Source organism: Sarcophilus harrisii, chromosome 2 (assembly GCF_902635505.1).
Source record: "Sarcophilus harrisii chromosome 2, mSarHar1.11, whole genome shotgun sequence".
Lineage (NCBI taxonomy): Eukaryota > Metazoa > Chordata > Mammalia > Dasyuromorphia > Dasyuridae > Sarcophilus > Sarcophilus harrisii.
This window is the reverse complement of record NC_045427.1, coordinates 629,556,427-629,621,292: the sequence shown is the minus strand read 5'-3', so window position 1 is coordinate 629,621,292 and position 64,866 is coordinate 629,556,427. Positions and strand designations below refer to the sequence as shown.

Sequence of the window (64,866 nt, the reverse complement as noted above, 5' to 3'; positions counted from 1 at the left end):
GCAAATTAGAAGCACATAGGAGTTTACCTCTCAGATATGTGGAGAAGGAAGGAATTTGTATCCAAAGAAGAACTGAAACTCATTATTGAACACCAAATGGGTAATTTTGATTATATTTAGGTAAAAAGGTTTTGCACAACTAATGCAGACAAGATCAGAAGGGAAGCAATAAATTGGGAAAACATTTTTACATTTAAGGGCTCTGATAAAGGCTTTGTTTATAAAATACAGAGAATCAACTCAAATTTATAAGAATTCAATCCATTCTCCAATTGATAAATGGTCAAAGGATCTGAACAATTTTCAAATGAAGAAATTGAAACTATTTCTAGTCATATGAAAAGGTGTTCTAAAATCACTAGTGATCAGAGAAATGCAAATTAAGACAACTCTGAGATGCCACTACACACCTGTCAGATTGACTAGAATGATAGGGAAAGATAATGAGCAAGATAATGAGGAATGTTGGAGGGGATGTGGGGAAACTGGGACACTGATACATGGTTGGTGGAATTGTGAATACATCCAACCATTCTGGAGAGCAATTTGGAACTATGCTCAAAAAGTTATCAAACTGTGCATACCCTTTGATCCAGTAGTGTCTCTACTGAGCCTGTATCCCAAAGAGATCTTAAAGGAGGGAAAGGGACCCACATGTGCAAAAACTGTTTGTGGCCGTCCTCTTTGTAGTGGCCAGAAACTGGAAGCTGAGTGGATGCCCATCAATTGGAGAATGTCTGAATAAATTGTGGTATATGAATGTTATGGAATATTATTGTTCTGTAAGAAATGACCAGCATAATGATTTCAGAAAGGCCTGGAGAGACTTACAGGAACTGATGCTGAGGGAAGTGAGCAGGACCAGGAGATCAGTATATACTTCAACAACAGTACTGTATGAGGACCAATTCTGATGAACGTGACTCTTTCCAACAATGAGACGATTGATGCCAGTTGCGATGATCTTGTGATGAAGAGAGCCATCTACACCCAGAGAGGATTATGGGAACTGAGTGTAGATCACAACATAAATTCTCACTCTTTTTGTCATTTGTTTGCATTTTGTTTTCTATTCATTTATTTTCCTTTTTGATCTGATTTTTCTTATGCAGCAAGAGAATTTACACATATTGGATTTAACACAAATTTTAACGTGTTTAACATATATTGGATTGCTTGCCATCTAGGGTGGGGGAAGGAGGAGAAAATCTGAAACACAAGACTCTGCAAGGGTTAATGTTGAAAAACTATTCGTGCATATGTTTTGAAAATAAAAAGCTTTTTAAAAAATAAAAATAAAATGTATAGGAAAAAAAAGTTAGACTCTGATTGATTTAGCTTTGGGAGCATAAGTAAGCTTGATTCCCTCATCCTGACTCAGCATGATCATTTGTAAAATGAGGGTAGTCAATAAGATGGTTTGGGTCCGAGTTCCTGTCTGGCTCCCTGCAGTGCTGAGGGCAGGGGAACCTGCCTTTCCAAAGGGCTTTTAGCCATCTGGGTTGCAGGGAACTGTCACTCCTGGCTGCTGGACTATGGACTTCCCCAACAATGTTCCTCCTGGGGTTTTCAGAGCATGAGCAGGGAAGATGAGGCAGAGGGTGTATTGGGTACATTTAGAGTTGATGCAGGACTGTGGATAAGTACTTTCCTTGCTCTCAGCCTTATCTGTAAAAGGTTAGGGTTGGATTAAATGATCTCTCAGGGTCAAGCTAATGCAGATTAGGAGCCTCTGAGAAATAAGTAGCTAATGCTAAGTAGTGTTTGAATGCTTTCCATGTATATGTATGCTAATATGTATAACTGTGCACAATATAAGTACATATGTGCACATAGTATGTTAATGTTATATTTTACATGTATGTGTATATGTGTGCCTGGAAAGTAAGGACTGTGCAGGAGCTATGTGTGTAAATGCTGCACACAGTACATATACATGTGCACACATATATGGTACATAGTACACGTGTCTGTGTGTACACATACATATATAATCTACATGGGTACATACCTATACATACAGTTTATCTGTTCCATCTCAGGGGTGAGGAGCACAACTCACCCCCACCCCACCTCCATGATCTGGAAAATCCCAATAAATTTTTTTGAACCTCCCTTTGTACCAGAGATTTTTTTTTCTTTTATTAGGTGTTAACCATAGCTTTATTGTAAAATTTGGGTTAAGTATTTGATCATAAACTCTAGGTCATCTATTGGCCTTTGATTATTGTCTACAACTTCGGCAAAACTCCTAGAAAATTCCCATTTGATTTCTTATGCCAACTCTTGCTATATGAGAAATCAAGATTACAAAAGTCAAGATGGGGAAATGAATTGAAGAGACCCTGAGAGATCATTTCATCCAACCCTAACCTTTTACAAATGACAAGATGAGGCTGAGAGCATGGAAAATGCTTGTCCACAGCCCGCTGTATCAGTATATTATTTGTGCATATATATATACCTATGTGTGTATATTATATGTGTATGTAAATCTGTACTGTGTATGCATGCAGTATAGGTATATATGTGTACACACAGTGTTTTTTTATTATAGCTTTTTATTTACAAGATATATGCATGGGTAATTTTATAGCATTGACAATTGCAAAACCTTTTGTTCCAATTTTTCCCCTCCTTCCTCCCACCCCTCCCCCCAGATGGCAGGTTGACCCATACATGTTAAATATGTTAAAATATAAGTTAAATACAATATATGTATACATGTCCATACAGTTATTTGCTGCCCTAGAAGAATCAGACTTTGAAATCGTGTACAATTAACCTATGAAGGAAATCAAAAATGCAGGCAGACAAAAATAGAGGGATTAGGAATTCACACTCATTTTCCAGACTTCTTTTGCTGAGTGTAGCTGGTTCAGTTAATTACTGTTCAATTGGAACTGATTGTACACACAGTATATTATATCTTACAGGTGTGTGTATACATACAGAGTGTGTGTGTGTGTGTGTGTGTGTGAATGTGCACTTGGAGGGAAAGTGAGAGTTGTATAGACATGACAGAAGTGGGGGAAGCTGCAACCAAGCTACACATGAAGTCCGAGGATCTGGGTTCCAGAGCCGCCACTGCTATTACTATCATGGGACTTCACTTCCCCATGCCTTCATCTTTTTCTCTTTCTGATCTTTATCAGCTTCAGCCCTTGTGACCTTCTAACTAACTCAGGTAGTTCTTCCCTAAAAGACAGTGGTCATCCCAAATGCCCCCTCAGATTGATAGAATAGTTTCCCGTTGGCGCACTCTGCCAACTTTTCACGTACTCTCTCTTTTATCTCCACATTACTGGCACTGTGGAGATTGCCTGGCACTCATCAGGCACCCAGTGAATCCTAGAAGCCAACGGGCAAAATGAGATCAGTGATGACAGACATTATTTCTGCCATTTCCCACTGGAAAGCATGATGCTCTTCGAGGGGCTTCTTGACCGTGTCTTTGAGATGGCTCAATGTCTGGCAGTCTGGTGAAATCTAAGAACTCCCTCATCAGAATGTTGTCTACTTCATAATTTAAGGAAATGTTAAAATTCAGTTAGAGATGTGAAATTAAAGATTAATTTCTTTCTCATCCAAGGTAATAGACTTTTTCCCCTAGGGAACTCTACCCATAATCCCCTCTGGGATTGGACTCCAGGGGTTACAGCCCTCAGGGGCTCTAAGGCTCTGTACCTAAACCTTTAGGGAGAAATCAATCAATCAGCAATTACAGGATGCTATTTGAAGGTTGGGGGTATTCCCAAGGCCTGAGATTCTTATACTCTTTTGGCATTTCCCCCTCCTTCAGATACTTCAGATATTAGCCTCTTTGCAAACTCAGAGTATGTCACCTCCAGCACAAATCTCCTCCATGTGTACTTGGTCCAATCTGGCTGCTTTTATCTTTATTTTCTTTAACACTACATAAATGAAAAACTCACTCAAAGAAAAGGGAATTCTAATATCAGAAAAACCAATAATGGTGCCATACATAGAGCAGAAGATAAATCCATGCCCTCTGCTCTGATTTGGGGGAAGGGAGCTATGAGAACAGAACACTGCATACATTATCCACCCTGGTCACCTCCATGGCAAGAACTGTCTTTTGCTTCTTTCTGTACTTTACTGTATGGTAAGTACATAGTAGGCACTTAATAAATGCTTACTATCTTTATTTATTATTTTTACTTAACTTTTTATTTATTACCTATGAGAGAGGGTTCAATAGGAAGGTTGGAGAATGGGAGAAGAGAGTGATACTTCCCAAATAGCTGCTATATAAAAACAAAAGGTATTAGTACAACTTATTTTAATGAATAATCATTGAGTGTGAGCTGGAGAGAAGAATCACACTGAGGGTCTGGAAAGGATTGGAAGAAAAGATAATGTTAGGGTTGAAAGCAAATTAAAGATTGCCCTTTAATCAGGGAAGGATAAGGGGATAAGGAGAAGACCTCCCACACAGCCAAGTTGGTATTGTAAATTTGCTGATAAAAAAGGAAGGAAGGAAGGACAGAAGGAAGGAAGGAAGGAAGGAAGGAAGGAAGGAAGGAAGGAAGGAAGGAAGGAAGGAAGGAAGGTGGGAGGGTGGGAGGAAAAAAAGAAGGAAGGAGGAGGAAGGAAGGAGGGAGGAAGAGAGGGAAGGAGGGAGGAAGAGAGGGAGGGAGGGAAGAAGGAAAATTAAAGATTGTTCTTTAATCAGAGAAGGATAAGGGGATAAGGAGAAGACTTCCCACATGGCAAAGTTGGTATTGTGAATTTGCTGACAAAAAAAAGAAAGAAGGAAGGGAAGGAGGGAAGGAGGGAGGGAGGAAGGAAGGGAAAGAGGGAAGGAAGAAGGAAGGAAAGGAGGAGGGAGGGAGGGAGGGAGGGAGGGGGGAAGGAAGGAAGGAAGGGGAAGGGAGGAAGGAAGGAAAATTAAAGATTGTCAAATTAAAGATTGTGCTTTAATCAGAGAAGGGATAAAGGGATAAGGAGAAGACTTCCCACATGGCAAAGTTGGTATTGTGAATTTGCTGATGAAAAAAGAAAAAAGGAAGGAAGGAAGGAAGGAAGGAAGGAAGGAAGGAAGGAAGGAAGGAAGGTGGGAGGGTGGGAGGAAAAAAAGAAGGAGATGGAGGAGGAAGGAAGGAGGGAGGAAGAGAGGGAAGGAGGGAGGAAGAGAGGAGGGAGGGAAGAAGGAAAATTAAAGATTGCCCTTTAATCAGGGAAGGATAAGGGGATAAGGAGAAGACCTCCCACACAGCCAAGTTGGTATTGTAAATTTGCTGATAAAAAAGGAAGGAAGGAAGGACAGAAGGAAGGAAGGAAGGAAGGAAGGAAGGAAGGAAGGAAGGAAGGAAGGAAGGAAGGAAGGAAGGAAGGAAGAGAGGGAAGGAAGGAGGGAGAAAGGGAGGAGGGAGAGAGGGAGGGAAGGAGGGAAGAAGGGAGGGAGATAGAGAAGGTTTGTCAAACGTTTACTATGTGTCAGGCACCATGCTAAGTGCTAGGAATACAAATAGAAAAGCAAGCTTGTCTCTGCTTTTAGGAAGCTCACCTTCCAAAGAATGTCCACACATAAAGGTAGTTTCAACTCTAATTCAGATGGGAAGGTTCCATGGTCTGCTTTAGTCATTTCTAACAACATTTCCATCAGTGTTTGAGCTTAATTCACTTGACAAGGCCTTAAACTTTAGTAGCAAGAATTCTCTTCTGGGTCTTCAGTAGCTGAATAACTAGGCTGTGTACCGGGGTTGTTTCCCAAGATGATGGCTGAGGGGGTGGGGAATAAGCGTTTATTATGTATGCACCTCCTATGTTCTAGGTACTGTGCTAAGCACTTCACAAATATCATCCTCACAACAATCCTGAGAGATAGGGATTGTCATCCCTGTTTTACAGGTGAGGAAACTGAAGCAGACAGAAATTAAGTGGCTTCCCAAGGTTCACACAATGTGAGGTTAGATTTTCATTCAGGTCCTTCTGACTCCAGGTGAATACTCTATTCCCTGCACCAGCTAGCTAGAAGCATTGCTATTCTTCAGGCTTTGGGGCTAAAGTTCTGGGGTGCCTTCATTGGGGTCTAGAGGGAGATGACAGTTCGGGAGGTTGTAGAGTTTGGCTGGACCGGTGCATGCTCCTTCCTTTCTTCCCCAGGGTGCCTTGCTGCTTCAGCTAGGCTGGCTTGCCTGTCCTGTGAGAGACAGTTGATGGGGATATTTAGCCCTTTCTCCACAGGAAATGTTTCCTGGGAGGATGGCCTTTAGGGCTGCCCTGTGTGTGTATGACTAAAGTCAGATCCTGGCAGAAAGCGCCTCCTTCTCTTTACACCTCAAAACTGGAGTCAGGTGGCAAATGAGCACAAGACCAGAGTTGTGAAGGAGAAGGGAGGCTGCCCAGCTCTGCGTTTTTGAGCCAATGAGTGGCAGCCAGACCCGGAGCCAAGCCCCCTCTGTATCCACCTCCCTTTCCCTTCAGTGCCCCATGGGATTCCCTCAGAAGGGGGGCGTGGGGAATGGTGCACCTGTATCACAATGGGACAGCCAGCTGGGCATCCAAAGAATGGTGAGGTCCTGGAGCTCCCTGGGACTGCCTCCCTCCCCCTCCTGGCCAAGGGACATTGAATTTTGGAAGTGGCAGATACATCTCTACACACACACACACACACACACACACACACACAGAGAGAGAGAGAGAGAGAGAGAGAGAGAGAGAGAGAGAGAGAGAGTCTTCTCTAGTTCCTTGCCTCTTCCCTCACTTTCAGCCTTTTCCCAGCCTCCCCTCATACCTTTGCTCACACCTCTTCTGTCCCTCCCCTCCCCTGGCCACCATCTACCACTCTCATCCCTTTACTCTTCGCCTTCTTTTCTCTCTTCCTTTTTTCTCCCCTTCCCTCCCCTCCCCTTCCTTCCTCTTCTCTTCCCCTTCCCTCTTCTCTCATTTTTCCTCCCGTTCTCCCGCTCGATTTTCCTCCTCCTCCCCCCTCCTCCTCCTCCTTCTTCTCCTCCTCCTCGTCCTCCCTCTTCTCCTGCCCCTCCTCTTGCCTCGGCCCCCTTTCTTTCCCCCACCACCAGCTTTAACCCTTCCGGCCCTGCACGCGGGGGCGTCGTGGGTTGCGGGGCCTCCAGAGACCCGGGCCAGGCTGGGGCGGGGCTGGGCGGGGCGCGCAGGGCTGCAGGCTGGGGGAGGGCTGCGGGAGCTGAGCGCTGCCGGGGACTACAGCAGGTGCAGCCGAGCGGCGGACAGACGGACGGGGCCATGGACGCGGGCGGCGCGAGACTCGGCTGCCTCCTGGCGGGTCTGGCCTTCCTGCTCACAGGTGGGTGAGTCTCGGGCCCCAGGGAGGTTCCCCTGCTTCTCCGGCCCGGCCGCTCCAACCCAGGAATGAGGGGACAAGAGTGGGTGGGGGAGGGGAACCTAGGGGGAGAACCTGGGGACTGGGCTCGGGAAAAGTCCGGAAGAACCCAATCTCAGCCTCTCGGAGAGAAGGCAGGACTTTTAGTTAGATAGGGGGACCTGAGCGACTGCGGTCTAGCAGAGCTTCATTGAGCTCCCGGTGCTAGTAGTGTTCCTTATGGACGTCGAGCTTTAGGGAAAAGCCCAGAAGTCCAAGGCGGCTAGGGGCTTCCCAGACCCCTCCTCCCCCCCTCCCCACCTCCCTGGTCACTTCAGCCTCAAGTAACGGGACAACCCTGGCCAGATGGCCAGTTCTGTTCCGGGCGGGTGCTGAATCTCCAGGAAGTTTCCCCCTGACCAGAACCCACATCCCCCCCTCCGCTGCCCCCCCCCCCCCCAGCTTGTCCCCAGTTTGGCCCTTCGGGGCCTTAAGAAAAAGAAAACTGACCCCTCTTTATTGGGATCGGTCAAAGGTGATCCCTGGCTGGAGATCGTGCTGCTCCCCACCCGTCTCCTTCCTGGAGAAGGCTCGCCCTGGTTCTCTCCCTCCCCTCCCGGCAGCCAGCGCCTTCCTCTCAGAGCTCACCTTCTATTTACACCGTGTGGGACTTGTGGGTACATAGTTATTTTGTGTGTTGGATCGCCCGTTAGAATACGAGATGCTCCCTGGCAAGGACACAGTGGGACCTTTCTTTATGCTCCCAGTACTCAGCTCAGCGCCTAGGACGGAGTCGACGCTTAATAGTGTTTGTTGACTGACGTTGTGTCTGAATAGTCCCCAGAAGAACCCGAATTACTAAATTGAAATGTTGGTGGATACTAGGTCTGGGGAAAGGGAGGAGAAGAGAGATAGTCAGAGACACACAGAGAAACAAAGAGACAGAGACATAAGAGAGAGACAGAGATGACCAAATGCCTTTTGTCTTTCCTGCTCTCTTGGTGACTGGTGGAGGAGAGTATTCTCTCCTGCCCAACGTGTTTGCGTTCTCTACTCCAGAAGCTGATCTTTTGTAGGATCAGGACCAAGGACAGATCAACCTTGTTACAGGGATTGGGGGGGGGGGGGGGAAGAAAGTGCCCCGCAAAGATTTGTCTTGAGTCATCTTCTTTTTTGTTGTTCCCTCCCTAAGTGATTTCATTCATTCCTTTCTTCACGGTTGCCATTTTTCTGTAGATAACTCCCAAATCCTCCTCCTCACCCCCAGCCTCCTGACCTATATCTCCAGCTGCCCACCAGGCATATTTCTGCTTGAATTTCCTGCTGGTAACTCAAATTCTATATATAACACGTACACCTGAACTCCTCTTGTCTCTAAAATCTTTCACTCCCCTCTAGTTTCTCTTTTTTCTCTATTTCTGTTTTTCCATCCTTTTTAGGCTCAAAATATTGGAGTCATTTTTGATTCTTTGCCATCCTTCACCCATTACATCCAATTTGTGCCCATTTCTGTTGAATCTCCCTCTGTGTTATTTTCACTTTTATACACAACCACCCTAGCTCAGGCCCCATTCCCACTCGCTTGGACTATTGTATCCTCCTCACTGGTCTTCCTGCATCCAATTTCTTCCCCCTCTAATCTATCCTTCGTATGGCTGCCAAAGTAATCTTCATAATGTACAAGTCTGACCAAACCATTCCTCTGCTCAAAAGTCTATCTTGCCTTCTCACTGTCTAATGAATAAACATAAATTCATGGTCCTGGCATTGAAAGCCCCCTACAGCTTGGCTCCCACCATTTTCCCCATACCTGTCTCGGGACTGAGAGTCTCTAGCTTGACTTCTAGTCTCTTGATGCCTTCTCCCTATCTCTGTGCCTTTTTTCCCACAGTTTCCCAGGCCTGAGTGGACACCCTTCCCATGATCCTGTATCTCCATTTGTCAAAGCCCTCCCCTTCCTTCAAAGGCACCTTAAGCTGACTTCCTCCATACTTGAAATTTCCTCCCATTCTGATATCTTAAAGCGCCATGGAGCCCTGGATTGTTGCTAGATCAATTATCACCATCTCCAGCCCCAAAACCCATCCCCATCCCCAGTGAAACTATATCCCCAGCCCCAAACCCATTGATTGTGCATCAATATACTAAGTCCCTATGATCCCCTGAATATAGCAACTCCTTTCAGCATCATATAGTAAAAAGCATGTGGACTCCATAATCAGAAGCCCTGGGTTCAGATCCTGACTTCATCCCTTCTTACTTGTGACTTTCTGCAATCTGCCTCACTTCTCTGGCCCTGTTTCTTTCTGTATAAAATAAGAGAGTCATACTAGACCTATCAATGATCACTTCACTAAGACAGATTGTGATCATCTATAATATAATCTTCTAGAATTTCCTGTGGCTTCAGAAGAGTTAAGCTGTTTGTCCATGGTGCCAAAAAGTCCAGGTGCAGGATTGGGACCCAATTCTTTTTTGCTTAAACTCTAGTACTTTATTATCTACATGGCCTCTATTTTCACTGCCCACATTTAATAAATATTTGTTCAATTGAATGTGATCTTATTGATAAAGATTCTAAAGAATTAGATCCATAGAATTAACATTTTTATTCCTGGAAGGGATGTTGAGAGACCTTTAGCCCAACAGCTCCATTTTACAGATAAGAAAACTGAGGCTTAGAGAGGGTAAAGGACTTTTCTGGTCACACATAAATTTAGTAGCAGAGTTAAAACTTGCAACCCAAATTTTACCCTTAAACACAAGGATAGTTTATGAATAACAATTACTCTTATAAGGAATGTATATCATTAGGAATATCTATATAGGAATATATATTTTTACGAAATCATTTTGTACATTTCCAAGAACTCTTGCCTCTAATGTCCCTTCCAGCTCTGACTCTCTTTGGTTTTCATGTGATTCATTTAAAAAAAGACCACACATCTCAGTTTTTAACTACTTGAAGGAAAGAAAATTGGGTAAGTGGCCAATGACTGTATTGCAAATGAGCAAAATACAAGTATATCTTCATAAAACTTCAGAGCCTGCAGAAGGAAAAGTAGAAATCAGCTGATCCAACCCTTGACTGAACAGGAAGTCTCTTTCCACTTCTTTGAAAAGTGGCCACTAAAAGACCTCCCATGAGGTGGGATTTTCCTCCCTTCCAAGGCAGCCAATACCATATAGCTCATGTTATTAAGAAGTTTTTCCTTACTACAAAATCATATCATATAGTCTTTGTAATAACATCTTTTGCTCCTTGTTGGTTCTTAGGGACCAAACAGAAGAAAGTTAATTCTTCTTATATTTGGCAATCCTTTAAGTACTTGAAAAAGAGTCTCATTCAATTACTAAAACTTGTCCAAGGTAAACATCCCTAAACATCCCCACTTCTTTAAACTGCTATATATAGATAGATAGATAGATAGATAGATAGATATAGATATAGATATAGATATAGATATATAGATATAGATATATATAGATATGCCATGATTCCTAGTATCTTTACCACTCAGCTGCCCTCCTCCCAGGACACCTTCCAGCCTTTCTACAAAATGGTATTTGGGTATTTCAGGTGTTATTTGATTACAGTGGAGCTCCTTCTCCCTTATGGACACTACCTCTCATAATAAATCCCAGTAGCCTGCACATAGCTGTACTTGTGCTGTTGACTCACCCTGAACTTTTGTTGTTGTTGTGCAGCCATTTTCAGTCATGTCTGACTCTTCATGACTCCATTAGGGGTTTTCTCGGCAAAGATTCTTGGAATGGTTTGCCATTTCCTTCTCCAGTTCATTTTACAGGTGAGGAAACTGAGGCAGACAGGGTTAGATGACCTGTCTAGGGCCATACAGCTAGTAAGTTTCTGGGCCCAGATTTGAACTCAAATAGAGTCTTCCTGACTCCACTCCTGACAATCTATCCACTGAGCCAGCTAGATGCCCTATATTGAGCTTGCGGTCCTCTAAAACTGCCAAATGCTTTTCATGTAAAGTGCTGGTTAACTCTGTTTCCCCTCTTTAATAATTGAGCAGCTGATGCTCTTAAACCCAAATGAGAAAATATGATGTCCATCTTTTCCACAGGGGCTGGAGGCTCTGAAGCAGAGCATCGTCTATTCAATCGGCTGTTTCAGGGCTATAATGAAATCATCCGGCCGGTAGCCAATGTGTCTGACCCGGTCATTATCCAATTTGAGGTGTCCATGTCCCAACTGGTAAAAGTGGTGAGTGCTGGGCAGTGACTTGATTTCTAAAAGGGTGGTACAAGGGCAAGAGCTTTCCATGGTCAATACAAATCCAGGATTTTTCTTCCTCTTTTTTTTTCTCAATCTCTTGACTAGGATGAAGTTAACCAGATTATGGAAACCAACCTCTGGCTGAAACACGTGAGTTACCCATCAGTCAGTTCCTGCCCTTTACTGGGAACCTTCTACAGGTCCAGTCAGAGAGTCATCATTAAGAGTCTCATCTTACCTGAGGAAAAAGGATAAAACATGAAGTGAAATAAAGTGCTAAATAAACTGGGGGTCATTGAGCTAAAACAGTCCCTAATTTCAAGGAGTTCATGGGAAACACAGGCAACAATACAAACAAGATATAGAGAAGATAAATTGGAGATCATCCTTACAGAGAAGGCATTATATTACGGGGAGGAGTAGCTTGAATACCTCCTTAAGTGGGAGGAATGGCCCATTCCACTTGGACATTACTCTCATGGATAGGAAGCTCTTCTTTCGACTCCACTTATTTGGAATCTGTTTGGTTAGAAAAAGGAGTGAGTTTCTGTGGGCTAGAGTAATTGGAGCTTGCACGAGAAGCTGGAACTGGAGTAGGTTCTAAAGGATTGTCCAAACAGGAAGGAGAACAATAGGAGATAGGACCAGAATTAACAAAGCAATACCAAAACAGGGATAAGAATAGCAATCAGGGGATTGGACTAAAAGGAATAGGGGAAATAAGGATAATGGGAGGATGTATTTCTTTTGTGGCTTGTGAATCAAAAACAATTAATCAAGGACATTTTTAAAGGACCTTTTTATATACCGGACACTCAATTGCCTTTTGGCTTGTGAATCAAGATCAATCGATCAACATGCATATATTAAAACACCTACTATGTGCACATAGTTAGGGCCCTGTCAGTGCTTACTGGGGTACATATGTTGTTGTCCATATCTGGAGCACTCGATGGTGTCTGGCCCTTGTAATCCACCAGGGGTTGCCTGTCTTTAGTTTACTTCATCAATGGCAGAGGAAAGAACAGGAAATAATGTAACCTCAATATCCCAAAAATCCAGAGGCTTGAGTGTGTATTCTACAAACATTTGATAAATATCTAGTATGTTGTGGAGGTTACACTGGAATGAATAAGGCACGGTTCCTGCCTTCTTGGAGCTTGTAGAGGAGGGGAAATGGAGAGATTCTATAGTTTTATGTTGCTGCCTAAATCTGTCTGAGAATTTATGAGAAAACATTTTCGAGTGGACAGATCAGGGAGGGCTTCCTGGAGAAAGAGGCATTTGAGCTAAATCTTTGAGAGGGAGTAGATGTGAGGGGAGTGCAGAAGACCATTCCAGTTAGAGGAAATTACATAAGATGGGAACCAAGAAGATCCAAAGGAGAATACTTGGATTTAAATGCCTTGTTCTTTCCTACCTCAGTGTCTTTGTCCACACAGTTGCTGGGTTTGGAATGTCCTTTCTCCTCTTGGCAGTTAAAAATTCCTTCACCTCTATCCTTTAAAGCCCGGAATAAAAGTCTCCTCCAGGAAGCTTTCACTGATCCTTTCTACTTTCACCTCCAGCCATAAGTAGCAGTCTAAACTGCCATTCTCTAAAGTATATGTAACTTACTCAATTCCTAGGCGAGGGCAGGGATTTTACCATTAGGTAAACATAAATGTCCTCTTTCCCTCAGCACCAAATGCAGTGGACTGCACACAGTAGGAATGAATAAAGGAATTAGACCAGTGATTTCAATGATCTAGGGAACCTCCTGGTCAGGAGGAGCCCCTTCACCCATGCAGGTCAGCACCTTCCTGTCTCAGGTTGTTTAGAGCACTGATAGGACACATTACAAGCAGGTCTATTCACTACCCCACACTGCCCTTCAAGACACACTATAAACAGTGAGCATTTACTAAATCAAATTCAATCAAACAATCAAGACAATCAAAATTCATTAAATGTTTACTATGTGTTAGGCAAGCACTGAGATAAGGAGGTTTGGGGGATACAAAGAAAGGAGAAAACCCAATCCCTGCCCTCAAGGGACTTCCATTCTAAAGAAGGTTGATTTTGAACTTCCTTTGTCAGGGAGGAAAGGGGAAGTGATGGCCTTTTGCAATCTAGTGCTTCATTTACTCCAGCCACAAAGATGTTCAAAAACGCTTGGTTTTGCCCAGAAACAAGACATTTAGGACGAATGTTTTGACACCAGGGGACTGGGCATTAATCTTTCCCTTGGTCAATGCTGACATCTAGTGGCAAAATCTTGGTTTGTTTCAGGGGTACAAATTGTACGAATCTCCCTTACAAGTTTCAAGGGTGCCTTGATTTATACAGTCAGGGTGCTCACGTGGACATGAACTTCATTTGGTAGGAAATTGAGACTTAACTCTTAAATTCTGCTTTTTAAAACGTGTAATTGATGCTCTTTTAAGAATTTGCACTCTCTTCTCTCCTTCCCTCCCAATCATCGATAAAATTTGCTTCTTTTAGCAAAACAAACAAACAAACAAAAAAGTGCAGTGTTGTATGTACATCTCCCATTATATGTCTTTCTGACAATACATATTGCATTCAGCACTTCTGGTCCACCACCGGCTGCGATGTGGGAGGTGTGTTTCACAGGCTGGTCTCTGAAATCCTCAGTCATTGCACTGCAGTTCACACATGAGGGGCTCCCAAAGCAAAGGCTGTCACTCACTCCATGTGCAGTGAATTATGGGAGGCTCCCTCCCTTTTTCAGGGTCTCTGCTTTCTCCTCTGTCATTTAAAGGAATTAAACCTGATGGTCTCAAAGGTTCCTTCTATTTGTATCCCTCCATGGTGGAAGGACCCTTTTACTTCTGACATTCTCAGCTATCGGTGTTCATTTTTCTCAGGGTTCTTCTAACTTAGACATTCTGTATTCTACCTTCTAAAAAGTTCTTCTGGAAAGAAAGTTCTATGTTTTTAAGGACACTTTCAACCAAGACTTTCTGTGTTTCAAGAGCCCTCTAGGCAGAACATTCTATGTTCTAAGATTGTGTTCTATGTTTGGCCTTCTTTACTCATGAGCCACAAAAGGGACAATTCTAGAATGAATCATAACAGAAATCCCCTGCTGAAATTTAGCAAAGGAAACAGTGATTACCAAGAATCAGCAGGACTTCATCAAGAACAAAGTATGCTGATCAAACCTTATAGCCTTTTTGATAGGGTTCCCAATCCGGTAGATGATAGAAATCCTGTAGATAAAAGTTTGTCCAGATTTTAGAGGGGAAAAAACACTTTTTTGATCAAATAAATTGTTGATCAAATAGATACAAAAGAGAACTGGCCAATGGTTTGCCGTAAACATGGCCTGTGATGTTTCACATTTTTGCAGTGACTTGGATCTTTATCCAAGGTCATAAATGGAGTGCTTCTCAGATGGGTGGGTGACCCAAATCTAGGAGGGATACCTGCCTGCTAGACTGCAGAGTCAGGATGCCAAAAGGTCTTGCCAGTCTAGAACATTGGGCTGCATCCAATAAGATGAAATTCAGTAGGCATAGATGGGTAGGAAAACATCAACCACACAAGTATGAGATGGGGAAAGAAGACTTAGACAAAATTGTTCCAAAAAAGATTAAGGAGTTTTAGTAGTCTACGAGGGGAATCATATGGTATGGTAGAACAGTCCTTTAAAAAGCGCATGTAATCTTGAATTTCCTTAAAAGGGACAGATCTTCCAAGAGGAGTACTGATACCATCATCCTCTGCCCGCTTTGAATTTCATTTAGAGTACTGTGTTCATTTCTGGGAATGATGGCTTAAGAAGGACATTGATAAACTAGTGTTTATCAGTTATGCCCCATAGAATGTCCCAAAGAAGACAGTATGGATGGTAAAGAGGCTCACACAGTGAAAGCAGGGGCTCTGATTCTAGAATCTATGAAAATTTGGTTTTGAAAAAAAAGATTTCATAATTATATTTCACTATGATTGATTTCTTTCTCTAGATTATTTTGAGAAGGATCCATAGATTTACCCAGACTGCTAGTGTGGTCTGTGACACAAAAATAATTCAAAAACCTTGGGTTAAAGGAAACTTCATTGGGATAGTTAGCTCAGGGGAGAAGGGAAATCCAGCCGCTCCATCAAGGCTTTGTCAAATGGATGAAAATTGCAGATTTAGGCTTGATGTGAGGGAACACTCCCTAATAAGGAAAGTTGATCCAAAGGAGAACAAGCTGGCTGGACAGGTGGGACATTCTCCCTCATGGGGGCCTTCCAGCAGAGGCTGGATGGCTATTTGTCAAGGATGTTGTGGGTGAGATCTGTGTTCAGGTGTAGGTTTAACTAAAAGGCCACTGTCCCTGAAAGGCATCCAGTAGCACTCATTCCTGGCTACTTTTTCCCATTAGGGGTCACTGAGTGAGAAATCTCAGCTTGGAGCCTCTGTTTGTTTGGGAGGAGCAGAGCCACCCAGCCCTGATCTCCTTCCTGTTACTATAAAGAGATATTTTAAAATAATAGCTAGGAGACAGGGCAATTTATCCTTATTAAATTAAGGCCAGTGACTTCAGAGTCCACATACACTCCCTCCAGGGAAGATACTGCCCAGAGCTGCTGTCAGACAAGAAATAATGGCCTGCCCTACCAGTGACCCTTCTGGGCCAAGCCAAGGCCTAGCTGTCACTGCACTAGATTGCAAGGATTTCGCTGCCTCACAAACTTAGAAAATCACAGGGTATATGTGCCTTTTGTCAAGCTGACCCCAAAGCACTCACTCAGAGCCTGGGGTCTCATGGAGGCTGCTTTAGGCCGCTGTTCTCTTAAGGTATCCCAGACTCAGAGAAGCAATAATAGCCTCTTCTTCCAAAATAAGAAGAATCAATCACCAAGCATTTATTAAGCACCTGCTGTTTGCCAGGTACTTTGCTAGGTGCTAAACAAGTACAAAGAATGAAACAGACCCTATTCTCAAGGAGCTGATGTTTTAATGGAAGAACAACAATAAATAAATACATAAATACATACAAAATGTGCCTAATGAGGATACAGATATTTGCGATTGTATGTGAATTAGCTAAAATACAAATATGTGCAAATTTGGGGGCCCTGGTAGCAAGGATCAAGAGAGGCATGATGGTGCTTGAGCTGAGTCTTGAAGGGAAAGGGATTCTTTGAGATGGAGATGAGGAGGAAATGCCTTCCAAGCATGGGGGACACTTCATGCAAAGTCATGGCGGGAAAATGGGATAGAATATGACCAAGGACAGCCATGTAGGGATAGTAGCAGCAAGATGAAAGGGGAAGGAGAAGGAAGGTACTATACATGGAATGTTTAGGTGGGAGGGAAGGAAAATCCCTATGGTACAGGAATTCTGAAAGAGTACAACTGCTTTCTTTACACTCTCTCCCTTGTCTTAGATCTGGAATGACTACAAGCTGAAGTGGAATCCAGCGGACTATGATGGGGCTCAGTTCATGCGTGTGCCCTCCCAGAAAATATGGAAGCCTGACATTGTGCTATACAATAAGTAAGGGTGCTGGGGTCAGGGAGCATAGTTAGAACTGGAAGTGGGGCTTGAGAATCATCTGAGACTACTCTAAACCCATTTTACAGATAAGGAACTGAGGTTTTGGTGGTTTGGTAAAGGTATGTTTTGAATCCAGATCCTCTGCCTCTACCTCCAAATTCATCAGTGTTTCCACCAGAACACCAAGAAAAATTTGGGGGAAGCCAATGACCCAACCTAAAATAGAAGTGCCTGATTCTCCTCAGGGGAGGAAACACCTCTGGCCAGGAAATCCCAGACCATTTGGTAGAGCCAGGTCAGAAGGGTCTGCCCAGCCATCCCTTGTCCATGGTTCCCAGCAGAAAGCTCAACCTGAAATTGAGTACTTTCTCCCCAAAAGAAGTCTGTGCAATGGAGCATTCTGCAATCTTACCAGGGGCTCCAATCTGGCTCGGGCACCAGAAGGTCAGGGCTCTGGCACATTAAGGACATGATTTTCCAGGACTGATGTGGCCTCCCATCTGGGCCAGCCACAGCCCAAACACTCCTGAATGGGGGTGAGTCTGGGACTGTGGATCTTAGGATCCTAGACTAATCTAACCTCTCATTTTATACAGGGGGAAACTGAGGCCCAAGGAAATTAGATGATTTACCCAGGGTCATATAAGTAGTAATCTTCAGATATTGGTTTTGAACCCACATTCTATGACCTCAGTCTGCCCCAGACCACTCTTGGATTTAAAGGAAAATTTTAGGACAAAATCAATAAGCTATTTCCATACCAAAAAAATTTCTGCCTGTGACTATTTTAATAACACACTTAATTTCATACTTCACATTTCAGATAGGGAAATAGTATGATTTCTTCTGAAAGACCAGGGATCTGGAGAATAGGCTTTGGGGAGGGTTACTCCAGTCAAACTTCCTGATTTTTCAAAAGAAGAAACAATCCCAGAGAGAAGCCAATGAGTCAGTGATAGAATTGGAACTTAGAACCTGGATGCCCGAACTCCCAATATTATGCCCTTTCCACTAACCCACAGTGACTAGTGAGCAAGTTCAAGTGACTATCTAGCCTCCACTCAAAGGCCTTGCATGTTTCAGGCATTGTCAATGCAACACAACATCCTCTAGAAGCCCTTACTATTGTTATAGTCATCTTCCCATTACCCAGAATCCTTAGGCAAAATATTGCTCTGGATAACTGAGCTTTCCCAATGGCTATGAGTTTACCATTCTGATCAACAAAATATAAATTTATTTAAGTTTCTATTATGTGCCAGGCTCTGGACCCTGAGAACACAAAAAGAAAATAAAATTGGCCTTACCTTCAGAAAGCTTACATTCTATTTGGGGGAAGCAACATATAAGAAAGAACAAAACATATCTGAAGTAAATATAATTCCCTGAATACTTAAGAAGACACTGAATACAGTTGAACATTTTTTTCACTGATACAGGGCATCATTATGGATGTCATCTTGTTTGGCCATTTCACTCTTCATGACTCCATTTGGGGTTGTGTTGGCAGAAATACTGGAGTGGTTGGCCATTTCCTTCTCCAGCTCATTTTATAGATGAGGAAACTGAAGCAACGGGGTTAAGTGACTCACCCAGCCTCACCCAGCTTAAGTGTCTGAAGCTGAATTTGAACTAAGGAAGACAAGTCTTCCTGACTCCAGGCTGGGCACTAAATTCACTATATTACCTAGCTGCCCCAATTTTTTTAAGTATTCAATAAAATATTTGTTCAAAATAAAAAATAAACAAAAATTTCTTGATAGGCTGAGTCACATTGTGATTCTTTCCTGTGCTCCTTTTGTTCCTACAGTGCAGTTGGGGATTTCCAAGTTGATGACAAGACCAAGGCCCTGTTGAAATACACAGGAGAAGTGACTTGGATCCCTCCTGCCATCTTTAAGAGTTCTTGCAAAATTGACGTAACTTACTTCCCATTTGACTACCAAAATTGCACCATGAAGTTTGGTTCCTGGTCCTATGATAAAGCTAAAATCGACCTGGTCTTGATTGGCTCCTCGATGAACCTCAAAGACTACTGGGAAAGTGGTGAATGGGCCATTATCAATGCCCCTGGGTACAAACATGACATCAAGTACAACTGCTGTGATGAGATCTATACTGACATCACTTATTCTCTTTACATCAGGCGCCTGCCTCTGTTCTACACCATCAACATGATCATTCCCTGCCTCCTGATTTCTTTTCTGACGGTACTGGTGTTCTATCTGCCTTCTGACTGTGGGGAGAAAGTGACCCTCTGCATCTCGGTCCTTTTGTCCCTAACCGTGTTCCTCTTGGTGATCACTGAAACCATCCCTTCCACATCTCTGGTCATTCCCCTGATCGGGGAATATCTCCTGTTCACCATGATTTTTGTCACCCTCTCTATCGTCATTACCGTCTTTGTTCTCAACGTACACTACCGTACCCCCAAGACCCATACGATGCCCCAATGGGTGAAGACCATATTCCTGAACTGGCTGCCCAAAATCATGTTCATGGCCAGACCTGCCAGCAGCGAGGAGGCTTCTCAGAAGTGCAGGCCATTCTCTAGCGCTGAGCTCTCCAACCTCAACTGCTTCAGGGGTTCAGAAGCAAAATGTTGCAAGGGGGGATCGACTTGTCAGGATGGGGCATGTGGCGTCTGCCGCCACCAGAGGATCAAGCTCTCCAACCTGAGCTCCAACCTTCCAAGGAGCGCCAGCTCGGAATCCGTGGATGCCATGCTTTCCTTCTCAGTTCTGTCTCCAGAAATGAAAGATGCAATCGAAAGCGTCAAGTACATTGCTGAAAATATGAAGGCGCAGAACGAGGCCAAAGAGGTATGAATGGTCTTTGTGATGTCTTCCTCAGCTTGTTAGTAATTTTTGGAGTGTAAGTGCTACTTTGTGGCATCTTCCCCATGGGAAAATTTGTTAGTAATCTGCAGAGTGTAAGTGCCACTTTGTGGTGCCTTCCCCACGGGAAAGGTTTTAGTAATTTGTGGAGTGTAAGTGCCACTTTGTGGCGTGTTCCCCACAGGAAAGTTTGTTAGTAACCTGCAGAGTGTAAGTGCCATTTTGTGGCGTGTTCCCCATGGGAAAGTTTGTTAATAATTTGTGGAGTGTAAGTGCCACATTGTGGCATCTTCCCCATGGGAAAGGTTTTAGTAATTTGTGGAGTATAAGTGCCAACTTGTGGCATGTTCCCCACAAGAAAGGTTTGTTAGTAATTTGTGGAGTATAAGTGCCACTTTGTGGGGTGTTCTCCATGAGAAAGTTTATTAACAATTTGTGGAGTATAAGTGCCATATTGTAGCATCTCCACAGGAAAGGTTTTAGTCATTTGTGAAGTGTAAGTGCCACTTTGTGGTGTCTTCCCCACGGGAAAGGTTTTAGTAATTTGTGGAGTGTAAGTGCCACTTTGTGGCGTGTTCCCCACAGGAAAGTTTGTTAGTAACCTGTAGAGTGTAAGTGCCATTTTGTGGCGTGTTCCCCATGGGAAAGTTTGTTAATAATTTGTGGAGTGTAAGTACCACGTTGTAGCATCTCCATAGGAAAGGTTTTAGTTATTTGTGGAGTGTAAGTGCCACTTTGTGGCGTGTTCCCCACAGGAAAGTTTGTTAGTAACCTGCAGAGTGTAAGTGCCACTTTGTGGCGTGTTCCCCATGGGAAAGTTTATTAACAATTTGTGGAGTATAAGTGCCATATTGTAGCATCTCCACAGGAAAGGTTTTAGTCATTTGTGAAGTGTAAGTGCCACTTTGTGGTGTCTTCCCCACGGGAAAGGTTTTAGTAATTTGTGGAGTGTAAGTGCCACTTTGTGGCGTGTTCCCCACAGGAAAGTTTGTTAGTAACCTGCAGAGTGTAAGTGCCATTTTGTGGCGTGTTCCCCATGGGAAAGTTTGTTAATAATTTGTGGAGTGTAAGTGCCACATTGTGGCATCTTCCCCATGGGAAAGGTTTTAGTAATTTGTGGAGTATAAGTGCCAACTTGTGGCATGTTCCCCACAAGAAAGGTTTGTTAGTAATTTGTGGAGTATAAGTGCCACTTTGTGGGGTGTTCTCCATGAGAAAGGTTTTAGTAATTTGTAGAGTATAAGTGTCATGAGGGCAAGGGATGCTCTCTATAAACTTTTACTACTTTCCCTTGTCCTGGCCCACTCCAGCTATGAGAACTTTACATACATGTAAGGCATTTAATATGTGAATGAATGAATGAAAAAATGTTTATTAAATGCTTATTGTAATAGTGCTAAGTTCTCAGGAGATAAATAGAAGAAGAATATCTCAACAAGTTCACACTTTAATTGGGAAACACATGTAGGTGAATTGAGCTTCAGGGTAGATGGCAAAGCCCAAGGGTCCTAAAGATATATCAAGATATATCAGCCACATAGGAGAAGTTTATCACTATCGGGAATGCAGAGCTGGCATTTTTAAAGCATTTTGAGATAGTCTTAGATACAAAGCCCTTTATAAGCATTATCGCACTGGATTCTCACAGCAGCTCTTGAGGAAAGTGCTATTAATCCCATTTTACAGATAAGGAGAAAAGAAGCTCAATAAAGAGACTCTTAGCCAGTAAATGATGGAGGTGAGATAGAATCCAGCAGTCTCCCGATTCCAGGTCCTGCTAGACCATGCTGCCCAAGGACAGAAGACCCTGAACTTTCCACAGAAACTATAGCAATAACATTGTGGCAACCAGGAGAAGGCAAAATCACGCAGTTCTTGTTTTATTTCTCTTTGCTCAGCCAAGGAGAATGGTCTTCCCCCTGGGACAGAGAGAGCAACAGTGCTTAGCAAGGAATTGAAATCTCAGATATATGAGGGCATGCTAGGGTAGATATAGGATAAGCTCTTGGCAAACATTATTTCATGGGGTCCTCACAGCACTGGGAAGCAACCCCATCTTTCCCATCTTTCCAACAAAAGAATATATGATATGACACTCTGAAATAGCATTATGTAGGTTATTCCACAATAAAAGAAAGAAGCAGTGCAGAAAGTTGAGATGGTGAGATGCTGAGTTCGTCTCTGATAAAATGTAATTGTGAACCAGTTGGTCCTTGCCCCACAAGTGACAAGTGGAAGGAGGGTTAGATTTGTTTGAACCTCCTAGAGAGTATTTGTTATCTGTGTGACCTTGAGGAAAAATCAGCCCATTTCTCTGATCCCAAGTTTTTTCATCTCTATTATTATCTCCATTACATAGTCAATAAGCATTGATTAAGCGCTTCCTATGTGGCAGATGCTGTGATAGATGCTAAGGGCACAAAGAAAGGCAAAAACACAGTCATTTTCCTCAAAGAGCTTACATTATAAGCTGACAAAGCCAATGTGTAAACAGCTGTGTTCATGCAAGTTATCTACAAGTAGATGGAAGATATTATCAGCCTGTGGGGGACTGGTAATTGTGGAGATGAATCTTGAGGGAAATCAGGGAATTGGGGAGGGGGTGAAGGGGGGGCAAAGGTAAAGGGGCAGAGAATTCTGTAGACACAGAAGTGGAGATGAAGATAGAGCATTCTATACAAAAAATACCCCTCGGCAAATTGCAGGATTGAGGGATTTTCAAATGGGGAGTAAAGCAGAATTAGGTTAAGAAGATGGTAAAGGTGGGGAGTAGGTTTGGCAGGACTTTAAAAGTCCATCAGAGCCTGAAGAAAGAAAGAGGCATCTGAACTCTAAGGAAGGGAGAGGGACAGGAATATGGAAGAGACTTTCCAACCAACTAATTCAACATCTGGCTCTTGCATTTATTTTACCCCCAGGTTACCCAAGTCATTTCTGGTAATCTTACAAGATGTTTTTGCCTTCAAAATTAATTAGTTCAGCCTTAGGATGCTTAATAACAAAAAACTGATTACTAGACTAATCCCTGTTCCTAGTGCAATCTTCATAATGGAGTTTGTTTTAAAAAAAAAAAATGTCTCCTGGATATTCTTTTGTTTGGGTGTGAAAGTTCAAGAGAAATCTATTTGAAGCCAGGAGATGAGATGCTAATTAGGACTCTGGGTTTTTCTGAAGAATTAGCCACTGACACTACTAAATTAGAGGCTGCTTTGTCCCATCAAACCAACCCCCACAGATTCAGTCCATTTTTATAGTCATGGGCATTAGGGGTAATCCCTGGACCAATGCAGGTGGCTTCTTTGTCTGCAACTTCTGATTGATCAGAGTCAAGGGTCACACAGTCTTGGGTCACACTTGAGCCCAGAACTTCTTGGCTTTGAGCTCAACTCTTTAACAATGACTCCAACCTGCCTTTCATAAAATGTAGCTAAAAAGCACTTGTTGAAGTGAATCAAAGGAGCTCCAGCTAGAGATGGTGCTTCTTGTTCTACCTTTTCAAATCTGAATCAAAGGGAATTATATTCTATATTGGTAGAAGAGCTCTGCAGTACTCTCTTCAGAGGAGTGGCAAATCTTTGGCAGGAGAACTTTGAAAGCTAGCACTGGTGCTCATCAGCTCACAAGTAACTGAATTTTGTCATGTTTTACAGTCACAGAGAGTCACCACTATTATACGGGAAAGGTAATACGTTATCCCCATTTTACATGAGCAAACGAATTTGAAGATGGCAGTGATGATTGTCTTACTTGAGATAGTCATGTAAAAGATGGAGCTGGGCCCTGGACTCAAATCCCACGTCTGACCTTTAGGAGGAAAGAGAAGGCATTAGCTCTGGTACCCTGTTAACTACTTCACAGGGTCATTGAGAGACTCAAAAGCAGTAATAATTGTGAAGAGCTTTGCAAATTTTAATAGCATTATGAGATTACCGATCATTACTCCTCCTCTATTGGTCTAGAACATTTATACATGGTCATGAGTCAACTCTTTCTATAGAACATGGCCCCTCTCCCACCCTGTTCCCTGTCATAGAGAGAAAACCCCAAACTAGAAGCCCCTTAGAAATAGAATCCACATCATTCACTTAACTAACTGAGCTCCAGGCTGGTTAGTTGGGGCTCTTGGCTAGCACAACTGGGATTCAAATCCAACTCTCCATCCAAGCTGGTTATTGTCAGATTTTGGCCTTAAAAAGTTACTTTCCTATTTGTGGGTAGAATTCCCATATAACCATATCATCTGCAGTTCCATACGTATCCGTGTGTTAGAAACAGTTTTCTTTTCTTTTTGATCAAATTATCCAATAGTTTGCACGTTGTATTAGTTTTTATTAGTGGCAGCTGCTAGAACAATGGATTCACCTGGGCCTGAAGTCAGGCTTAAACATGATCTCAGATACTTTCCAGCTACCTGACTCTGGGCAAGTCACCTAACCTGTTTGCCTTGGTTTCCTAAATTGTAAAAGAGGGATAATAAGAGTACTTACCTCTTAGGTTTATTGTGAGGATCAAATGACATAATATTTATAAAAAGCACTTAGCACAGTACCTGGCACATAGTAGGTGCTATATAAGAAATTATTTCCTCTCTCCCACCTCTTTTTTAAAAAATCAATTCCTAATTTCATTTATTTGGGGGGTTTTGTTTTTAATTTTGGATATCTGTCTTTTGTCAGAATATCTATTTTGTGTATGTTTTTGCTTTTCTATGTATTTTTTCTTTTTAGCGTCATGTCCAATTCATTGATATCATGTCTATCTTTTTTTTTGTTGGATATTTAGAAATATAATTTTTCTTCTAACATTTTTTGTCCTTTCTCAACATTTCTTAAACTAAAGTACCTTGATAGAGTATTACTGTTGACTTCATTGAGAGTTTTCTGCTTGCTAGAATTTGTTGGGACGTGGGAAGAGATGAGAGACAGACTATTTGTTCGTTTGAGAAATTATGCTATTCAACAACCCTTATGAAAACACCTACCATGTGTCAGGCACTGGAGAAAACAAGGACAAAAAATAAATTGTCCCTACCTTTAGTGAACTTGCTTCCTATTGACATAATACAATATGAATATGGTTTAGAGCCCAGTGTCATATTAAAAAAACTACACATTATCTATGCTCTCTCATATTTTTATTTATTTATATTCATTCATTCATTTATTTTGCTTGTCTATATTCATTTACTTATTTATTTTATATAGAATATTTAATAATTATTATATATAATTATATGTTAATATATTAAATATAATAATATACAATTTAATTATAAAAATAATTAAATATAATATTTATATTATTTATTTATTTATTTCCAGCTACATTTTCAAATAGTTCTGACAGCACACAGGAGTTTTGCTACCTGGAGTTTACAATTTCTAGTTTGGAGAATTTTGGACTAGGAAATTCTTGTCAAGTGCAGATGAGCACTTCCTCTGAAATTAGGTCTTAGAAGGGCTTGGACCAATGAGAGGCTAAGTGACTTGCCCAGAGTCATACAGTTAGCATGTGTCAGAGGCAGAATTTGAACTCATCTCTCTATCCATGATAGCTTGTTGCCTCACCAAAATATGAGATTCAGTTTCAGTCATGTCTGATGCTTTCTTGGCAGAGATACTGCAGTGATTTGTTCATTTCCTTCTCTAATTCATTTGACAGATGAAGAAACTGAGGCAGACAGGGATCAGTGACGTGCCCAGGGTCACACAGCTAGAAGTGTCCAAGGTCGGATTTGAACTCAGGAAGATGAGCCTTCCTAACTCCAGACCTGGTACACTATGGCGCTCCCTAGCTGCCCTAGATAGGCAAAATAATGCAAAATAATAGGGGGAGAGTTAGACTGAGAGAATCTGGATTTGAACTCGGGGTCTTAACTGCAAATCTTCCTCTATTCAAGATGCTAGTATTAAAAATAGCTTCCAGGGAAAAAACCCCAAGCTTCAGGCTTTTCTATAATTTATTTTATGGCCATTAAAGCAGATAATTAGACCTTGGCAGATATTGAGCCTAAGGCCTAGAGGGAGCAAAATAACTCATTTTGGGGCCGACCCGAGGGTTTTTCTCCCTTTCATTGACCGAGTAATTGAACGCCTGGATTCCAGGTTTCTGCCATTGCCGTTGTTTGCTAAATCTCAGCTCTCATTGAGTCTTTGCTCCTGCCTTGTCCAGGAGAGTAATTAAAGTAGCACCGACTTCCTCCTTTAATTGGAAGGGTTGAGTCGATGCTGGATTGGGCTCAGTTAGTGGAGCTCTGTCCAGGATTCCATTTGCCTCTCATCCATTGCTATTTGTGGCTCAGCATCGTGGCTGACCTTTCATATACCTGCTTACCTGTGAATGTGAGGCTGATGCTCTGAATGGGAAGACCCAAAGGGGACTAGCCCGGCCTGTAAAATGTCAGTGAACTTGCCCCGTTCTGGGCCCACCATTCAGGAAGGAAGGGGAGTGACTCAGTTTCCAGTTTTTGTTTGATGGGGCCTCTTATTTCATTGAAGCTCACCCCAGGGCTCTTAACCTGGGTTCCTTAAGGTAGGTTGTAAGAGAGTCTAAATTTATTTTTAACAGATATTTTAGTGACTGTTGTTTCAATATAATTGGCTTCCTTGCAATACTCTGTGTTTTACTTTACTAAATTTGTTTTTAACAGATATTTTGGTGACTTATTTTAATATAATTGGCTTCTTTGCCATATTATGTATTATATAAAAACATGATTCTGGGAAGGGTTCCAGTCTGACAAAGGAGAATCTGACGTCCAAAAAAGTTAAGAAGCCAGTTGTGACTAATGTACATCAGTCTGGGCTCTGTAACTTAGAAACAGACCCCAAGAGGCTAAATCCTTTACCAGGATCATGTGGTGTCAGAGATGAACTCTGAGGGGGACTGCTGCCTGTGATGGCTTCCTGTTAGCATCCCCAAAATGGAAGAAAATGAAAAATACACCCTCCTATCCTTTTGGTCTCAGACCTCCATCTCCATGTGGTCTGGGACCAGGGCACTGACTTGGCTGTCCATTCCCCTGAGCACCTTCTCTGGCCAAAGGGAGGGCCTCCCTCCCATTTCTCTCTCCTGGTTCCTTTGGCTTCCTCCAAGGCCCAAAATCCCACCATCTCCAGGAAGCCGTTCTCAATCACCCTTAATGCTTCTGGCTTTCTAGTAATGATTAACTCTGTTATATCCTGTCTACATCTAGTTGTTTGTTGAACTAAAAACTCCATGAAGGCAGGAACTAGCTTTTACCTTTCTTTTTATCCTTAGTCTTTAGCCCACTGCCTGGAACACAGTAGGTGCTTAATAAATGCTGATTAAAAAAATAGTAAATTCTACAAGATTTCAACCGAATGACATAGAAAGATTCCATAGGGGCAGCTGGGTGGCGCAGTGGGTAGAGCACCAGCCCTGAAGTCAGGAGGACCCGAGTTCAGATCTAGTCTCAGACACTTAACATGTCCTACCTGTGTGACCCTGGGCAAGTCACTTAACCCCAATTGTCTCAGGGGAAAAAAAAGATTCCAGAGTCCACATTCATGGTACAGTTGAAGAAATAGCTAGATTTGGAGGCAGGGGATATGGGTTCAAATCCTGATTCTGCCAACTATTTCTGTATGACCACAGGCAAGTTAATTAACCACTCAGAGCTTTGGTTTTCTCATCGGAAAAAAGGAAGGGGCTAGTCTAGGTGATCTCTGAAGTCCCTTCCAATTATCCTGGGTCACTGAATTAATGTCACCCTTTTCCTTTCCTTTATTATTTAATCTTGAGCTTGTTTCGGTGGAGAGGGGCCCAAAGACCTTGAACTTGAAGTCACCAGACTCGGATTGGAGGCCCAGCTCTGCCACTCATCAGAGCCTCAGTATTCTCACCTGAGATATGGGGGTGACAATATTCCTTCTGCCTCCTACCTCACTGATCAAGGAGATCCCTTTGTATGATGGATGTGGAGTCGGAGGATCTGGAATTGAGGCTTTTTTTTTTGACTCTACAAGATGAAGCCATAGGATCTAACACTTAGAAATAAGAGTCTTTATAGGCCTTTTTTGTATTCCTGGCGTTAAATCACAAAGAAACCAAGTCCAGGTTTATCTAATTCATTTTTGTTTCAGACCAGACTGGAAAGGCTTAATCTAGCCAAGTCTGACCTTTTCCTTGTCTAATAAAAGTCTGTGGGGGAAGCTCTGAAGACCAGTTAAATCCTATGGGACAGAGGAGAGGAAGAGGCTGCCACATATGAGGGAACTAGGGCACGTTCCTTTAGGTCTAGAACAGTGCTTCTCAGACGTTTGTTCTCAGCATCCCCTTCTAGTAGGAAAAACGACTGGGGATCTGCCCAAAGAGTGTTTCTTTATGTGGGCTGTGTTTGTAGATCTTTAGATAGATAGATCTATTTAGATATGTAGATAGTGAATATTAAAAATAAATAAAAATAAAAACGAAGTCATTTCCGATCCTCCAGAGTGGTCATTACTTTTTTACATTATTCAGTATACACAAAGGATTATCATCTCTATGTCCAGGACTGCTGGGTCTGTATCTCCAGTCCTACTTTCTCTCCCCTCACCACATCCCTACCCTTTGAACATCAGTGCCCTGTAGGCATCTCAAACTCAGACATCCAAAACAAAGCACATTGTCTTTCTTAAAGAGGCAACAGGATGGTACAGTGGTTAGAGTACTTGTCCTGGTGGCAGGAAGAACTGAATTTAAATCTGGCTACTAGATGTATAACCCTGAGCAAGTCACTTAAACTCTGTTTGCCTCAATTTTCCCAACTGTAAAATAGGTTAATAATTGCTCCTAATTCTCCCCCATTAGAAGGTGATACGATTTCCTTGAGCGTAGGGCTTACTTTTGCACAGTACCTGGCATTTCCTTAATAAATAATTGTTGAGCAAGTGAAAATGTTACTAAAAAGAAACATTTCTTCTTTTAAAAATATCCTATTATGGATAACTTTTGAGTTTTTTCTTATCACCTTCATTTCTGAAGGTATTCCAGACCTCCCTTCCCCAGCAAGCTATTTGAATCAGCAACAGGCTTTAAAAAGAAAAAGGAAAGCAAATTAAAACACATTAATCATATCTGACAATAGATGCAATATTCCCCACCTATAGTCGCTCACCTCTGCAAAGATGGAAGGGAGGTCGATTTTCTCAACTCTTTGCAGGATCGAGGTTGGTCATTATATTTACCCAAGTTTCTGTTTCCAAACATTTCTTTTCTTTTTGGGGTGAGGCAGTCAGATCTCACAGCTCATTAAGTATTGAGTGGTTGAGGAGGGATTTGAAGTCAGATCCTCTTGGTTCCTGGATTGGTGCTCTATCCATCTTACCACCTAGCTGTGCCCATTTCTTTTCTAATAAATCTTCTACTATCTACAGATCCCTGTGCTCACCACTGGGGGGTACATATAGTTTAGCTAAGTCTTCATGATGCTTACAATCTAGTGAGGGATATGAAAAATACCTAAATATCACAACACAAAATTAATCAACTACAAAACAATATAATCAACAATAAAACAAATAATCAACTATTAAACAACTACATAGGGGTCTGTGTGCAGGAGCAATGTCCTAACTCCTGGGCAAATTAAATTACTTTTTCCTTATAAGGCACTGAGACTTCCTTGAGATTTGGTTGGCCCAAATGACTAAAGGCTTTTTGTTATTATTATTTCCCATGAACCCTTCTGGCTTCCCACCTTCCCTATTACTGTTGACATCACCATCTCATTACCTGAATACAAAGCAACCAAGAGAGAATTCTGGGGCTTGGCCACTGATCCCGATGGGACCCTCAGGCAAGAGAACTGCTCAACTGAAGCAACTTGAAGTGTTTTTAATGTCTTTCCTTGTTCCTGTTGTAATTAAGTAAACTTTTTTTTTTTCTTAACTGCTCGATGACCTATGAGTGTCCCATTTTGTAGTAGATAGAGAGCTGAACTTGGAATCATGAAGATATGAGTTCAACTCCATGGTCAGACACATCTGACCCTGGGCAAGTCACATAAGCACCGGCTGCCTCATTTTCCTCATCTGTAAAATGGGGATAATAATAATATCTACTATCTAGGCTTGTTCTGAGTACCAAATGAGATAACATCTGTAAAGCACTTTGCAAACCTCAAATCACTATGTATATGTTAATCATTATTATATTGAACCTATATGACCAGAACCCAGCTTGAGTCAGACCCAGACCAGAGTAGGGGACAAAATGCTAAGTGAGCCCAAAGGGGAAAAGCCGTGACTAGTTGGGGAAAGGAAGAAGAGATCGGGGAAAGCTCCTAAACTGAATTTTTTTTTGGCTTTCATGTTTACACTTGTGTTTTTTCAGATTCAAGATGACTGGAAATATGTTGCCATGGTCATCGACCGCATCTTCCTGTGGATTTTCATTCTGGTTTGTATTTTAGGAACAGCAGGGTTGTTTTTGCAGCCTCTGATGATTGGAGATGACGTATAGCCGCAGGATCACATCAGTCAGGAAGGCCTTTGTGACTCTCCCTGCCAAAGCTTGACCTGCTCCTGTTCCATTGTCCAAGAGCTCACTCTGTCTGCCATCTTTCTTTAAGGGAACAGACGTGTCTCTAATACTACTGTCATCCACATACCTCCTTTGTTTTTGGCTAGTAAACTTTCCTTTTTAACTTCCATCTTAATACTCTTCACTTCACTCCCCCATGACACCATAACACCACCTACACTCAAGTGTGCACCATGAAAAAAAAGTGTATTAACATGTTTATCCCTTATATCAAAGAGTATGGATAACCAAATATCATAAATAATCTAACATGAGGAAAATAACAAATAAAAATTGGAAAGCTTAATTCTTCTATGTGGAAATTTTGTATATTTAGCATAATTCAATTTAGCAAAATTTTATTAAGTGCGAGACACTTGGGGGAATAAGGATGAAAAAACAATTTCCATCTTCAAAGAGCTTACCTGTTAATAGGGAACAAGTTTATATACATAAATAAGCAAAGGATCAGAGATAGACAAATGAAAGGATCCTAACAGTTATCAGATCACAGATTTAAAGCTGGAAGGGATCTTAGCATCCAGCCCTTCTGTTTTACAAACAAGGAAACCAGGGCCCCACAACATTAAGTAAGCCATGATATGAACTCAGGTCTTAATGATCCATTGTGATCAGAACAGAAAGAAGGGAGATCTGGACAGTGCAAATTTGTAAAGAGGTAATTCAGTGTCTGCTGGCAGGAGGTGGCCAGGGAAGGCTTCCTGGAGGATGTGAAAGAGCCTTTTCCAAATACTTCAATGATTAAGAGAAGATCACTAGAGAGGAAACCCTGACAGAGTTTGGAGGCATTTGGCAGGACTTGTGATTTCAGTGGTATAATTAAACAGCAAGGTAGCACAGTGTTAGAAGGCTAGATTTGGAGTCAGTAAGACATACTAGCAAGCCATTTAATCTCTGCCTTGATATCCTCACCCACATAATAAATCCATAATGAAACACTTACTTCACAAACATTATTGTGAGACTCAAATGAGATAACCTGTACATGGCTTTGCAAAACTTAAAGCACTTAATAATCATTCATTATAACATAATAATCATTATATAAGGTAATAATTATATAATTATCATGTAAAATAATAATCATTTTAATCATTATTTTTTATTAAGAATTCTGGTGAGGAAACTTCTCCCCTTAAAGAAATTCTGTTTACTGATATTTATTACAAGTAACTAACAATCTTATAAAAATGTGTTTATTTCTTTTCACAAACGTTTGTTATCTCTCCCTCCCATTGAACAATGAGCAACAAACCTTCGAACGCAAACCTTCAGAGTAAATGTTATTTATAGTCTTACAAACTGGTTTGGACAAAAAGCTTGAGGGAATTGTCCAAGGTTGAGTCCAGCACCCAGATGGTGTCCAAGGTTGCCTGGAAAGAGGCTTAAATCTAAGTGGTGGAGCTTGCCTCTTACTCGGTTTCCCTTTCTGAAGGGACTTGGACAAGCCCCATCTGTAGTCCTGTGAGCTCTATGTCTACCTCTGATTTAAAACAAGGAATAAGGGGAACCTTTGATGGGATGAGAACTGAAAACAGGACTCCCCCCCACTAATATCAATCAACCAACTCAACAGAAATTTATTAAACTCCTCTCCTGTGCTATCCCTTAGGTCTACGTGGTAATACAAAGACCAAGAATAGCCCTGTCTCTGCCCTTGGGGAGCTTGCATTTTATGTGTGGGCCTTCATAAGGGAGAAATATTATATGTGGGAATTCACATCCATGAAACTGGGGGCAACTATTCACTTCCCCAAAAGGTCCAATTAGATTCAACATGCATTCACTGAGCATCTCGTGTGCATTTAGAAAAGTCTTCACCTTAGGATTCCTTCTTTTCTGTAACTGAACTGTAAGCTTATTTAGAAAGAGATTTGCTCTACAAACACTCCATCCACCCAAGAAAGTTCATGAATTTCCCTTTTCCCAAGTGGGGTTCGGCTGTGCCTTTCTTACATAACTCTTTTCCTGCTCCCCAAATCAATTTTTTCTTAATTGCCTTTGGGCTAAACTTTCCTCAGAGGTCAGGGGTTTCTGTACCTACGTCAGGTACAGGGATCTGAAATTGGTCCTCAAGAGTCCTCAAACTGGGATGGGAAAAAAATCTTTATTTTCCCTAATATCTATTCGGAATTTTTAGCAGTTCCTTCTATTATTTAAAAACAGGATTGTGGGAACTGTTCCATAGGTTTCAGCAGGTTGCCACTGGGGTTTACAACCCATAAAAAAGTGAAAATCCCCTACAATGGAGTTTATAATTCCCATCATTCCTAGAATTGCCAAATCTAGTGGAATTCATTAACCTCTAGTCAAAGTTGCTTAATATCCAGAGGAGAAAATGGCATCTAATACTATTATCGGAGCGTGCACCTCAACCCCACTTTAACCCTCCCTAGTCTGCCATCTTGACTGTAAAGAGAAAGCTAATGATCCAGAGACTATGTTACTCTTCTCTTTCTCCTCAGAATTAAAATCTGTTTTCCTGTGCACAAATAAAGCATGCAAAACTGCAGAAAATAAGTGACTGGTTTCTCCATTATTCAAGAGACACATTTTTATGAATTTTATTTGTACTTGAAACATTTTAAAGTCACAGAGGGTGGGAATGCCATTAAGACTTCCAGGCATGTCAGTGCTAAACAGTTCCAATATGCCCACAGTTCTGTGATCTCATAGATTTGAATATTCCCTCCAGAATACAGATGGCAACCCATCTGTGCCTGACCATCCCATGCTATTCTCTTCCGAGTCTTGCCGCCAATACTTATTAATTTTGGATGGAATGCCCCTGGGCCTCCATTTCCTTTTCTGTAAAGGGAGACAGTTGCACCAGATGTTCTCTGAGGTCTCTTCCAGGTCTGTGATTCTATATGAATGGAGACACGGGCTGTTTCTAAAATATTAAAATCAGTTAAGCAACAGAGACTCATTAAACCAATCCATCATCATGATCATCAAATGGGATTTTCTAAAGTATCTGCTAACTATAAAATGCAAGTTAACTAAACATGGGACCTGCCCTCTGAAGGTGGTTAACTTGCGGGATAAATGCCTCAACCCCGGTTGGACTGTCCAATAGCCATTTAAATTCAAGTGAACCTTCAAGAATTTAAATTGAAAAGAAAGATCACTGACCTTCTTGTCTGTTCCATTAGCCATGAATGTATGTTTATAATCGTTATGGACCATAAGTTTGTAATCAAGTACATCACACCAAGAGAGGCAATTGCTTTTGCTTTGCTTTTCTTGCCTAAGTTAGACTGGGAATTTGGAGAATGAGAGGCCGAGGAAGGCTCAGCATTGCTGCACAGATGTTGTTGGTGACCCCATTGGGGGTTTTCTTGGCAGAGACTGGTTTGCTATTTCCTTCTCCAGCTCATTATAGAGATGAGGAAATCGAGGCACACAAGGTTAGTGACTTGGCCAGGGTCACACAGTTGCTGGATTTGAATTCAGGAAAATGAGCCTTTGTAACTCCTGGCCTGGTGCTCTATCCCCTGCGTCCCATGAGCTTTAAGCAATTTGGAGGCAGATTGAATGTTGTCTTCAAGCTTCTTTGTATAGAAAAGAAAGTCCACTAAGAAATCCAGTATGGTAGCGCCGGCCAGAATTGTCTTTGTAATCGTGGAGAATACCTTCTGTATACAGTACATATTCTAGGTAGAGACAGGATGATCCAAAATTGTAACATTTTGAATAATGTTCATTAAAAAGTAAACAGAAGAATAAAGGGATAATACTGGAAGGGATCTGGGATTTCAGACAGTGTGGGAAACTCCCAGTGAGGAACACCCTTCTCTAGATCACTATGGAATTGAGACTTAGTAAAGTCCTAGGCAACTGTGGCAAAAAAAAAAAAAGTTAGATTTCTGGCCCAAGGTTACTCAGATGGTATCTGGAGGTGGAATCTGAATCCTGATGTTTCTGAGATAATATTACAATTCAATTAAATTTAAACCAAAATGAGTTACTTTGATTGATGAGCCACAATGAGGATGGGGGAGGGGGAGGATGCCCTGAAAAAAATGCTTTTATAGAAACATGCATCCAAGAACTTTAAGATTTATATGATTTTATAGTGAAGAATGGGATCCCATTTATGGTGAAATGAGATACGAAACACAAAATGAATGGTTGAAGCATCTAAAGAAGAAAACCCAATGGGAACTTTCCGTCATACACACTCAAAAGAAATCTTGATTTTTAAAGACCAAAAGCAGCATGATGTTCATATATAATTTTACATAAAATAAAAACATATATTTAATGTAGCATAACATAAAATGAAAAAATAGAGATTACTTACAAGATAATTGGGTAAAAAGAATTAGGATTTTAAATTTTGTATTGCATCACCAAGGGCAAAACATTTCAAATTAATGTTAAACCTTAAATCTTTGTGCAAATGTGAGTTGTTGTTATAAGTTAAATCACCATTCTTCAATTGTGTCAAGAGGAAAGCCTCTCTTTAACGCCCCCTGCACTTTTGGTCATAAATCGGTATAATTAAGGAAGATGTTTGGGTAGTCGAGTGGCAAAGCAGATTGAACACTGGTCTTGGAATCAGGATGACTCATCTTTCTCAGTTCAAATCCTGCCTCCGACACTAGCTGTGTAACCTTGTGCAAATCACTTAACCCTATTTGCCTCAGTTCTTCATCTGTAAAATAGACTGGAGAAAAATAGCAAAAAAAAAAAAAGTCTTTGTCAAGAAAACCCCAAATGAGATCAGGAAGACTCAGACATGACTGAAGAACAACTGAATAATAGCAATAAAGGAAGAGGAATTGGTCAATGATCAATGATGCAATTTGGAGAGCAGTTTCTAATTCTATCTAGTATCTCAAAATGCCTTTATTTAAATAATATAGTTGGAGCTCCATTATTTCTGCAGGCTGGCCCTATTAGAGACTGTCTCTAAGAGAAAGCTAATGTCCATAGTTTGGGATTTATCCTGGGTGTGAGGATGCCAATCTCATTTTAAAATTAAAAAATGATTTATTCTGTTTTATTTCTTCATAATTGTCAAAGATCCCAGGTACCTTTTTTTGGATAATCCTGTCTAATCCATTCTTGAAACAGCATCACTTATTTGTATTCCCAATATGATTCGGTAAGGGGATATTGGCCCATTTGTAAATAACAGGAACAAAAAGCCCAAGTGATCCAATTATTGAAACCAGGAGAAAAGTCCACAAAAACATCCGGTCAAGTACTTGGGCTATGAATTTCCAGTCTTCAACAACCTAATATGATTAAAAAAAAAAAGAAAATAGAGAAACCCAAACACACATGAAACATCTATTTTCTCTATTTAATAACCTGTCAAATATTTTATAATTTATGTTTCATAAACATTTTCTAACAAGACATAAAGTGTCCTGTAGCATATGCTGTAAGACATGCTGGTCAGTGGCTCCATCACTTGGACTTTAGGCCATCTCCCTTCTCTGAATTCCCCAAGCTCTGGCTTCATCCACCACATTCCAGAAGAATGGGATCCAGAACATTTGGGTTGGAGGAGACATTCAGAAATCACCTAATTCAAACCTCTATCTCTATATATTTTGGTGATCTATAATTTTTTAAGGATCTACAACTTCCACTAGTTAAGGTCACAAACCTTCTATGCCTTTCCTGAGACATTATAGCCAAAAATAAATTAATTACTTCATTGGCAATGTACAGAAGCATTCGAATAAGACTCAGAGCTCCACCATTATATGTCCATGAATGGACAAGTTACTTATCTTGAAAATAATTTAGGTCACCACTGAACCTCAACTAGAAAGCTGGGGTAGTAAGCCAGAATTAGTGCTTATCTCCACCTTAAATCTGACTTTAACTCACAAGACACTGGGACAGACCTCACGAACGTCATTCTCCTTCATGACGTGCCTTGTGATATAGCGGATGGAATCAAGAGCAGCCTCCAAAGTGTTCCGAGGAGATCTGGAACCATTGATCTTGCCAGTTTCCTCCTTGTGGGCAAAGTACCGGTCTACATGGCTTCTCATACAAAGGAGTTTGGGAAGCTGATGAAGAAAGATTTTTCGAACCCAAGGTGCCATGGGATTATGTGTGGAGGAGGAACGATGGTTAATGTTGATTGCAAAGACAGTCACCATGATTGACAATGTCACAAAAATCATAGTAAACACTAGGTACTCTCCAATTAGAGGGATGACTTTGGAAGATGATGGGATGATCTCTTCAATAACTAGGAGGAAAACTGTCAAAGACACAAGCACTGAAGTGCACAGACAAATCTTTTCACCCTCATTTGAAGGAAGATAGAAGACGAGCACAGTTAAAAACGAGAGTCCAATGCAGGGGATGATAAGGAAAAGGGTGTAAAAGAGAGGCAAACGCTTAATTACAAAATAGTAAGTCACATAGGGATACCAGCAACACCCATCTGTTCTGTTCCCTTTGCTTCCAGTGGCACTCACTATTTCCCATTCTCCATTATCGAAAAAATCTCTTTTATCTACGTCATAATCGTCCAACACTAAATCCACCTGAGATCCATCGTATGTCCAGGAACCAAATTTCATAGAACAGTTTTGGAGATCAAATGGGAAAAAGGTGACATCTATGGTACAGGAGCTTTTGTAGTTGGCTGGTGGGGTCCAGGCCACAGTGCCATCATATCTTACGACTGTTTTTGTGCTGGTCCCTTCAAAGCGTCCATCTGCACTGAAACAATACAAAAGCAACAGAAACACACATATTAGTTACTTAGTAAAAAAAAAACCCAAACAATTATCTTAAAGGTAGTTGTTGGAGGGGTGGTTGTCTCAAATATGCAAGTATTAGAATTTTACTATTACTTTTTTTAAAATTGCTTTTTATATTTAGTGACTTATAGAATTTTAGCCATTATAAAAATTACATTTGTGTACAGTATGATATAATAGAAGGAAAACTAGTTCTCATTGCTACTATATTCCAAAAAGATCAAAGATAGTAGGTAGAGATCTATATGTACCAAAAAATATTCATAGTTGCACCTTGTGTGGTAGTAAAGAATTGGGAATAAAGGGGCCTACAGATTACGGAATGACTAAACAAATAAAAGCAGTGGAATATGATTTCTCTGTAAGAAAAAGGATAGAATTCAGAAAAAAAAAAAACCTTAAATGACTTGTTTGAATTGATACAAGGTAGAATAGAATTAGAACAACATACGTGACAACAATAGTATTGTAAAGAAAAACAGCTTTGAAAATCTAGAGAACTCTGATCAAGTGATCATCTGTAAGAAGAATGATGAATAAATACACTTTACCACTTCTTTACAGAGAGGTGGTAGCCTACAGGTGAGGAATAAGAGATAAGTGTTTAGACAGAGCCAATGAAGTGACTTGTTTCGCTTGAATATATTTATTTGTTATAATAAAGTGTTTCTTTGGGGAGAGATGATAATGGGCCGGTGCTGGAAGAAAGAAAGGAAGGGAGAAGAGGGAGAGGCAAGAGGGAGTGACTGCTCCATAAGGCAAAAATATGAGCTCGCACAAGACATTTTAATATACAGTAATAGAAAAGGACAAGATGAAGTCCAGAAGGAATGGGATTAGATCATTCGGCTCTATAAATCTCCACATGGTGGAAGAGGAGAGGCAGTGATGAATATTTACACAACGGGCTTTTATTCTACAAACATAAATCACACTAATGGTATCACTCTTACTTGTCAAACAATACTATGTCTGGAGTCCAGATGGAGTCGGAGGGCACGCGGATAGCTTTGATTCCGGCGTAGTCATCAGGATTCCATTTTAATTTTACATCAACCCATTCCTTAAAAATAAAGAACACTGCAGGGCATAAGAACAATTCAGTATATGAAAATGCTGGTGGGTAATATAAGCAATGGCGCACTCATTCAGTAGAAGTTTATGAAGAAGCTTGATTTGGAAGGCACTCTACTATCCCGCAGGCCTGCGGGTACCACACCGGCCCTGCTCTCAAAGAGCCTGACAATTCAATTATTTACAATTACATGAATAAATGATAAAAGGGAGCCTGAGATAAGTGCAAAGGACAAGTCTTTCACCTGGTGGGGAAAGGGCACGCGGGCATAGGGCAGGAAAGTTTCCAGGGGACTCAGTTCTTTCTTGCAAGACCAGTGGTTCTACAGACAGACAATTCCACGCCCATGTTTAAGGTCCAGGGCCACCACTTTCTTACCCTCTTGGGGATAATCCAGATCCTGCCTATAACATTCCTGGCTGCTACACACACACACACACACACACACACACACTGGATGCCTACAGTAATGGTCCCGAAGTAGTACAAGTGAGCCAGAAAGTACCTCCAAGCCAGGTGCTGGGAGCCTTGCCTAGACCCTGCTCCACCAGAATCTGTACAGGGATCCTGAGCAAGATAAGCAGCACTGGGTCCCAGCATTACCACCATGATGACCAGAGCTACAGGGCCAGGAAAGGTGACAATCACTTGTTTCTCCCCTTCATTCCCTATGTTAGTGCATCTGACAAATGCCTTCCTGTCCCTAAACAAGCTCATGCCTTCCCATGGGATCCCAGTCCTGCACCTAGCAGAAGGCTAGCCCAAGGATGCAAGGTGGCCCTGAATTAGGGAATGTCCTGAGGCATTGGACTGGACCCAAAATGTAATTGGTGTAAGAAACTCTCAAGGAAGAAACACTCTCTGCCAATGTAGATTAGCATCCACTGTACCAATTATAACCTCAGAAAATTGCCTGGGGGCATCAAGTAGTTAAGTGATTTGCAAAAGATCACAAAGTCAGCAAATACTGGAGACAGGCCTTGAACCCAGATTTTCCTGACTTCCTCTCATTTCACTACTCTGAGCTGTCTTTGTCTCTTTTTCTGTCTTTGTCTCTCTGTACCCGTACCTGTCTCTATCTCTATCTTTCTCTTTGTGTGTGTGTCTGTCTCTGTCTTTGCCTTTATCTCTCTCTCTCTATCTTTTTTCTCTGTGTCTCTTCATCTTTCTCCTTTCCTCTCCCTTCTCTGTCTCTTTCTTTTTCTCTGTGTTGTCTCCATCTCTCTCCCATCTTCCCTCCCTCCCCTCCTCTCTCTGCTTCTCTCTTTCCCTCCTTCTTTACCTTCCCCTCTCAATCGCTCTCTGTGTTTCTTTCCATCTCCCTCTTTCCCTCCCTCTTTTCTTCTCTGTTTATCTGTCTTTTTCTCTCTGTATGTCTCTCCTCTCTTTTCTCTTTCCTTCTCTATTTCTGTCTGTCTCTTTATTTGTCAGTTTGCCTTTCTTTCCATTGCTCCTTTTTCTCTTCATCTCCCTCCCTCCCTATCTGTCTCTGTGTTTCTCTCCATCTCTCTCCATCCCTCCCTGTCTCTCCATCTCTCTGTCTCCTTTCTTTCCACCTGTTTCTGTCTTTGTCTCTTTATCTGCCTATCTCTCCATTGCTCCCCTATCTTTCCATCTCTCTCCCTCCCTCCCTATATGTGTCTCTCTGTGTTTTTCTCCATCTCTCTCCCTCCATCACTGTCTGTCCATCTCACTGTCTCTTCTCTTTCTGCCTGTTTCTGTCTTTCTCTTTATCTGTCTCTCCATCCCTTTTCTCTCTCTGTCTCCCTCTCTCCCTTCCTTCCTTTCTCTCCCTCCCTCCCTTCATATCTCTCTCTCTTTCCCCCCTCCCTTCCTGTCTCTCTCCATCTCTCTCTCTTTCCCTCCCTATCTCTTTTTCTCTCTGTGTGTGTCTCTCTTCATCTCTCTCTCTTCTCTCTCTTTCTGCCTCTGTTTCTGCCTTTATCTCTCCATCTGTCAGTTTGCCTGTCTCTTTTTCTCCCTCCCAAGCTGGAAGTACACTGGCCACTTCTGGACCCAATCCCAATGCTGATCAGCATAGAAATGCACTTTCCCACCCTGGGCCAGTTCACCCCTCCTAAAAGCTTGGTAATCTTCCATTCTTGGGGCTCACCATAGAGTTCCATACTTAGTTCAAACATCCAATCAGCTCTGGCCCAATTGCAGCTTAGAACTCCTGAACTCAAGAAATTTACCAGTTTCTGCATCCTCAGCAGCAGGAAGTACGGGATGCTTTACCACACCTGGCCTTTCCCTGAGCCTCATGAAAATAAAAATGAGAAGTAACTCAAACAGCAATAAAAAGGCACCTGGTAATCTTAAGGAAGCTATAGAACATTCCCAGCAATAACTATTGCTAGAAATGGCCCAGAGCCCAAGTTGGTTAGGAAAAGAAGGCAGACCAGTCATAGAATAAGGAGAAGAGATACCAAGTGACCAGCCCAAATATAATCCTGGTGCACTCAGGAAGCCGAAAGACCCGAGAACAGCCTCCAGTACATGGGGCAGACCCTCTATATAAGACAGGGTGCATATTACACAGAATGAGTTATACAAAGATAGCAATTTCTACTAAAGAGCACTCATGCCTGGAAAACCAAGGGTCTTTGCAAGCAGCTGAGGATTTTTCCATGGTCAAAGCAATTCTCTAGCTCTCCCCACATTTTAATATGATGAGTAAATGGGACAGGAATCATGATACCGCAAGATGTATAAAAGCATGACCTAATAGACAGAAAGCCAGTCTCGGAACCAGGAAGACTTGGATCTTCCAGCCCGGCTGCGTGAGTCCCAATCTCTCAATGCTTTGGTCAACTTTCTAAGCGAGATGTTGCAGAAAAGGTACCAACCTGCATCTGCTCCAGGGAAATTCCTCAATTGGTGAAATGAGAACAAAGTCCCTATTCCTACAGATAAGCTGGAACGTGTTCAGAGCAAGACAAACAGCATGGGGAAGGGCCTTAAGTTCATTCTATACAAGGGATAGCTGGAGGACATGATAACGGTCAGCATGGAGAAGAGAAGGCTTAGGGAGGGTGTGATAAGTGGATTTGAAGGGCTGTTGCCTTGACAAGAGATTAGCTTCTTCCTAGAATGCAGACCCAAGTCCAATGAATGGAAGCAAATTTGGGCTTGATATGGAGGAAATATTCCTGACAATTGGAGCTGTCCAAATGTTCAGGCTCAGGACATAATGGATCCCACCTCACTTGGAGGTCTTCAAGAAAAGGCTGTATGACCATTAGGGGAGTCCTAGTCAGATATAGACTGAACTCTGTAGCTTCTCCAAGATCTGAGATTCTACAAATGTTCTGTGAGCTAGTTTCCCCTCCCCCCAAGGAAGGGCCTTTAGGAGTTGAGGGTGGGGCCAGACTACCAGGAAGAGAGAGGGAAGACAGGGGGAGGATAAACAGAAAACACTTTCTGCTGACTGGTGGAAACTGTTGGAGGTGGTTAAGGTGGGGGGGGGGGAACACTAGACACTCAGTGAAGGCTGGGGAGGAGGGGAGGTAACCAAGAAACACAGAAATAAATTAAAGCACTGCCCTTGGTTAATCTTATTCACCTTCATCTTGCTCTGTCCAACCCAGCACCATCAGACACAGCCCTTCCATGGCACCTTCCCCTCTGCCCTTCAAGAAATACCCATGGGGAGGCCAGGAGTATCTCCTCAGGGCTTGGAGCATGGGTACATACCTGTTTCAACCACACATTTGTGGTCATTAACTGATTCTTCTCGTCCTGTATAAGAGAAATGAAAAGAAAACAGACTATTTTCAATTAGTATAAATATATATTTATGTATAAATGCATGAGTATATGTATACATATTCCCACACATATATGTACGGGATATATGTATATTATATATAATACTAAACTAACCCTGCTCCTTTATAGGAACCTCTCTCCCTTTCCTTCCTCTCCCTCCCCCTTATATATGGCAATAAACTAAAAAATTGTAACCTCCTTGAGGAAAGGAACTATTTTTTTCCTCATTTGGTATCCATCTTTGGTGCCTAGAACAGTGCCTGACTCATAGAAGACACTTAAATGTTTATTGAATTGAATTGAGTTGAATATAATGAAGGAGGTGAAATAATTCACTCTTAGCAGGACTATCACATCTTAGTAAGTTCAATTAATGAGAAATGGAGTAAATGTACAGTAATCACACACACACACACACACACACACACACACACACACATACACACACACACATATATATACAACAGCAGGGATTTCACTGTATGCAAAATTCAGTCTTCCAGGTTTTCTCTGCATGTCCACTAATGGTCTAATCTTCACTCCTAATCAACATTATCAACTGTCACAGGTCTAAATCTCAAATTTTGGCTCTGGTGGCCTCTCTCCTGTTTATTCCCTTATGGTGGTAACTTAATTAGCATCAAGCCCATTCTTTGATAAAGGAAGAACATGAACATTCTCAAGCCTTTCAGCTGTTACCTTTATGCTAAATGTCTTATTTCCCACTGCCTCCTGGACGTGTCCTCTTGAAGGCTCCGTCACTACCTCCAAAGCCCAGACCACTTACACCCTTGCACCTCTTCCTCGTCAACTGGATGTGAAGCCTTGGGGCCACCTTTGACTTAACATCATCACAGAGAACAGACCTTCAAAGATCAATTAGTCCAACCCTCTTATTTCACAGATGGGGAATCTGGGGTCTGGGGAGAAGGGGCTTGTCACAGGTCACACAGCTAATAAATGGTCAAGTCAGAAGTTGACCTTGTGTCCTGTGACTGAGGCTCAGATGATCTCTCCATGGTACAGCCTTACTGCCTTCTTAATATTCCAATCCAACCCTATTCAGACTTAGGTCTTCTATCAACTGGTCTTCCCAGTTCTAGTCTCTCTCTATGCCAGTCCAACCTGAACATTAGTCGTCACCTGTCCCTTATTAGAGGGTCAGTTCCTGGAGGGCAGAGACTTTTTCCCTTTCTCAGGATCTCCAGCACTCAGCCCAGTGTCTGGCACAAGCTGCACAGTTAGGTGGTGCCATAGGGCACAGAGTGCCAGGCCTGGGGTCAGGAAGACTCATCTTCCTGCTGTGTGACCCTGAGCAAGTAATTTCAACCTGTTTGCCTCAGTTTCCTCCTCTGTCAAGAGGAGAAATAAATAGCAAAGCACTCCAGTAGCTCTGCCCCCAAACCCCAAATTGGGTCATGAAGAGTTGGATATGACTGAGCGATGACGAATGCCTAATAAATGCTTGCTGACTGACTTCCTACTATGAATATGCTGATTTATCCAGGCCAATGTTTCCACTGTCCCGCGACATCCAATACTGAGATTCCCTTTGCTTACAGCTTTCTTACTCCATCTCTCATGAAGGATCCACATTTTCTATGTCCTCTACTCAACTCTCATGTCCTATGTGAAGGCTTCCCTGACAAATCCCACTCACCAATCTTCCCATCTCTGCATTTCCACAGTCTTTTAGAGTTTGGGGCAATGCAGAGTTGGGGAAAGAGGACTAGACTTGGATTCAGCTCCCACCTACCTCTGACCCTCAGGGGAGTCACTTAATATATCCATATTTCAGTTTCCTCATCTGTGAAATGGGGATAACAGCACCTGCTTCATAAGGCTGGTGTAAGGATCCCATGAACTGATATTAGTAAATATTGTTTCTGTTGCATGTATGAACACGCTGGATCTGCCCAACTTGATAACAAGCTTCTTTGGGATAGACACTGAGTAATATATTTAGTACCCACTCACCCTATGCCCACCTCATTGACCTTTCTAGCCATACAATAAGTACATGATGGTTGATACAATTGAAATCAAAATAACAAAAAAACTTCTCTGAAATGGGAACATGTGGAAATTAGGTCATAAGGAAGAGTTTCTATGCAAGAAGAGACAGATTAGATTGCGTTATGAAGGCGGATTTAAGGGTCCTCTCTGAGGGAAATTCAACATAAATTTGCACCCTTCTGTGATGATGGAAGGGTGATATTGTTTGAAAGTGTATCTCTATTTTTTTAAAAAATTGATGATTCTGAATTTAATAAAAGTTTTACTAGGTCAAAGAAGGGAATTCTCCGCCCAAAGTGGCTTGAGGAAGAGGAGGGAGAGTATTTTCTGTATTTAATACCACAGTTAAAATAAATCATTCTTTTGGTTCTGTCTGTGACACATGAGTTAGCATGATGTAGTGATTAGAGCAATAGCAAGACCCAAGTTAGAATCCTGCTTCCAGTATAAGCTATGGGATCATGAGCGGGTCATTTAATTTCTGAGTTTCATTTTTATCTTCTATAACAAAGCTCTGTAAACTGGGGTCCCTGCTCCATGTGGGGCCTTATAACTAAATTTGAGAGTCATGAAATTATGATGTATAATCAGTGAATGTTTGATTTGTATACCTATTTTATATACTCATATGCCTGCATAAAAATTTCTCAGGTGAAAAGGGGTCACAAGTGGAAAAAGTTTAGGAAACCCTGCTCTATAAAACTAGGTTATAAATACTTGTAAGATAGACCCCAGAGATTTGTTATGAAGTCAACCAAGATAATATTCATACAGGATTTTGTGAACTTTAAAGATTTCTGCAGTTGTTGATGATTTACATTACATGTGCAAGTACCCGTTTGTTTATAATCATCCTCATCATGTAAGAAGCCAACATGGTATGGTGGGTTAGAGACACAGGGTCACTCCTTAGCCAAGATCATTCAAATTCTAATTTCCATTTTACAGATGAGTAAATAAGGTTCTAACAACATCCTGCCCACTTCACAGGATCCTCCTGGGATAACATATATATAGCACTTTGTAACTATAACCATAGTTCATAAAACTGGTTCATAAAACTGGTTCATAAAAATGAACCAGCAATGTTCATTATTATCATTATCTGCACATACACTTACCACATCTACTAACTGAGAGATTGCAAGACCGAACTTTATTTTTATTTTGTCATTCGGGTGTTTCACCGGACGAACCCATCTTTCGTAATCTCGAAACAAGTTCTTAAACAAACGATCTTCACATTTCGCCTCAAAGGATGGTTCCGATATCCCTGAAATAACAAAGGCAAAGGAATCACTTTCTGGCATTTTGACTTACTTCTTCCTTCTGGGTATTCATGACTGAGAAAAGTTTGCAGCATCATTAGTCAAAATGTAAGTTTGGAGGAGAGATACTATGAATGGAGAGGGAGCCGGGCAGTCAGCAACCCTAAATTCAAATTCCACCCCAACCCATCCTAGATATGTGACCCTGGCCAAGACAATTAATCACTTACTACCTCTAAAACTATATATATAAGTGGCTGATCATTTACCGGGAGAATGCAGATAGTTATTATAGGAGTTTCTTATACCAATGGAGTCCATAAATAAAACTACAGATAAAAACCTTTAGATAGCTTATACAGAGAGAGAGAGAGATAGACACACACACACACATACAGAGAGAGAGAGAGAGAGAGAGAGAAATAGAGACATAGAGAAACACACACAGAGAGTTATATGTGTGTGGATATTTTAGGATAGTTACATTGATATATATATATATATATATATATATATATATATATATAGCTTTAAAAAAGCTATTTTTAAAGTACAAAAATAAAGATGGGGGTACAGAACTAATTTCTTTAATACTATAATGTTTACAAAGGGTAAAGCCCTCAAAAGAAACTTGTGAGATAACTTGTGCAAGCATACCCATCTCATCTTACCAATGAGGAGAAAGACCAAGAGCTTTATGTGGAGTCACACATCTGCTAAGTGCCCCAAGCTGGGATTCAAATCAAAGCTTCTTGACTTCAAATTCCACATTCTTTTCTCTTGATCATGCGGTTGGATGTTAGGTTTTGGGTTTTTTTTTGGGGGGGATGATGGTATAAAAGTTTATTAAGTTCATAATTTTTAAAAAGTAATTCAAGCTGGAGGAAAGGTTTTAATGAAAAGAGCCTCAAACTTAATATTCATTTTCAAGCCCTGGAAAATTACCAAAGCTGGAATGAAAGAAGCCCAGTGTGTAATTTTCAATAAATTCAGCTCTGCTGAATAGCTCCAGAAATTAAGAGCTGGCTTTCCCAATTTTCTCCTTAGCACTGTATCTTCTATCCCATTGGGAAGTCAGGTTGATTATGCATACCATAACTGCTGCCAAAGCCACAATGACTTGGACATCTGTCAGCAGAAACTGGCACGCGCACATATCTGCCCCAACCAGAAAGTTCTATGGGGATGTTGTTTCAGCATTTTCTTCATCCTGGGGAAGATGCCTCTGAGAATCTGAGAATGTGCAAGAAGCACAACAGCACAGGCAGTATTGATTTATTAATATCCCTGATATAGTCATGAGAGATTACGTTTGTCGGTTTTTAATATGGCATATAATAAGACAGTTGTATCATAATTGGATGACTTTCTGTACTTACACCATAGATTAATTAGATTAAAAGGAAGATCAACTTCAAAGACAAGAAAAAGATGAGAAAACAACATTGTCTAAAGCTGTGACAGCTCTAACATGGTCTCTTCAAACATATTGGAAATGCTGGAAAATGGGAAATGGAAAAAGGCAAAGATATTAACCCTGATGATCAGGCTTTACTACAGATCTTTAACTGATTTAACAATTTAACTGATAGAAAACAGATGGATACTGGGTTAAGAACAGAGCCTATATGTATATTCCCTTAGCCAGTGAATAAACACCTCATGTCCTTGCTAAAGAGAAAGAGGCAGCACTGGTTGGGAACACAAACTCATCCTCACCAAGATCACCCTATGAAACAGTGAACAACAGTGGGAATAAAAATATGTTTGTGTAAAGCTCAGTGTAACACCCAGAGAAGCTATATTGCCCCTAAGATATAGGAACTAGACTTGTGATTTCACTGGCTCCTCTGTCATGGGGGATTAGCACTTTTTCATCAATTTATAATCTTAGAAATTTGCCTGGGACATTGAGCTATTAAGTTGAGATGCCCAAGATAACAGACACAATCGGGAGGTATCAGAGGCAAAACTTGAATCCAGGTCTTCCGGACTTTGAGGCTTCTTTCTACTATTCCCTACTGCTTCCCATCATCTCAAGAACATTCATAAATGAAGTTTGTAGAAGGTCAACATAGATGACGTGGTTTAGATTTATTAATGTTTTTATAACCCTCTATTTTTCTCAATGATTACAGTGGAACCAGCCTCAGACCACAGTATGGGGACAGCTGGGTTTTGCCCAGATAGTCAGGGCACAGTGTTCAGGGAATACAGCTCTTTCCCACAGAGGTCTCACAGGCATTTCTATCCTTGGGTTTCTCTGCTCCTTCATCTACCCCTCGCTACAAAATCCTATGTCTATGGCTCTCCTTCCCCTTCCAACCCTCCCACCTCCACCGATGCATAAGCAAAGACAGGGTACTCTTTTTCCTGATGCAATTGGACCTAGATCTGGATTGTCATCTATGCCATCATTGTGGCCACCATCACCCTTCCTCTGTCCCAAGTGAAAACATGTCTAGTTTCTATACCTTAATACCTCATTCTCCAATATATTACATGAGGAAGAAGAAAGGCACTTTAGAAGACAAAATTGTGGAGAATTGCTGAGGAACAAGTATATATCCATTCTGGAGGAGAATCAATCCTGAAAGCACTGAGGGGTTGTTTTACAAGATCTCACAAGGAGAAAGGGTATAAATACAGAAAAAACACTAATAATTTCACTGCTCAAAAAAAAATCCTAAAGGGCACTAATTACCATTGTTTCATATGACTACTAATGTCTTAATCATTTCAAAATCTTCATAATGATGATGGCTGGAAGAAAGGAAGGAAGAAGGGAGGGAGGAAACAAGTTTTCACTGGCTTCTATGTGCCAGGCACTGTGCTAAGTGCTTTACAATTATAATTTTATTTTATCCTCACAACAAATATAGGGGGGTAGGTGCTGTTACCTTCCCCATTCTATAGATGAGAGTAGCTTAGCTAATAAGAGTTGAAGACTAGATTTGAACTTGGTGAGATGACTCTGACTAGCCCCAGCACTCTGTACACTATGGAATCACCTAATTGTTGGCTGTTGTTATCCTGGATGAAAATGGGAAATGGGAACAGGCCAGCTTTCATAATTTTCTAGGGGTGTCCACTCATTCCTAGTCATATAAATGACTACTAAATTCAGAGAATAGGAAGTCAAGGCAGCTGGAGCTCTGTCTGAAAAGCTTTAAGCTCAGAGAATGCTGAAACATATTTTTCATCACCTAGAATCAACTAAGATCTGCCTCCATTTTATTATCTGTGTGACTTAGGACAAATCACTCAATTTATCTGTGATTCAGTTTCTTCGTCTGTTCAGGAAGAAGAGGAGAAGTACAATGTGTCTTCAGCTCTAAATCTACAATGCTACAACACACAAAAAAAAATGAGTTCAGAGAGGAAGCTGCCAGACAACAGGCTTATGCTCCTCATCAGCACCTTCAGTCCCTGAACTTGGTACCTCCCCCAAGTGAATTTGTCGTGAAATTGTTACTTTGTGCAATTTGCTTCAAATGCAGAAATTTGTACTAACCTCACTACAGAATCCTGCAGGAATTGTTCTTTGCTGATTACAGGAAAGTGTTTAGCTCAGGAGGGCAGAACACAGCTTGGGCAGGGGTTCATTTATGCTGACTGATCTGGTTGACTGCTATCCTACTAACTATAGCCTCTGTCGCTTGAGAGAGACCGTTTATCTGAACCGTCAGTTTAAGCAGCTGCCAGTTGATGGGGGACTTACATTTTGAAGAACTGAGGAAATATCTGCTGCTGTCACTCATGTTTTTAGCACATCTGGCAGGATTGGGAGCTATGGGTCCGCTAAGGAGTTACATGGGATGCAGGTGGGACTTGGGCACCAGAATACCAGCCATTGGCAGGACATTTAACAATAAAACCATCACCTCCATCTAAATTGACTTTATATAATGCAGAAGGAAGAATATCTGTTTTTAAATCAAACCCTGGATCCTTCCTAGAGGTATAACCCAAGGCCAGTCACATTAGATGGTAAGCTCCTTGAGGACAGATATTGCCCTTTGCTTCTTTTTGTATCCTAGCCCTTAACACAATACCTGGCACACAGTAGGTGTTTAATAAATGTTTACTAAATGACAGCTTTTTTAAGCCTCAATTCCCTCATTAGTAAAAGGTGAAAACAACCCTTGTGTTACCTCTCATGACAGCACTGTAAGAAAGAATTCTGCAAGCCATAAAAAATGCTAGAAAATCCAGTTATCATCATCACTATTCTTATACCAAGGGATGCAGAGATAGAATTAAGACAACTAAGCACCTGTTCAGATATTTTGTTTTCAGTTGTGTTCAGTTCTTCCTGACCCTATTTGGGGTTTTCTTGGCAAAGATCCCAGAGTGGTTTGCCATTTCCTTCTCTGGATCATTTTACAGAAGAGGACAGAGTTAAGTGACTTGCTCAGGATCACACAGCTAATAAGTGTCTGAGACCAAATTTGAACTCATGATAAGCCTTCCTGATTCCAAGCTTACCACCTAGCTGCCCTATTCTCACTTTATAAATGAGTAAACTATGACTCAGAGAGTCAAGTGATCTATCCAGAGACACAAAGCTAGTCAGTCTCAGAGGGAGAATTTGAACACAGGTCTTCCTAATATCAAGTCCAACAATCTATCCACTAAATCATGTTGCCTCTCATGCATGGCAACTATGTCTTGCTCCTATTAGAATCTAACATTCTGGAAATGAATGCTTTTGAAATCTAATGTTATTTTGTTATGAAAAACTTTTCATATTTAAGATTTTTTGAGCATTCTCCCCCCCCCCACCAAAAAAATCTAATTCACTCTATTTTATATTACTAGGCTTGAGAGCATGAATCCTTCCTTCATCCCTCTATTAAATTCCAACCCTGAAAGCTCTTAAAATATCCTTAAAGTCCACTGGGAAACACTGAGGCAACTAGGTTATCAGCTATGTTAAAAGATTATCCCTCAAATCTGAGGGATTCTGGGAGTTGGTGCTGAAACAGACGTACAGTATTGAGCCTTATTGATACCTGATATATTATGCCATTTATACAGTCCAACCAGGCATCTGGCCAATCAAGACGGAATGAGTTTCTTCTCTGTTGGGAAAGTTATTTGATGAGAAGTAATATCAGTCTTAAGAAAAGCAAGGAAATCCTGAGCTAGCTTCTAATGAAGTAGCCAAAGACATACCTGTAGCCAAGAAGTGTCCTAAGAGATATCATCAAGGACATTTGGGATCAAAAGAGAAGGCAAGTACAGTCAGCATAGAGGATCCTAAGATGAGTGCTCCTTACTTGTTCCAGGGCCCAGAAAAGATTTAAGGAGCAAGAGGAATGGCTAATGGATCCACAGAAAGACATGGGCCAGAATTGACCAAGATGAAAGGGTATGGATCGATGAGATGAGGGAACCCGCTGGAACATAAATAAAAAGGTAGAAAATGGGGAGAGGGAGCATTGTATCTAGTTGTATTCCTTAGATGCCCACAGGGAGCTTATATTCTAACAAGAATACACAGACACCGAGAAAGAGACTTTGGGGGGAGGCCACTAAGAGAAGAGCTTTAAGGAGAGAAGAGAAGGTTAGAAATAATGATGGAAGAATAAAGGGTGCCATGTAATAGTAACTCGGCTGATATTGGATAGTGTGAGCCTCTAGGAGACCAGTCTGAGCAGCCATGTAGCTTCCTCAGAGACAAGGGAGGCTTCCTTCATGGTGGATGAGTAGGAGCAAAGAAGGCAGGTGGAGGGGATGACTTAGTCATTGGCAAGGATTGGCAAGGTACTATGGGCAGTCAGACAGGGGAGCAAAGGTGAAAGATCACATGGCCTTGAATTTGTTGATTACAGAGTTGAGATAATAAAGGGAGAAAAATGAGGCTAGGTTGGGGTGATGGCCAAAGAATAAGGAGGGGTGGAGGTCTAGAAGTCATGGTGAGGATGAAGAAGAAATATGAGAGCAGGAAAGTGGGAAGAAAGGTAAAAGGAGATGAGGATTAGAGAGGGGAATTCAAGATCATGGTGATGACGGAAGGCCTCAGACTACCCAACAAATAAAATGGGTACCCTGGAATGATCTCATATAGGAGTACAGAGGGGGAGATAGGGGAGAGCCTAAGCATTGTGAATTCCAGCAATAGTTGCTTTTAGTCCTTATGATTGAGGAAGAGAAAAAAATCACAGGATCTTAAGATCTCAGATTTCAGAGGCTACTTGGTCTGATCCTTTTATTTTACAGCTGAGGAAACTGAAGCCTCGGAGATAAAGTGATGTCTGAAGTCATCAAGGAGGTAAGCATCACAGGAGGGATTTGAACTCAAGTCCTTTGACCCCAGTGGTATTGCTCTTTCCACTACAGCCAGGTGACCATCTTCTCTAAGACTAAAGGGTCAGAAAGTCAGATGAAATGACATAGGACCCTCTAACATTTTGATCCCATTTTACAACATACCTGATCTCATTAATTCTCAGGACAACCTTATGAGGGAAGCAAATGGAGACTCTAACAGGCACTGTCTAAGGTCACACAGAGAAGTGTTTGAGAGGAGATTCAAGTCCTGACTCCAAGTTCAGCCCTCTCCTCTACTGCTTCCAACTAAACAGCAAGCATTTATTAAGTGCCAGCTATATACAGAGACAAGAGTGGGATAGCCCAGCCCTGGAAGAACTTGTCAGTATATTAAAGATGTAAACATTAGATAGCATAATCTGTGGTCACTTTTCTCCTATAGTACAAGAGTCCTTAACCTAGAGCCATCGGCAAAATTTTTCTCGGTGGGTGTCTGTGAACTTTTAATTTTTGATAACGGTTTCAATATAATTGCTTTCTGTTATAATCTTATGTATTTTATTTTATGTATTTAAAGACAATATTTGGCGGCTTTACAAGGCAGGCAAAGGAACTGTAAATCATCCCCACTCTCTTTGTCTGCTCCCCTCCAGAAGTCCTTAGAGAGCTCTCTAAATTTCAATGATAGCAAGAAAAAGAAAAGGTAATAAACATCCATTTTGCAAATGGAAGGAAACATGGTTTCGTATCTATCAAGTTTCTTTCCAACATGACCAAGAAGTGCATTTACTCTTTTAAGAGCTTTTAAATTGAATGCAGAAGTTTCCTGTATTTCAGGATTTTCATTATGTTTTCTATTGATTTTTTTTTAACTCAGAATTATAGGGTGAAGTTTCTCAGCAGCTGATCTGGTGTAGCCAGCTTAATTTGACATCCGGCCCTGTCAAATTCCCAGAATGCTTACAGTAAGAAACTCACCGTAGGCTGTGTTAAATTTAGGTCTAGTCAATAATTCTCTTATATGGAAGAGAATACTTCACGTGGGCTGGGATAAGGAGAAGGAATGATCGCATCACAGAGAAGGCCAAATTAAGGTGATAGACTCATTCTTTTGGGTCATAAATATATTTACAATTTGTTCCAGTTTTCCACATCCTGTGGGATTATAACAGAACTTTTTCCATTTCTTTTTTTACAATCTATTTTTTAATGAATTTCTTTCACTTCAGAGTTTTAGAGCAGCAAATTAGAAAGTTTTGGAGACAAAGAATATGAGTTCCTACTTTGCCTTGGTCATCTATTTACCTATGAAACCTTGTCAAATCACTTAGTCTCTCTGGGTAGTTTCCTTATTTGTAAAAAGAGACAGTTGGGTTAGAGGAGCTAGAAGGACACAGAATCAGAGATTTGCAGCTGAAAAGGGGGAGTCAGGACCAGGTGAAGTTAAATAGGGCTCAGTCCTGTAGGAAGAAAGAAGCAGAGGAAGGACTCCAGTTCTGGACCAGCTCTTCCCACCATAACTTGTCATTTAGGGCCAGGAGTTTCCAAAAAGCCTGGAAGAAAATCATTTGCAGTGAGCCTCTTTGAACAAGTGACTGGAGTGGCTTTTTTCTCACCCTAACCTTGTGGAATCCTGAGCTTTCTCCAGAGCAGAGTAGGATGCTGCCTCCCACAAGAAGCCTTCCCTGATCCCCAGGGGCTCCTGGCAATCTCTTTCTCTGGCAATTACTTTGTAGCCCGTTAAACATATCCCGTTACTTAGCCATCTTATATCAATGTATCTGTATACAGATACATACACCCTTAATCGAGGATAAGGGCGCACTTATCAAATTTGCAAATGACCCAAGAAGGGGGCAAACTGAATCTTGATCCAAAAATATCTTGACGTTCTGAGCGCTGGGTTGAATTTAATAAGATGAAATCCAATCTAATTGGGTTCAAATGTTAATTTCATAAGTACAAGATGGGGGGGGGCAGCTGGGGAGCCAGCGATCTCCATCACAATTGCTATAGCTAGGATTTCCATGGCACTTTCAGCTTTGCAAAGCGCTTTACCGAAAGAACCTCCTATTGTTCTCATAACAACCCTGTGAGGTCAGTACTATTATTATCTCCATTTTACAGATGAGAGGACTGAGGCAGAGAAGGTGAACTGCCCAAGGTCACATAGCTACTAAGACTCCAAGGAGGGATTTGAACTCAGGTTTTCCTTACTCCAGGTTTAGCTTCCTATTCATTGAGCCACCCAGCTATGTGAATTTGAATAATATCTGCAGGCTTAGTCCTACTATGTTCTGCCCTAATCAGACGGCACCTGAAATACTATGGCCAGTTCTAGGTGCCACAGTTTAGGGTGAATCTTGGTAACCTGGAGACCATCCAGAGGAAGGCAACCAGAATGATGAAAGTCTTCAAGCTCACACAACATGAGAACCAAAACTAGTGATAGTCAGGTTGTCAGACCAATGAGCATTTATTTAGCACCTACTATGTGTCAAGTGAACTTTAAGAAAAGAAGATTCGGAGGCAACAAAATTGGCTTCAAGGGGGCTATCATGTAGGAAAGGGACAAGATTTATTCTTCTGGGCCTTGGAGGGAAGACTTCCAAGTCATGGAATGAAGTTCTAAAGAGGTAAATTTCAGTTTGGGGTTAGGAAAGAATCTCCTGACATAGGGACAGGTTAGCTAAATGGTACAATGCACAGAAGTCTGGACCTGAAGTAGGAAGGAGAGTAAATCCAGCCTCAGGTATTTTCTGTGTGACCCTTGTTGTTTCAGTTTCCTTATCTGTAAGAGGAAATAACAAACCATTCCAAGATCTTTGTCAAGAAAACCCTAAATGGAGTCACGGAGTCAGACATGACTAAAAAAATGCCCATTGTCGCCATCAATAGGTCTATCAAAAGGAAGGTGGTGTCTTAGGAGCCAGTGGCTTCCCTTTCCTTGAAGAGCTTCAAGCAAAGCATAAATTTGTGTCAACTGATGAGTTTGTGCAGGATCTCTTTTTCCAGGATGAATCAGAGTGGATAAACACAGAGATCCCGTCTAACTCTGAAAGTCTATGATTCTCTCATTGCAGCTGGGGAATTTCTACATTTGGTAAACACGTCATCTACACCTTTATCCACCCCATTGATAAAAATGTTAAGCAAGACAAGGGAAAAAATATTGGAGTTAATAGAAATCTCTCTTGCTCTAAAAGAGGTCTTTAAAAAAATCATCCCTTGATCAGAAGAAATTCCCAGGTGGTTGAATAATTTCAATAATTTTGGTTGAAAATTACCGAAAACCAGACCAAAACTATACAGGCACCTGCCTCCCAACATTAAATGGCAAATTAGACCCATGCTAGGTAACAGGGGCAACCAAAATAATTTCATCTTCAAATCTAATTGTAAAAATTGTGAAGTTAATTGAGTGAAGCAGCTCTGTAGCCTCCTGGATGCACAGGCTCGAAGTAATGACAGCTGATTCCATATGTATTTCAAGGTTCGTTCATGAAGATTCTAGGCATGAAAATTGTACAGAAAACCATGGCTTTGCCAGAGCCGTGACCTTCACAGATAGAACCTTCCTAGCCTCCCACATATACTTATCCTCCCCTCAATTGGCTTCGTCATTCTTTAATGATTCACTTCCACCCTCCTCCACCAAAATGCTGCCAATCCTTTAAGAGTTCAAAGGTCACCACTCTACCATGAAGCCATCTTTTTTATCTGCTATTCCAACAAGAAAATGGGGCTCTAGCCTGCACATCTCAGTTAACAGTCAGAATTATAAAGAGGCAAAGGAAAGAACACTGCATCTGAAATGAAAGGACCTGCCTTCAGATCTTGACTATCCCCCTTACTGCAGTCACAGACACTTGGATCTTCAGAATCCCTCATTGGTAAATAAACAAATGAATCGATAAATTAGCCAATTAGATAATTAAGAGTAAACGAGCTATACTAGGTGACCACTAAGGCTCTTTACAACTTGAAATCTGGCCATCAAGCTGCCTCTGCTCCTAACCAGACACTCTAACTCCAGCAATGGGGCCCTGGGATCCTAATTATCTGGTTATTCTCTCTATCTAGTGGAGTCTAATTTGTGACACTTTGTTCTTTCTGTCTAGGTAACCGTGACCCTGCTTTCTCCTGGTTCTCCTACCTATCTGACCATTTCTCAGTCTCCTTTGCTGAATTCATCCAGATTATACCCTCAAGACTCTAGTTTGGGGCAAGGGGAAGGGAAAGGGAGGGAAAGTACCTACTATGTGTCTGGCTTTCTCCTGGTTCTCCTACCTATCTGACCATTTCTCAATCTACTTTGCTGAATTCATCCAGATTATACCCTCAAGACTCTAGCTTGGAGGAAGGGGGGGAAGGAAATAAGCATTTATATAGTACCTACTATGTGTCTGACACTTTTTATAACTGTCATTTGATCCTCACAACAATCCCAGGAAGGTACTGTTATTATTCCCTCTTTATAGATAAGGAAATAAAGGTTAACTGGTATCAAACGGCTAATAAATGCCCTCAGATTAGATTTGAACTCAAATCTTGTTGATCACAAGTTCCCACTCTGCACACCATGCAGTCTCCTAGCTGCCTCCTAAGCCTTCTCTCTCAATACTCTCATCTGGTGATCTCATCAGCTCCCATGGGCTCAGTTGTCACCTCTGTGTATGACCCAGATCCATATAACCAACCTTGCTGTCTCTCCTGAGCCTCATCCTAGAGGAATCCCAAGCCACAATGTCCAAAATACAACCTTTATCTTTTCTCCTAAACACTCATTTCTTCCGTACATTTCTATCACTGTCCCCAGTGCCAACGTCCTCCTAGCTCAAAACCCAGCCACCACCCTTGCCCCCTTCCTCATACTCACCCCACATCTATTCTCTTGTTATGTCTCCCTGAGCATCGTCTCTGTGACCCCTCTCTCCACTCACACAACTGTCAGCATTGTGCAGATCCTCATCACCTCCTACCCAGTCTATCACAAAAGTCTTCTGGTTCCTCTCTCTGCCTCAAATCTCTTGCCACTCCGATCCAAGTTCCGTCAGCTGTCAAGGTGATTTTACTAAATCTTGGGTCTAATCATGTCATTCCCTTACTCAATAAACTTCAGAAGCTCCCTGTTATATCCAATATCAAATATAACATGTGATTTCTTTTTATTTATTTATGTATTTATTGCTGAGGCAATTGGGGTTAAGTGACTTGTTCAGGGTCACACAGGTAGGAAGTTTTAAGTGTCTGAGGTCAAATTTGAACTCAGGTCCTCCCGACTCCAGGGCTGATGCTCTATCCACTGAGCCACCTAGCTGTCCCTATAGTATGTGATTTCACATTCAAAGCCTTTCCCATCTTGATCCCTATTACCTTTTCACTTCTTACATCTTATTCTCATCTTGCCCTCTGGGATCCAGGAGCAAGTAGCCTTTTGTTTCCTTCATTCTCCCAAACTCCATACATTTTTACTGACTAGCCCTCACTCCCCCTCTTTCTCCTCTTCTCCCCACCTCCCCACCACCAGGAATGCTCCCCTTCTCTTCATTCCAGACTCAGCTTTAACTCTACCTTGACCCTTCCCGAACCCTCTTCTCTTCCATCGCTTACTCTTTCCCTCTGAAACGACTTTCCTTCTCTCCCCACTGGAATGTAAGCTCCTTGAGGACAAGATCAAAGCCTTTTTTTATAGTTGGTGGTTAACACTGTGGCTAGCACATAAGGAATCATTGTAATGATTATAAAGTGCTTGTTGACTGACTGGTCATTTTGCAGCGCGCTGTTGCATATGGAAGACTTGACCATGTCCCAGAAAAGAGATTTGAACCCTAAACTTTTGACCTAAATACTACAATACTTCTTTTGGACCAAATGTTTATAATTCATTTTCTCAAATGTAGATTCTAATGAGGATTAGAGCATGATGCAAATGCTTTATGTTACCTATACGTGTCTGTTTAAGATATTTGCTTTAATAGAGAAATAATTAATCCCTTGGGCTCTCTTTCTATGACTCATTGACGTTCTATCAGCTTGTTAAGTATGGAAACTGGTAGACAAGAGATTTAATTTTTCTGGAGAATAAATCACTGAAAACCATGAGGCACAGTAGATTTTTTTTAAAGGAAGGAAGCTTTACTTGGAAAATCATCTAATTTGAGAGTTGAAGGAATCTGAAAATTAATCCAATAAATTGTTTTTCCCAGACCCAACCTAAAAACCTAGAACCCAGGACTCTTTTGTGCTTCCAGATATTTATAGAGGCAGGCGGGCGATTTATATTTATTGAGAACTTATTATGTGGCAAGCACTGAGCTAAGCAGATACAAATAAGGGAGACACCATGCAAACAACTCTGCACAAATGAGTTGTAGAGGAGGTAAATGGGAGAGAAGCAATCTAGGGAAGAGGAGTTGAAAAAGGCTTTTTATAGAAGGGGGGGAATCTTCGTGGGAATTGAAGGATACCAGGAAACAGAGATGAGGAAGGAAACCATTCCAGGGATGGGGGGCAGCCAGGAGTCAGGAGATAACTTGCTTGAGAAACAGCCAGGAGTTCCATTGTCAATAGACCTTGTAGAGTATGTGGGTGTTGGGGGGCATTTATTTAAGTATAACAAGACTGAAAAGGAATGGGGCAGGAGGAGGGGAAGGTGAGGTTATGAAGGGCTTCACACACCAAAAGAGAGGATTTAAATTTGATCCTAGGAGGAACAGAAAGGTCACAGAATTACTGAGTAGGAAGGTGTGACAGCTGGGTCTGCACTTTAGGAAACTCACTCTGGTGGCTGAATGGAGAACCACCTTGGTTAGACAGGCTGGTGGCAGATAGACCCATCAGCAGCCATTGTAAGAATCCAAGTGTGAGGTGATGAGAGTCTGCACCAGGGTGGTGACAGTATCCAAGGAGAGAAGGGAGTGTATTGAGAAATATTACAAAGGTAAAGTCAACAAACCTTCCCAAAAGATTGGTTATGGTGGGGAAAAGAGTGAGGAGAGGACTGGGCATCCTGGGGGTCTGGGAAAGTAGTGGTGTCCTTGACAAACAGGGAAATTTGGAAGGGGAAGAATTTGTATAGAAAGATTCTGAGTTCACTTTTGGGCATGCTGAGTTTACAGTGTCTACAGGACATTGTGAAATGTCTAATAGGCAGCTAGAAAGGCAAGATTGGAGGTCAGCAGACAGGCTAAGGAAGGATAAGTAGATTCAAGAATCATCAGCCCAGAAATCTGAACCCATGGAATCAGATGACATCACCAAGAGTCCTAAAGAGAGAAGAGAAGGGGGCCCAGGTCTCAGAGGACACCCACATTTAATGGGTATGGTCTAGGCGAAAATGCAGCAAGAGAGTGAGGAGGAAAATATGGGGGCATTTATAATAAACACCCAACTTCATTTGTCCTCTCTGGACATCATGACTTGGTTCATTGGGTTTGACGACTGCCTAATGCAGAGATCTTCTGAACCAATTCTCTCTCTCTCTCTCTCTCTCTCTCTCTCTCTCTCTCTCTCTATATATATATATATATATATATATATATATATATATATAAAATTTATTGATTTTTAATACATACTGCTTTATGAATCATGTTGGGAAAGAAAAATAGAACAGGAAAAAAAACAGAATAAAGAAGTGAACATGGCATGGGTTGATTTATACTCAGTCTCTTTAGGAGGAGGGGAAGGTGAGGTTATGAAGGGCTTCACACACCAAAAGAGAGGATTTAAATTTGATCCTAGGAGGAACAGAAAGGTCACAGAATTACTGAGTAGGAAGGTGTGACAGCTGGGTCTGCACTTTAGGAAACTCACTCTGGTGGCTGAATGGAGAACCACCTTGGTTAGACAGGCTGGTGGCAGATAGACCCATCAGCAGCCATTGTAAGAATCCAAGTGTGAGGTGATAAGAGTCTGGATGCAGATGGCATTTTCTGCCCATAGTCTATTAGGATTGCCTTGGTTCACTAAACCATTGAGAAGAACCAAGTCTCTCATACTCGATCATCGCATGTTCTTGCTGTTATTGTGTGCACTGTATTCCCAGTTCTGCTTGTTTCGCTCAGCATCAGTTCATGTTCATCTTTCCAGGCCTTTCTAAAATCAGCTTGCCAAATCAATTTTTGAAAAACTAGCAGTGTGTCTTGATGGATAAAATGGTGAGCTTGCAGTTAGTCATCTATTAAGCAATTATTGTATGCCAGAAGCCATGCTAATACTGGGGATATTAAGAAAAACAAAAATACAGTTGCTATTCTCAAGGAACGCACATTCTAATGGTGCAAACAGCATGAAAAAAAAATTGGCACGTACCAAAAATAGAAGGTATCCCCAGAGAGAAGATGATAACAGTTTGGGAGGATGAGGGGAAAGGGGAATACTGGGAAAGACCTTAGAAGAATTAAGATTTTAACTGAGTCTTGGGAGAATCCAGAGAAGATTAAAGGGAGGAATAAGGAGAGAAAGAGTATTCCAAGCATGGAAGAAAAGCAATCCAAAGGCATGAAATGGCAGGCAAATGTCTTTCAGTCTAAGACAGACTGGATGCAGAGTGCATTGGAGGAAGAACTCCCCACTCACTCAAAATCATACGACCTCAATATGCTGATCTCACAAGATGAATTTCCACACGAAAATTGTTGATGGGTTGATTTCATAAAATGCTCATGATTTTTTTCATGATGTAGTGAAAGGTCATTCAAACAAAACACAAATCAGTTTTAAAAAAAACCAGCAGCCAAATACAGACCAAGCAGATGCAAAAAAAATTAGCTTTGCTAAAAAATCTTGCAACTTCAGCTTCTCAGACAAGTCTTACTACTCAAAAATATGAATGCACTCATTAGGATCCACCAAGATTACTGCTTGGTATTTTTACTTGAAAACTCACTGTTGACGCTGTCTATTGCTGTCATTGAACTGTGTTCAACATGGTTCTTTCATGCCTTCTAGTAAAATAAAGAACATTGGGTTTCAGAGCAGGTAGACATGAATTTAAAACCCAGCTCAATTACTCACAATCTGTGTGATCAAGCTACTTTCCTTGTCTGGGCCACACTTTCCTTCTCTATAAAATGATAGAATTGAGCTAAATCAGGATTTTTTAACCTGAGCTCTATGAACTCATTAAAAAATATTTTGATAGCTGTGTTTCCTTTGCATTTTATGTGAATTTTATTTTGTGCACTTAAAAACATTACTTTTATTAAATTTTAAATTAAATTTTATTAAATTATTATTATAGTAAAGTTTTTTTTTTTTTTTTTTACTGCTTCCCACATTAACTCTGAGAAACAAAATTAAAACATGTCCCATGGATAAATATAATCCTGAACCTAATCACCTGTTATGCTCATGTGCATGCTTTGTAAATCATTATTTTAAAAACTATACGAAGGACAAAAACAAAAGCTATTTCCCAGATCTGTACTTTCCTTGTATCAAGAATGGAGTCACTTTTAACCATTGAAATACGAATGAGATCTACCTGGTTTCTGTGTTTAGGTCTTACCCTGTGCCATGATCTTGTGAATGCTGATACTGTTAATCTTCCTTTGGAGCCCTGTTTTGTCAAGAAATGACCTTGGGCTCTTGAAGACTCTTCTGACAGAGCACACACTCTGGATGGTCCTATTCCACTGAACTAGAAGGCTTCAAGTCTAAGTGATTTCTGCATCCATCATCTGAGAACCAGTCCAACTCAATTCAGAAAAATTTCTCTCCACAGGTCTGGCCACAAGATGATGAATTATTTTGGCCACAACTCATTAAGATGTGTACTAATGCATGGAGGAATTATACTCTGAATTCAATTTCTGAATGAATTTTCTGAATTCATAATGAATTTATGAATTCAATTCCACAAGTAATATTTAAGTATCCATTATGCGCTGATGTGCTGGGGATACAAAGAAAAAAAGAAAAACCAATCCCTGCTTTCAAGAAGGTTATATTCTACTGGGATTAGGGGAGGAAGGAACAACAAATACATAGATAATTAAATACAAAATATATACAAAGCAAACAGAAGTGACACCGCAATTTCTTGAAGCTCTGAAACAGTTAAGGCTTTTTCCTTGCATAAGTCTTTTAGACACCATATGCCCCTTCTCTGAGGTATCCATCCACCTCAGGAACCCTGCCCTGGACTGAGTTATCCTAGTTGGTGGTTCAGTGAGTGACTGAAAATTTACCTTACCAATGATATTCAGCTGATCCCAACCCATCCTCTCTAATCCCATCCACCCCATACATTTTACCATTTCCCTACTTCACCCTCAACTCCCACAGAATTGATTGCCCTATCACTCTCTTCCCTAGACCTATAACTCCACAGACCAAAACTCCATTGCTTGAATATTAGATGGAAGCTACATCAACAAGTTCTCTTCTGCTATTCAAATGAAAGCTGTTTGAGGGAAGGAACTGCTACTTTTGTCTTTGAGTCCTTCGTGCTTGGCTCATAGTAGCACTTCATTTTTTAAAAAATTATGCATTCAAATATTATAGTGAAAAGTACCATGAATTGTTGTTGTTGTTTCTCCCAAACACATATTTAGGGAGGTTGACACAGGGTTGTTCTCTTGCTGAACTAATGAGAAGCCTGAGAAAGCACCTAGCAAATGAAATTAGAATTCCATATCCAGACAGAGATTCATTGCTCAGGCAAGGGAATAATTCCCAAAGGAATAATAGGATTGTAATGGGGGATACACTGAAATAGCCTTTTTATCTTCTGTTCAAGAAATAACTTTTTTTAAAAGTGAATACTTCTTGTCCCAAATGAAATGCTAACCTTGTACCCATTTCAAAGACCTAATCCTGAGTTTCCCTCTCCCTCTACCAGCCCAGGAAGACAATCCAGAAGCCCTGGAGAAAAAAAAAAAATCAAAGCAGAAAGCCCAGTCTACAAATTACAACAAATAACAGGTCAGGTAACAATAGACTATCACATAGCTGGAAAAAGTTATAGTTAAGGACATAAGCATCGATTGCTGCTTAGAACCTTGCAGAATTTTTTAAAAAATGACCTTTCTTTTCATTTTAAACACCAAGTCCCTAGACTTTTAAAACCCCTAATTAAAACATTACAGTAATTAAAGTGTCATCGCAATTAACAAAATGAAACCCTAAGCCAAATCACCAAGGGGGAAAGAGTCTTTCCAGTAGTTTCTAGTCTCTTAAAATCTGTCTTTAGTTTTTCCTTAAAAAAAAAAAAAAAATGCCGCTGATCCTATTAAATTCATTTTGCAATCTTTACACAGGGCTGCTTTTCTCTATGTGGATAGACATATGGAAAGTAGAAATGTGAATATGTATGTATAACTCGGTGGAAAAAGCTTTTGAGGTCACAAGAGGAGAGTGATCCTCTGACCTTGCTTGTTGAGTAAGTCATTTTGATCCTCTCAGGGCTTGTTTCTTTTCCCACAAAACAATATTAATCAGATTCCCACTAATTCACAGAGTTGTGGCAAATTACATAAATATGAGCTGTTATATCCACGTGTACATACACCTGCAGATTTATCCAAACAAGAGTCGGCCACTGCTCCCCAGTCCCTCCCCGATGCCTCATCATGGCTGGAGGTGACCCTGGGTTCAGCATGGACCATATTAGCATGATTTCTCACAACTAGAGAATCTCCCCGGAGGAGCTGGATGAGCTCAGTGAGGTGTGAGGGGTCATCACCGATTTCGGGATGACAAAGTCGGGGACCACGGCAACTCTTTGAAGACAATCAGTGAAAGCAAAGGGGTATTTATTTCCAAGCGGAGAAAGTCCCCAGATTAAGGATCGATGAAGTGTGGAACCATACACCCGTGTGCAGAAACTTACATAAAGCAAACCCATTATCCGGAATATCTCCTCCGCCCCCAAGTCATAGGACGCTGCTGGCACGAGGTACAAACGACCCAGAACAACTCATTCCGGAGGTGCAGAATAAGGTTCTCTTTGAAAGCCGCTGCCTCCACCCCCCCCCCCGTCCCCCTCCCCCCGCTGTTTTTTTTTTTCCAGGTACTGCGGAAAGCTGCTGTTTTAACACGTTCTCCTCGCACCTGGCCGCATCCTAGCCGCTCCTCGGGTCGCCCTCCCTGGCATCCCGGCCCCAGCCCCACTCCTAGGTGCTGAACTGTTATTTAATACAAGTTTCTGCCTCTCCATCACCTCCCAGCCCTTTCCCCGCGCACCCTGCGTCTCTTCTCCCTGCCTGTCCCAGCCTCTCCCTGGGCCCCCCTGACACTCACTGGGAGCACCCCCCGACCCTCCGTCCCAGGCACTACATCTACTTCCTCGACCTTCTGCCCCCACCCCCGGCACTCCCTCCTCCCCCCAGAGTCCCTGCTCTTCGCCCCCCACCCCCACGCCGGACCTCTCCCTCGGGCTCTCACCAGTCCACGCAGCGCTGACCGGGGCGCCGGCCCGAGCCAGCAGCAGCAGCTGGAGGAGGAGGAGGGGGCCACAAGGGCCGCGGATGCTGGGGGCGAACGCAGCGGGGAGGACCGAGAGGGATCGCCCCGCCGCGGCCATGCCCCCCGAGCCCTCTGGGGAGGGTCCCGAGGCTGCGCGGGGCTGGAGGAGGCGCTCTGGGTGGGAGCGCTCAGCGCTGCGGCCAGCTGGTCCCCCTGGAAGCCGGGCTCGGGACCGGACCCTGCTGAGCCCCGCCTCCCTGCCAGCCACTGCCCCGACAGCCACGCCCAGAGCCCAGCAGCATCCCGGCCCCCTCCGGACTTGCCCCCACCCACTGAGGTACATCTCCCCATGAAGCCCTTCCCCACTCAGCCTCACCCCGGCCCCACGGAGGGCGCCCGCCCCCAGCACCTGCCCAAACCCCTTCCCCCTCCGCCACCCCCCCATTTCGTCCGTGACGATCCCTTCAGCCGGCCCCATCTCCTGGTTGCCCTCCCCCTGTTAGTGCCCCCTCCCAGGCAGACCACGCCTTTATCCTAAAGTCCAATCATCCCCAGGGGGCGGGGACGTAGGGAGGGGCTCTCAATACTGGGCACGTGCGCAGGGACAGACAAGAAATAATTACTTTTTCCAGTCAGTCAATTAAATATTAAGCGCCTACTATGTGTCGGGCGGGCATCGCACTAAGCGCTGGGGATATAAAAAGAGTCAAAATTCAGTCCCTGCTCCTCAAGGAATCCAATAGAGCAGAAAAACAACTTATATTTAGGATAAATAGGAGACAAGAAGAGAAGAAAGGCGTTCGAACTGAGAGGTTGGAGAAGGCTTCCTGTAGAAGGTGGGATCTCAGCTGGGACTCAGAGGAAGCCAAGGAGGTCA

At 41.7% G+C, this 64,866-nt stretch overlaps 2 protein-coding genes across 2 annotated transcripts; one reads left to right on the top strand and one right to left on the bottom strand.

Moving 5' to 3' along the window:
- The first annotated feature begins 7,152 nt into the window (after window positions 1-7,152).
- On the top strand, window positions 7,153-31,477 carry CHRNA3 (cholinergic receptor nicotinic alpha 3 subunit). The gene is made up of 6 exons (XM_023495792.2): window positions 7,153-7,291; window positions 11,398-11,537; window positions 11,655-11,699; window positions 16,935-17,044; window positions 18,855-19,866; window positions 30,220-31,477. Exons 1-6 carry the CDS (start codon window positions 7,231-7,233, stop codon window positions 30,346-30,348), a joined length of 1,497 nt encoding a protein of 498 aa, XP_023351560.2. The 5' UTR covers window positions 7,153-7,230; the 3' UTR covers window positions 30,349-31,477.
- Window positions 31,478-35,142: 3,665 nt separating this feature from the next.
- On the bottom strand, window positions 35,143-64,319 carry CHRNA5 (cholinergic receptor nicotinic alpha 5 subunit). Its single transcript, XM_031956786.1, has 6 exons — window positions 63,969-64,319; window positions 45,153-45,304; window positions 41,941-41,985; window positions 38,123-38,232; window positions 36,297-37,128; window positions 35,143-35,675 (listed from the first exon to the last, which is right to left on the bottom strand). Exons 1-6 carry the CDS (start codon window positions 64,105-64,107, stop codon window positions 35,514-35,516), a joined length of 1,440 nt encoding a protein of 479 aa, XP_031812646.1. The 5' UTR covers window positions 64,108-64,319; the 3' UTR covers window positions 35,143-35,513.
- Between the last annotated feature and the right edge of the window lie 547 nt (window positions 64,320-64,866).

Bases quoted from the DNA above. Each gene is read 5' to 3' on its own strand.
- CHRNA3 (XM_023495792.2), top strand. From the start codon at position 7,231: ATGGACGCGGGCGGCGCGAGACTCGGCTGCCTCCTGGCGGGTCTGGCC. The intron at 11,700-16,934 runs GTGAGTTACCCA...CCCTTGTCTTAG, and splicing joins CCAACCTCTGGCTGAAACAC to ATCTGGAATGACTACAAGCT. The intron at 17,045-18,854 runs GTAAGGGTGCTG...TTGTTCCTACAG, and splicing joins GACATTGTGCTATACAATAA to TGCAGTTGGGGATTTCCAAG.
- CHRNA5 (XM_031956786.1), bottom strand. From the start codon at position 64,107: ATGGCCGCGGCGGGGCGATCCCTCTCGGTCCTCCCCGCTGCGTTCGCC. The intron at 38,233-41,940 runs GTATGTACCCAT...TTTATTTTTAAG, and splicing joins CAAATGTGTGGTTGAAACAG to GAATGGGTTGATGTAAAATT. The intron at 35,676-36,296 runs GTCTGTCCCAGT...TAATCATATTAG, and splicing joins AGGAGAATGACGTTCGTGAG to GTTGTTGAAGACTGGAAATT.